This window comes from Silene latifolia, chromosome 1, assembly GCF_048544455.1.
Source record: "Silene latifolia isolate original U9 population chromosome 1, ASM4854445v1, whole genome shotgun sequence".
In the NCBI taxonomy this organism is placed as follows: domain Eukaryota; kingdom Viridiplantae; phylum Streptophyta; class Magnoliopsida; order Caryophyllales; family Caryophyllaceae; genus Silene; species Silene latifolia.
The window spans coordinates 199,390,689-199,462,777 of NC_133526.1; the positions used below are offsets into that span (position 1 = coordinate 199,390,689).

Genomic DNA, 72,089 nt, shown 5'->3' on the forward strand with positions numbered 1-72,089 from the left:
TGTATTTCGATTGTATTTAATTTTATTTTCGATTTAGCTATTTGGATGCTAAAATATAATTATATCATTTAGGCGATATATAATCATAATCATATTATATCATACATCATATGAAGTTCCTTAAATTAAATCTGCAGAGATTAAAAGAGGAAAGAGAGTAATTAAATACCAAAGGAGGAGAGAGGGGAATTAAACAATTTGTGCAGAACGTGGGGTTTGTTTTTCCTTAAATTTTTCAGCCAATAGGAAGCTTTTAAAGGCTTCAGCTTTTATAGATAGGAGATGAGGGTTGTATTCTTATTGATTAATGATCCTTATTAGGGCATCAACAATAGAGGTTTGTCAACAAAGGTTTGTGTACTTTTTAGAGGTTTGTTGACAAACCTCTCTATTGTTGGGAATTGGAGTTGAGTTTCATAGATGAGAATTGTTACAATTTTGTATACATGTTTATGTTTTTAGTTGTGAGTGATAGTGGACCCCATGTAGTATACTTTTATGAGGTTTGTCTATATTTAAGAGTTTTGTCTATTGTTGTATTGAGGTTTGTTATTGGAGAGGTTTGTGTGTTGAGTGATGTGGCATTAGACAAACCTCATTTGGGGTTTGTCTATTGCTAATGCCCTTAGAATAGCGGATGCGCTTCATGCTCCTTCAGTCTTATTTATCTATTTATTTTTTATTAAACTATCTGTCATATTATGAAAAGATAAATAAATAAATGAGACGGAAATAGTATTAATTTGTGTTAAAACTAATATGGAAAATAATAATTTTAGACTTAGTTTCGTGATTGTATGTTAACAAATACGACAATCATTACTAAAAAAATTAAAAATTAGTATATGACTGAAATTAATTTGCTTGAAACTAATGTAATAAAGTTTTAAATACGTCTAATTATTGTATTAACTAGTTTAGATCCCGCGCAATGAATGCGCGGTATTTATAGAGTTTTTACTTTTATATTACTTAATAATGCTAAATTAATACCTCACTAATTTTTCATATTTCACGTCATTATATTTTGATATGAGAAAAAAATTTGAACTGTAAAATTATTCAAGAAAACCGAGTATAATTGAAGTGCAACATAATAGTGGTATCTAATTAATTGTTCATTTTCTCGTTATTGTATATTTTTTCGAGAAAAAAAAAAATTAAAACTGAAAATTAGTCAAAGAGAATTGAGTAACATGCTGAAATGTATTTTTTTAAAACTATTTTTTACACCACAAAGCTAATGATTCCAATTTATTAATTCTCTCATTTGTTTTTGTCATGAAAGTAATCAAAACGATTTATAGTAACCAAGTGGTGTTAGTTCAGTGGTAGCCGGGTTAAACCTTGAAGCTTGCAGAAGTGCAGGAGTTGAGAGGTTCCGGGTTCGACTACCAGTTGGGGCGATGATCACTTGGCCACTGCAGCCCCCGAAGGGGGTGGCTTACATGGTCCATGTGGTGGTGCGGGAAGGCATGGACCCGGGGGGATTCAACCCCTCGTCATAAAAAAAAAAACGATTTATAGTTTTGTTTATACATAGTATGTATGAGTCAAGTCATTCTCAAATAATAGAATCAATAAAAGATTTAATAGTTTATAGCTTTATATTATTTATATTTTAATTAAAATACTATAGTTTAGTGTTTAGTGAAAACTATAAAATTTGATGAAAAAGTTAATATTTAATGAAAAAAATTATATAATGAAATACATTATAAATAAATAATAAACTATATTTATTAATTACCTTATTTAGGGAATACAATTAAATTATCAATAGTTTTCTTATTTATAAAGATGCTTTTTGGAGGGAAAAGTTTGGAGTTCACCTATTCATTTAGTAAATAGGGGATTAACATGTTTCATATGTCATAATCTAATAATTGATCCGTGCATTTTTTTGTACGAGATTAAAACTAGTTCTTTTTGTTGTTGTGGAGTGATAAATGGAATAATATCAACTTTAAAGGTAGATCTTTTTGTTGTTATGGATAGTCTTAGTGGGACTGTGTGAGAAAAATTGTGAGAGATTACAAGCTTGTGACGGTAATAAACAAGACGAACTCCTAAATTAAAAACCCAACACCACCCCCTTATGGCTTATGCTTTACGGAGTAGCCCTTATACAATTGGAAATTTCATGGTACATGGAGTAGCAACACTCGATTCTTAGTATTATACTTCTTCTGTTCCATATGATAGTTTACGTTTGCTTTATGCACGTATGCCAATACTTGTTTTATTTTGTTCATATCTTTAGTTATATATCATTAAAAATTATAAAAATTTAATTTTCACAATGCACTCGGTAAGACGATTTAAACAAGATCTCGCATGACTATCTTTTATGTTATACATTAGAAATTGTATTGAAGATTCTTCTCACTTATAAATAGTGCCCAAAAAGCAAACGTAAACAATTCAATGGAACGAAAGTAGTAACTCTTATATGAGACGGTTATTATTACTTTTTTTTTTTTTTAATATCTATATGAGAACGTCTCTACAAAAATATATCTTTAGACATATTTAATTTGCTAATGGAATTCAATCTTGATTTTCTACAAATCTCTAATATTTAAAATTGAATGGTTTAATATCTATATCTTAATATACATCTTCTACGATTCGACCATTTTAAACATAACGATCAAGATAAAACATAATAATAATAACAATAGTAAAATAAGAAATTGATTATCTGAAACTATTAGAGTTTGAAACTCAATACAAAACCACAAGAGACAAATTCTTGTGAGAGCCTTGTCTCTCAATAAATTATCGAGAGACGGTTTTTAAAAATTAACTCCGGACGAACTCATAATGATAGTACACAGTGCAACGTTTTGATGTATCATAACAATTACTAAAATCCAAGAACAAAATCTTAGGACTACCTCTCAAGATGACCCGAATGAAATCTCTAGTGATCGCGCCACAATCCGTAACACTAATCGACTTAAGTGAATCCCATGACACTTTTCCAGGAAGCCGCGAGTTAAATTGACATCCCTTAAAACTCAAAACTTGTACAACATTATTCTCAAAAATCGACATGGGTAAGGTGTAATTACCGGAAGTAGTTGTACTTAGTTCGAGATGGAGTTGTTTGACGGACTTCATTGTTGCGTAACGAAGCCAAGTATTAACTGTTGTGCTCCCATTACTGCGGTAATTCCAGAACTCAAATTTAATGGAGAATTTGTCAAGGGTTTTCGAGTTGTTGAGCATTAAAATTGTTGCTATAAAGTCTATAAACCAAGGTGATCTAGCTTGGTTTCCATTGTAATGAAAGATCAAAGACGATAGAGAAAGCCAGAGGAATCGGTATCGTTTCGAGAGCAATGTTGTGGAGGTTATGACTTGTTTTGTGGGTATGAATGATAGGATTCGAACCAGGATTTCGTCTGGTAGGCTGCTTAAACGATCTTTCACTTCCATTGAACGATTTTCGGAGAAGCGAAAAAATAGTTTTTTTTTTTAGTAATTGTTTTGGGTGTGAATATGAGGAAATTTTATATTTATAGTATACGGTAGAGTTTTATCTATACTTTAATTAGGAAAGCAAAGATTACTAGTTTTAAACCCGTGAAATTCACGGGCTGTTTTATAATCCGTGGTTAGATGATTATCTTTAAATTAATACTCCATATATTGTTAATAAACTTAAAGTCATATGAAAGTTGATATTATATAAATGTAAAAAAACATAAAATTAGAGTTGGTTATTTGTACAATTCGTATCCATATTATTTTAACTAAATGATAAATTATGAGTTTAAGACATAACTAAGATATAGACCTGTTAAATTTCGATCCGACCCGATCTCATCCATTTTTTTCCAGGGTTAAAACCCGAAAATCTCGAGTAGTAACCCGTTCGATCTGGAACTCGAAATAACCTGTTAATTTAATTGAAACCCGACACGAACACGTTGACCCGTTGACTCAAAGATAAATTAAAATATTTTTTTATCAAAATATTAATATTTATTATATAATATATTTGAAAAAATAATTTAAAAAACTAAACATTGAATTTGATTAAAATATTAATATTAAATATACTTTAGTTTTTTTTTAAAAAAAATCGATCTATAAAAGGCGTTAGATAATAATTGTTGACTCGTACTTTACCCATAATAACCCGACCTATAACCCGGGATCCGTATTTGAACCCACTGTACCCGACCTGTATGATCCTATCCGTCCAACACGTTTGGGATATATAGACAACATAAAGGATATATAACCCTACTTAAATAGTTTAAAAAAATACCGGAAAAATAATCTCAAATGAAGCCCGTCCTTATACCCTCGTATACACATTAAAAAGTCATCAGAAAATAATAATAATAATAATAATAATAATAATAATAATAATAATAATAATAATAATAATAATAATAATAATAATAATAATAATAATAATAATAATAATAATAATAATAATAATAATAATAATAATAATAATAATAATAATAATAATAATAATAATAATAATAATAATAATAATAATAATAATAATAATGCTTGTAAAATGTATTCATAAATTATAGGTTAAGGCAGCCTCAACTATGAAACTGTCCATTTTTGTTAGTAAAAAAAGCGTTCAGTTTTATTATTAAATTAATAAAAAAATATTGTCTTTTTATTTAATGAGTTAAAAGTTATAAATTAAGAGGGTCTCACACAATGAGACTGTCCATTTTTATATAAAAAAATATATTCATTTAATGCTAACAAATAAGTTGTCTTTCCACATTATAGAACCGTCTCACAGTATAAGGCCGTCTTAACTTAATAATTACTGACAACCACAATCGGTAATGAAGTATTTTTTTTACCATTACTGTAATGTAGTTTGTAGATTTAACATGGTTAAGAGTACGTTTGTTTTTGGGAAGAGTACCATCAATATAGGAATTTAAAATAGGGTTATTTCATGGGAATAATCTAACCTATAACTCATCTTCTTATATTAATCCAAACTTTAATTTAACTCAAAATAAACCATAGTATTGCCTTCTTTCGCTCATATTGCACTTTGGTCATTTTTTACCTATAATACAAGGTAACCTATCCGGTAATCCTTTTTTTTTGTTGAAATCTTCATCTTCCTTCAACCTCCTTCATCCTCCTTCAACCTCATTCCTCTTCCTTCATTAACAATCACCATTACCAACTAGGCAACCACCAGTCCACCACCGCCTCATTACCCTCAACCCATCCCAACACCTTCATCACCTTCTTCGACCATTTACACCACCATTTTAAGCCCACATATTCGCAATTCAATTTTGAAAATCGCCAATCCTGATTAATTAATAAGTCAACACAAATTCACAACCTACTAATTTTTCAAATCACGGAAAATTACAAGAAATTAACAACAATTTAAATTCGCGATTGAATTTTTAGGGTTTATGATTTAGAGGTTTTTGAATTATGGAGATTTTTGCAGCGATTGAACGATTAATTCGTCAACACTTTATAGGGTTTTTGATTTGGGGTTTTTTTTCAGCGATTGAGCGATTAATTCGTCATCAATTTCTAAGGGTTTTGATGATTTCATCAATGGAACACAACTTTCAAGTTTCAATGAATCGTGGTTTGGCATCCATGGGAATATGAGTTTCACTAGGGATCAATTTAGGTGGAGCACCATTGATCAATTATTAATTGTTGTGCTCCATTAATCAATCTACATAGTATAAAAGTTGGGTTTTTTAAAGGATTCTTATTGGTTGTTGGCTTTTTTTTTTTCTTTTTTTTTGATGTGGGGTCCCCCATGATGTCTAAATAATTAATTAAGACTCTTGCTACTACACTTCTCATCTCTTCATTATTATTCCTCTTTATATTATACTTACATTAAAAACCATACATTATACATCAAATGATTTTCGGAAAAAAAAAAAACAAAAAAACATTTGCAAAAAAAAAAAAATTGATTCAAAGAAAAATTTCAAGGATCAGATGATATATATTATCAATCCATCATTCACTTTATGTACAAATGTGAAAATCTTGAGAACATTAACAAAGTATAATCTTTGAAATACGTTGAATACAATTTAATTTGACTAATTATTGCATAAAACGGAAAAAAAATTTCTCTCTTTAGAAAATTAACAAAGCGAAAACATTTAAAGTAAATATTTTGAAAAAAAAATATTAGAGGACTTTAATTAGCGAAAACAAATTGAAACTAAGAAGTCACAAATACACTAAAATTATCATTAATCCCAGAAAATATTACAAATCGGCATCAACAACATGCATGTACTCTTACCGAATTGATGAGTCGATCAAACTGAAGAATTTAACATTATCACATCGAACACTTAATCAAATATGAAAATATTCAACTTCATATCAACAAATTTTCAGATTCACTTAATCGAATATTTTTTGGCTAAGGATTTTGATAATTATTTTGAATATATAAGATAAATTAATTGACAGGCTAAAAATTTAAATATGTGAAAGAAGGTAAAAAACAAAAAATAAAATAAAAAATAAGAGATAGCTTGAGAGTGATGGTGAGGTGAAATATAAAAGTAGCTAGGTTAATTAATTATGTTTGCAAAAATATAGTAGTACTCCGTATTTGTCTTTTTCTAAGTACTAGGAGTATATGATTTGGTTATGAACCCAATTGTATTTGCTTCTATAATACGGAGTATCATCCTACTATTTGCTTGGATCGTATATGAGCTATTTTAAGATAACTTAATACGGGGTATTTTATTTACGTTAACAAGTTGATATGTTCCCATCTACATTTATCATAAACGATGTATAGTAATTGAGCCATTTAAGGATAACTTAATACGGAGTATTTTATTTGCGTTAACAAGTTGATATGTTCTTATATATACATCTATCGTAAACGGTTGTAACATAGTTCTATCTATAGTAGCAGTTTAATGATAGTCCTAATTAAATTATTTCATATTGCCTTCGTTTCGGTCAATTTACCTTTAGTTTTAACACAAAAGCCAACGAAGATCGAAAGGGAAGGGTAGCAATAGCGTCAAATTATAAACTACTTAACTAAAATTCGTATTTATGTACTCCCTCCATTCAACAATTATCACCCCATTTCTCCATTATATGTGAGAGGTATTATATTGAAATGGGGTGATAAATGTTGAATGGAGGGAGTAGTGTTTAATAGTTAATACTATTGAAAGAGTTTTATAATTAATAATGATCGAATAATTTTAATAAACGAGATCACACTTAGGCTGATAATTAATAGTTATAAAAAATTGGACCGACTTAATAAACATATTATAATGGAATTTAAATATAAATGTCAGCCATATATGTGTAATATTGATAAATGGGTATTTTTTTCATTATATGTGAGTCTACGCCCAATTACTTTTACCACCATAGGTTCATAAAAAAGTACTCCCTCCGCCCCGGTCAATTGTTATCCTTTGGTTTTGGCACAAAGACCAAGGAAAGAGGAGGGGGCCAATCAGTAAATGACAAGTGGAACAAATTAAATGTGAATGATCAAATTACTTATTAGGTTTATTCTTAAAATAGAAAGGACAACAATTGACCGAGATACCCTAAAATGGAAAAGGACAACAAATGACCGCGACAGAGAGAGTAATGTATATCATAAATAAAATATTTAGCATAGTGAGTACACATTTTAAATTCTAAACTATTTAACTAATGTATCCAATGGTAGCGCCTGCTATTGTTACTACGACAATACGACCCGTGCATTTTTTGCACGGGTTTAAAACTAGTTATTAATCGTTGTTTAGCATCCATAATGGTGTCAAAGTGTTAGTGTTAATGGAGTGTGGAGGAGGAGTTAGTGAGGAGGAAGATTGAGTGGTGGTAAATTATTAATGGTGTTAACAGGTTAAATCACATGTTTTCTACTGTTTTTTTTTAAGTGTAACCCGCTCAATAGGTAGCTGGTTACCCGGTGCGTTGTAAGAAAAATGAGTGCATAACTTAGATTATTCTGAGTTAAAGTATAGTATGGATTAATATAGGAAGGAAGAGTATAGTTTGGATTATTCCCATAAAATAACCCTTTAAAATATACTCCCTCTTATTCACTATATTTTTCCCCTTTCCTTTTTGCATAAGAAATAAGAAAGTGATTTTGGACCACACAAAAGACACTACCACACATGTAATTTAATTTGGACCACATAAATCAACCCAAAAAAGTAAATAGGGGAAGAAAACCCGAATAATCCGAATAAGAAATAGGGAAGAAAATGGTGAATAGGAGGGAGTATTCCGTAATTTTGCTTATATAAATATATTCCGTAATTATGCTTGAAAGAATATCATATACCTATAGACCTATAGTAAATTAGTTTATAATCTATTTTTTCAATTGATTATCTGAACTTTAAATATTCGTGAATTTAGGGATTGATTGATAATCATAATTTAATTTTGGTACATTGATATGTTTTATATTGCTTCTTTAACTGATTTAAGTGATATGTACTTATGTTAAAACTTTTTTTTTTTCGTGATATGTGCAATGTTCAAATTAGTCAAAATATCTCAAAATAATTACAGAATGTCACGTAAGCATGACTGAAATAAATATTTGCATGCCATCTGGCAGTAGATCTTAGAAGATTAATATATATAATGATAATGATTGTGATTTCCGAATATACTATGTCATATTCCGTCCATTTTCATCTATTATTATTACTTTATTTCCTTGTTTACATTGCAGCACACAATTCATGGTAATATGCAAGGGAGGAAATGGTACGCAAGGGAGGATAACCAATCTTTGTACATGTTATACACAGTCATAGCCAATCAATTATCAATTATCAATCATCAATTATGTATTTAAATTACGTATTTAGAAAGGAAAGTTTTACGTAAATCAAGAAGTTGGAATTGGAATAAAAAACACAAAAGGAGGAATCTTTTTGTAAATAATGTTAATATAGAAATTAAGAAATGACGTTAAAAACATAGGATGAATAAAAACGGAATCCTTTTGTAATTTTTGTAGTTTATGCTAATATAGCAAATATCAATGTGAATCTGACGTGTTTTGTATCCTCATTTCTCAAGTGTGTTATTATTATGTCATGTCATCCTAGGTGTGTTATTATTATGCCTTATAAGCGGCCAAGTTAGAGGATTAATTTATAGATAGATAGATAGATATTACATATTTTATTCTTACAACAAGTAATATGTCAGAAGATAAATGGAGTGAGACACTGAATATGACATATACACAAAAATGTGCTGGAGAAAATTCGATTCATTGCCCGTATTCTTCAAAAGGGCGTGGAATAACTTTGACGGGGCCTTTTATACTGGTTTCGTCGGCGCCGGCGCCATATTTACCACATTATTCCTTCGTTCAAGGGGTAATTATTACGTTTTTTTTTTTTAAAATGTGACTAATTCATAAAGACTGCGTATAATTGACTAATTCAATTGATTATAATTATTGTTTAATTTGTTTAACAGAGGAGGATGAAGAATAGTTCAATTGAAGTGAAACCCTAGGTATGTAATTCGCTTGTTTATTCGTTGATATTTGTTTGAGTTTCGCTTTTCGATTTTCAATGATCGTATCTATGTTAGACTGTAAGCATGCTAGTTTTGCACCCTGTATTAGGTGGTGGTTGTATTAGAATCGGTGTGATCGTGTTACATTGTTATGTGTGTATTGGAGGAGTGAGGGTAAAGATAGCAATTAGTTGATCTCTATATTTCTGTAGTTTCGGTTTTTTATGGGTGTATTGGAGGAGTGAGGGTAAAGAAAGGCTGTAAGCCTGAAACCGGATTATTATACGAGAAGTAGAATTAGGAGCAGAAGATAAAAGGCATGATTAATCAAACATGGGTGTTGGAATTGTAGGATAATAGGCAGTAATGTTTAAACTTAAAAGTAGAGAATCCGGCATCTGTACAAGTTAAATTAATCGAACATGGGTGTTGCGCTTGTGTATGTAACCAAGTGCTGGAACTGTTATGACCCAATTTCGATATTGTATAGTGTGAATCATAGAGATTATTTAATGTGAAAGGGATATAGAACGTTTGTCATCAACACCCTTCACTTTTGCCTTACCTCCATATGAGTGTCGTGTTGAACATGTTATGTACACAAAGCTGAAGAATCTAAATAACCTGGGATACAAACTTCAATGTGTAGGATTCTGGGTGGTTTTACAATAGCGGGTTACCCCTTTGGCCCTAACTGGCTGCATTAGTATCTGGGAAGCGCTTGTGTCTGAGACTGTGAGTAGTGCTTGTGTACGCCACTTCTGTACCGAGTATGTGTAAAACAGTTGGGTTCATATTACTTTATAAGAGGATCACGGCTCACGTGTAATCAAATGGACTCATAATTCATAAATGTAGAAGTCAGACAATTTGTCGGAGACAGCAGGCCTGAAATGTTTCTATGCTTAAACATTTTGTCACACACAACAAGCCTATTATAAGCTTGAACAATGGGTCGGAGTCTTGGCCTGTCTTCTTACTACCCTTCATTTATTGGAGGGGTGAGGGTATAGAGAACAACTAGGTGGTTTATTTCTCAATTTTTGTAGTTTTGAGTTGATCAATGGCTATTTATTTGTTGCACATGTCGGCTTGGACTTCTGATCATGTTTGTGCATCTTGCATTTGCTATAACGTGGGAAAAGGGTAGGTAGAGATAGAAGGGCCTAAAGCCGGAAACTGGATTATATGAGAACTAGAATTAGGAGCAGTGGATAAAAGACATGTTCAAACAACTTCCGAGTTAAATAAGATATAATGTTCCGCAGTGTTTAAACTTGATGGTAGAGAAAACTGTTACTTTTACTAGCTAAGTTAATCAGACTTGGGTACGATTATCGCATTTGTTATGTAACCAAGTGTTGGACTTGTTATGACCAATTTCGAGATATGGGGAGTTGGCCGTTGGGGACTCGTTTGCAAAACATAAATGTGTTATTGTATATGAAACATGGGGATTATTTAAAGTGAAATGCAAAGGGGCGTAGAACATTAGATTTAAATTTTTGTCCGAAATCAGACTCTATGCTTCATATACCATATACTTTTACTTTTGTTATCAACACCATTTACTTTTGCCTTACCACGCATAAGTGTCGTAATGTCGTGTACTCGTGTTGAACATGTTATAGCCACAAAGCATTTGTGTATGTAACCAGGCCTGAAGAGTATTTCCAATATCTGTTTCACTCCCTCTTGTTCTTTAAGACTTTTTCCTCACATCATCTCCAGCCCCAACCCATCTATATCACGTGCTTGGTTAAGAATACGTGCTTGGTTACTCAATTGAAATAACTTAACTGCGTCGTCATAACTCAGATTTGTTGAATTGAGATTGAGATTTTATATTGATTATGTCGTAGGAGTAATGATTTTATAATAGTAATGATTGGGACGGAAGGAGTAGATACTAAGAGGATATAAGGGAAAGGGAAAGAAACAAATAGCAAATTACAGCGAAGAGAGAGGACATTGCTTTAATAATCCATAATTGATATTTGGTTTGGTTATGTTATCAAGCTTGTTTGATCACCATGGACAGCACGTGTATACTGACAATTCATAATTTGTCGACTTACAGTCTCCTTCTTATCCCGTTCATCGCTGACTTGAATTGCTCATGTATTTTAACTGCAGTCTCCTCCACGAACCGGAAATAAGCAACTCGCCAGCTCTTCTTTATCACTAAAGTTCCAACCACTACCCAAAATCCAGTACCAACACCCAACATTATGATTGCGTAGAACCACATATGTTCATGTTTTTCATCTTCGTCTTCATCTTCTGTAGTACTGGGAGGCACATTTGTGCATTTGTTGGGCAAGGGAGACCCACATAGGCCGGGATTGCCTGCATATATAGACGGGTCGATTAGAGTTTGAAGTTGACTACCGGTTGGAACTGGCCCGTGGAGGTTGTTATTGGACAAATTCAAGCTGACTATCCATGGTATGGCAGATAAGCTTTGTGGTATAATACTGGAGAGTTGGTTATTGGACAAGTCCAACGATTCGAGCATCATTAGGTTGCCTATTTGTGCAGGAATGCCTCCTGTAAGATGATTATTTGACAAGTTTAATCCCTCCAATGTGGATATATTGGTGAGCTCCTCGGGTATTGTGCCGACTAAATGATTGCTCGAGAGATCAATGAGGGAATGAGTTCCTCTAGTTCCAGCGACCATCTCCATTATTCCTTTGATGATTTCTGCAATTTCTACACCGGTCCGGCTGATTAACCCTCCTGCATCACTGTCAAATTGTATGGAGCCTAAACAGTGAGGAATTTGTCCTGTCAAGTGATTTTGTGCGAGCTCCAATATTCGAAGAGATCGGAATTGACACAGCTGTGAACGGATGGGTCCAGTAAAGTTATTCCCTCTCAGACTGAGGATTTTTAAAGAAGCATCCGGGAATACATCTCCAACCTGTATTTCTCCAAACAACATATTGTCGTCAAGGTCAAGAACGTTTAAGACGTTTTTACCTGTCAAAAGGGAGGAAGCATTCTCCCCTTCGAAGACTGCCCCAGATAGCTTATTTGCGGACAAAATGATCACATTAATTGTTTCTAGATGGCTCAACCAATGTGGTATTGATCCAGTTAGAGAGTTGTTGTGAAGGTCTAGCAACCACAAGTTACAGCCGTCACAGACAATATGTTGCGGCAAGGATCCTATCAGAAAGTTACCGTACGTGAGAAATTTATTGGAAAAATTAATGCAAAAAACTCAGTGAGTTATTATTAATGCAAAGAAAAAGCTGGTAATAATAGAACGAAGCTCGATATCTAACCTGTTAGTTGATTGCCAGAAACCTGTAAGGTCTGAAAGCGGCTTATGTTCCAAAGCCATCCGGGCAACTCTCCATAGATGCCAGTGTAAGAAAGATCCAACTGTTCAATCCGAGTTTGGTTCATTAACCACGGGGGAAACACCGTGTTTATTTTACAAGAATGGGCTCTAAAAACTTCAAGGGTAAAGGAAGGTGGCCGGTTAAAAGTCAGGTTGAGACTGATATGGTTGAAACTCGCATCCAGGAAAGACAATTTAGAGAGGTTACCGATGCCAGAGAGGGTACCGGTCATGGAGTTTGATGATAAATCTAGGTACTCTATCTTGGCCAAGTGTTGTACAAAATCTGGGATCAATCCACTTAACCTATTTACTGATAAATCTAAATATTCCAAAGCTAAAAGTTTCCCAAGAGATGCCGGAATTTCACCTTGAAAACCATTGTTTGAAAGATCAAGGTACTGCAAGTTTGTGAGTTTTCCCAACAAAGAGGGCAAACTACCATCTAACTTGTTATCGAGTAAATTTAAGTATTCTATATCATAAGACGGACAGGTAGAAGAATTCAGAGAAGGGTCTAAGATACCTCCTTGAACAATGGCATTGTCTGACAAATCCAAATATTTGAAGTTGCATGGATTTCCCATAATCTCCCATAGCCCTCCCTCCACAAGGCTAATGTTGTTTGAACGCATCTTAAGAACTTGAAGGTCCGTCATGTTTCTGAGCCAGAGCGGAATTGAACCATTGAAACCGTTATAGCTAAGAATAAGTCTTCGCAGGGAAACCATATGTTTGAACATGGACGGAAGAGGACCATCAAGATTGTTATAGCTAAGATCAAGGTGTTGAAGGTGTTGAAAGTATGAAGTCGAAGTATAATTCAGAAGAGCCTCGGATAAATGAGTTTTTGGTAGTTGACAAGCTGCTAGGCTAATGAGTGACAACGAAGGAAGACGTACTAGCACTTGAAAAGTGTCGTGTGCTTCAGACATGATGCAACTGCCCATGTCAAGAAATCGCAGTTTCGAAAGACCAGATGCCCATCCGAGGCTTTGAGCGTACAAACCACCAATTCCAAGACACTGAAAAGGAACATGAAGATCAAGGAACTTCAAATAGGTGAGATTACCAAGTTGAGGAGGAACAAGACCCGCAAAACCACCTCGAGATAGATCCAGATGTCTCAAGTGCCGCATGGATCCTATGAATTCTGGAATCTGACTTCCGTTGAAATCATTCCCGGCTAAACTCAAGTAACGTAGGAACTTAAGCTCGAGCAAAGCAGGGCTGAGCCCCGAAGACACCATGGAACCTTGAGAATAACATGAGTCATTATATGACAGTTTTTGCTGGAGATTTAGCTTAATGACATTGCCTGTGACATTGTCACATTTCACTCCTACCCATTGATGACAACAATCATCACCAACCCATGACGAAAGGCGATTCATAGGATCCTTGCTGAAGCTGTTTTTGATCGTTATCAGCGCTGCTCGTTCATTTTTTTTGCATTTCATCAAGAAGCCCGCAGATTTAGATGAGTAGATAATCAGCAAGAATATTAATGGCAGTAACAAGTATGATTTCATCCTCATCATGCTATTTAGTATTTATGTTGGTTTATGGTTCAAGTCATAGTATTGTACTAGTTTATATAGAAATATAGTATACAGACATACAGTATACATTGAGGTATCACTATATCAGGAGACTTATTCGACGACCTAAGTGGACTGACTATGACTTCAAGGTCTTGTGGCCTTCCAAATCCTTTTCTTACGTATAATATCAGAAATTAATGGTTATACTGTACTTGATATTTGTCGACCACCGTTGTCTTCGCTCTATTATTTAATATTAACTATATTTCATAAAGAACTAATTATCAATCATGTTCTTTAATGTAGTGGAATTGTATCTAATCAAATTTGGAAAAAAAACACTTACTATTAGTAAGAATGATAGAGATTTTCAGGGTTCGCACCAAAAAAAATTACTCCCTCTTATTCACTCATTTCCTCACTCTCTCCATTTTCATGATAGTCGGATTTTCTTCCCTATTTCGTTTTTTGGAAGATTTTGTGTGGTCCAAAATCAATTGTATGTGGGGCAGAGTGTTTTGAGTGGTCCAAAATCATTTTCTTATTTCTTGTGCAAAATGAAAGGGAAAGAAATGAGTGAATAGAAGGGAGTATTTAATATGGGCCATATACCAAGGCGTTTCACCTGTGGACCATGACTCGCTGACTAGGCAGCGAGACTCCCTTCGTAGTCGTTTAAGTGGCGACTAACAGATTAAAGGTACAAATACAACAAAGGGGAGGGGTATTTTAGGTAGTTCATAAATTATCGACGATTTGAAGTAATTTTTTGGCGATGTTTAACGAGTGGGCTGTATTTTTAACATTGGGCTGGGCCTTTCATATTAAATCCAACACTCCCAGAAGACTGCATTATAAAGCTGTAAGCAACACAATACAGTATATACACAGAGGCGATAAAACACAAAGGGAAAAAGAAAAACAAATTGACAAAAATGGGGTGGAGAAAATTCGATCCATGGCCAATATTCTTCAAGAGGGAGTGGAACCGTAACTGGCCCTTCCTTGTTGGTTTCGCCGTCACCGGCACCATCATCACCAAATTATCCCTTGGTTTAACTGGTATTTATTATTCTTTCCGTCTCCGTCATTTGTTTACCTTTTATATTCGATGTATATTTGATTATATAAATCTCGTATTAATGATTAATAATTTTAATTATTGTTTGATTTGTTTAACAGAGGAGGATGAGAAGAACTCGCCATTTGCTCAGAGGCATAAGAGGTATGGAGTATTTTATTATCCTCAAGTCAAACCCTAGATCTGTAATTTGATTGTTTATGATTGGTATTCGTTTGCGTTTCACATTTCGCATGTCGATTTTCGATGAACGTAGCTATATTATTATTCGATTTATAAATTACTTGATGCATTTGTCATTCATTTGTAAGGCTGTGCTAGTTTTGCATCTGTAGTGGGTTGTTGTTGTTGTTGCTAAGGTATTAGAATCGGTGTGATCGATTACATTGTTATGGGTGTATTGAAGGAGTGAGGGTAAAGACAGAAAGTAGTTGATTTCTCTATTTCTGTAGTTTCAGAGCTGATCAATGGCTATTTATTAGTTAGTCCATCTTGCATTTGCTGCACCGCTGAAAAAGGGTAGGTACTAGGTAGGGAATAGGGATAGAAGGGCCGAAAGCCTGAAACTGGATTATATGAGAAGTAGAATTAGGAGCAGGAGATAAAAGGCATGATCAAACGGTCACGCAATTTCCGAGTTAAATAGTAGTATAATAGGCAGTACTGTTTAAACTTAGGAAGTACAGAAACCGCTAGCCGTACAAGTTAAGTTAATCTAACTTGGGTAAGGGTGTTGCACTTGTTTATGTAAGCAAGAGCTGGAATTGTTATGACCCAATTTCAAGCCATGTGAACGTGTCCGCAAAACATAAATTTGATGTTGTATAGTATGAATCATCGAGATTATTTAAAGTTAAAAGGGATATATTGGATTTAAAATGGTCAGAAATCAGACCCTATGCTTCATATAACATAAATTTTTACTTTTGTTATCAAGACCTTTCACGTTTGCCTTACCCCATATGAGTGTCATGTTGAAGTTTGAACACGTTATGGCCACAAAACTGAGAATCAAAATAACATTGGTTACAAGGTTCAATGTGTATCATTCTGGGTGGGTTTACAGTAGCGGGTTATCCCCAACTGGCTGCATTAGTATTTGGGAAGCACTTGCGTCTGAGGCTATAATTAGCACTTGCGTAGGACACTTTGTACCGAGTATGTGTAAAACAGTTGGGTTCATATGAGTTTATAAGAGGGTCATGGACTCACTGTGAGCAAATGGACTCATAATTCGCAATTGTAGAAGTTCAGACAATTTGTCGCAGACGGCAGGCCTGAAATATTTCGATGCTTTACATTTTGTCACACACAACAAGCCTATTATAAGCTTGAAGAATGGGTCGGAGTCTTGGCCTCTCTTCTTACTTTCCTTCACTTATTGGAGGAGTGAGGGTAAAGAGAACAACTAGGTGATTTCTCTTTTTCTGTAGTTTCTTAGTTGATCAATGGCTGTTTATTTGTTGCACATGTCGGCTGGGTTTTCTGATCATGTTGGTGCATCTTGCATTTGCTGTACCACGGGAAAAGGGTAGGTAGAGATAGAAGGGCCGAATGCCTGAACTGGATTATACGAGAACTAGAATTAGGAGCAGTGGATAAAAGTCTTGCTCAAACAACTTCCGAGTTAAATAACACCCTGTTTGGGTACTTGAATAGTTGAATTGCATTCATAAATTCAGATTTCTCCCATATTCTTTGTTTGGCAATGCAAAATATTTGAATTTGAATTTTGTCCAAATCCAACCCCAAATCCCAGCACACTATATTTCAGTGGATTTGAAATGACACCCTAACCCCCCCTCATTTGCAAATCCTACTTTTATCTCTCTTCATCCCTTTTCACTATTACGCTTATTTAATCATTTTTGCATCCATGGCACGCATTGGCCTATTCTTTATCATCCAATTAATTGTGTAATTTTCTTAATGATCCCTAATTATTAATTATCTTGTTGATTAGGGATATGTAATATATTACACAAATTATACAAAAGTTGCCGTAGTTTTGTGAGTATCAGTTTTGTTATGATGAAACACAGTTGGATTTTCCCTAATACTAGATTTGTACTAAAAGACAGAAATTTGAAATTCTTGAGTTTACCAAACAATGTAATTGGATTTGAGTTTAATGATTTCAAATTACAAATTTCAAATCAAGATTTTCAAATGAAATCAAGCTTCCCAAACACTACCAAAGAGTATAATGTTCCGTAGTATTTAAACTTGATGGTAGAGAAAACAGTTACTTGTACTAGCTAAGTTAATCAGACTTGGGCACGATTATCGCATTTGTGTATGTAACCAAGTGTTGGACTTGTTATGACCCAATTTCGAGATATGGGGAGTTGGGGACTCGTCTGCAAAACATAAATTTGTTATTGTATATGAAACACAGGGATTATCCAAAGTGAAATGCAAAGGGTCCTAGAATATTAGATAAAAATTGTCAGAAATCAGTTTCTATGCTTCATATACCACACACTTTTACTTTTGTTAACATCTTCTACTTTTGCCTTACCCCATATGAGCGTCGTACTGTCGTGTACTCGTGTTGAACATGTTGTGGCCACAAAGATGAAGAATCAAAGTAACATAGGTTACAAGCTTCAATGTGAAACTTGCTGGGTAGTTTTACAATAGCGGATTACCCTAACTGGCATTACTATATGGGAAGCACTTGTGTATGACGCTTTCTAACGAATATGTGAAACAGTTGGGTTCATATTTCTTTACAATAGCGGATTACCCTAACTGACGGCACCCGGAATTATTTGATGCTCAAGCATTTTGTCACACAGAACAAGCCTATTATAAACTTGAACAATGGGTCAGAGGCTTGGCCTCTCTTTTTGTGCTCTTCACTTATTCTTTTTCATTGTTATTCTACTGTCATCAGATTTAAACATTGCTTCAATTGTTTCCTATGTTTTTCAGGCATTAGAGTTGGTGATCTCTTTGTGTTTTCTTTGGATGTACTTTCGGCTGATGAATAACAAAAGCAATGATGCTTAAATCTTTGTCTTGAGAAATGAAGACGATCGTTTGTTTTGTATTCTCTTTCTCATGTAACTTTCTGGATTCGTTAACTATGCTGCTCGTATTCTTAGAAGTACATCAGTGACAATTTAAGCATTGTGTACTGCTGTATAATTAAGTGGATTCACATTTCAATGCATTGATGGCTTCTTAATTGTGTTTTTATGGCCACCTGAGTACATCTGTGGTATATGGTTTAAGACAAATCAAAGGTAATGCCGTCATGGTGCTATCTTGATGAATTTCGGCTAGGTCTGGCAGTTTAGCCTATCTAGTCTAGTCATCTTAATGAGACTCCTTCCGTAATACAAAGTTCTTTCCATTTGGTTTTGTCCGGTTTCCAAAATGACACGTTGATCATATTCAACTGTTAAGGTCATATGTGAAGAACATTGTATTACGACCAGGCTATTTGCTTACACAAACCTTCCCATAGGCGATAGCAACCTGATTGATTGAAACTACTTGGTGGGGTGTATTTTCTACTCAGGTTTCTGGAACTTTGAATTATTGCGACTTGTGATGTGATTGTTGAGAATGACTCATATAATGTGTAGCGACACTCATTTCTGAAGGTCGCTGTTTTGAATTACTCGTATTAGTGGTGAGATTGGTGGTGGGATTAGAATAAAGTTCTTAGTGTTGTCATTTGTACCCACTTGACCAAGTATGACCTGCGTTGTCTGACCAACTAACAACCGTGGGAATTCCGAGCCCGCCATTGATGTATGCAACCTCTTTACTTTGATTCTCACATGTCTCCCTCTTTTGAGCTTTCAATTTGGAGTTTTTTTAATATTGTTTTTTTATTGTCCATGTTGTGTAATTAATTAATTAATTAAAAGTTGATTAAAACCTGTGGGCTCATGAGGGCCGGCATCGGCTTGTAATAGCTTTATATTATAATAATGTTTTTATAATCTTATCTTGAGATCAACTCATCTAAAGAATTTGTATATTAGGGTAGCTGTTACTGTTTTGAATGGTGTAGTTTTTTTGGTTGTGTATTTGTGTATTTTTAATCAGCTAGTCTTGCTTGTGACGGGTTAATCCCGTCACAAACTTGTGACCTCTCACAAAAAGAGAGAGGGGACAAGGTGTGGCACCTCCCATGTGTTTCCCACTCACCTCTTAATGGACATTTTGTGAGAGGAAACAGTATCCGTCACAAGCTTGTGACGGATATCGCCCGTCTTCAATGAGATTTTGTGATTTTTAATATCGCTTGTCAAAGCTACTTGTCTTCATGAATCATGATTGTTACTTTGTCGTCTGGGCATGAACTTTGGTATTATGAAAGAGACGGCCAAATTCATAAGGATCGTTCTTTTTGTCTCCAGATCTGCTCATTGAATTTTCTTCTCCTCCTCGGCCCTGACGACATCATTTTTCACAAATACATGTCGTTCTTTTGTCAAACAATAAGTTTCTGTTTACTTAATTTTAGTAATACTCTACCTTAGTTTGCTTAGTTTAGTTTGATTTATTACTGTTTAATTTCAACTAGTTCAAAGAATTTCAACCTAAAATATGAGACGATTTTTACCTACAAGATCTATTCAAATATTTTTGTACTTCTCATTTAATTACACCGACTTATAAGAAACATTTTAATATGTAAGATCATTCCGTTCGTTTTTTGTTTTTTTGTGTGCCGATAATGTACGTCAATTAAGCTTTTTACTTGAGATTAGTAGCATGAATGGTAGGCACAGAAATGTGCCAATTAATTTGATTCAAGTCCAAATAATTGAGAGTAATGAGCTCATAATGTAGACCAGAATTGTAGGTGTAACAACACGAAGCAATAATTCTTTTGGTTGGTTCTCTTGATTTGGTACCAGCAATATATATGTCCAAACGTTTTCTCAATGCCACATCCAATCATATGTATGCACTTCAATCATACAATCATCATACTTGATTACTATTGCAATATTTTACAACAAATTATCAAATCAACTTTACAACCTAGAGGAGTATCATTTTACATCAATAAACTTGAAAGACAATGGTTATTCAACAATGTATAAATTCTATTTTACTTTTTTTACATTATTGTCTAGAAAAGTACTCTATCTGTATTATTTTTACGTCTGTTTGTGAAAGGAGAAGATCCGAAAAGGACTAGCATTCATCATGTCTCGCGATTAAAAAAACAACAAAAAAAACAAAAAACTGCTCTTTATGAGTCAGCTGCACGTATATTCGCCATCAGTATTCATTCTAAATAGTCGATGCACAATTTTCAACTTGCCGCGAATGCTTCAATTTACCTCTTGAGTATCTGGTGAGACAGTAAATCCAACAAAAATCTCCCATACCGCTAACTTTCTCTTCACACAATGATTGCTAAACACACCATCCAACCACAAAACGCCACGTGGCAATTAATCTACTGACGTGTCCCATCCTTATAAAAGCCAACTTAAACCCGCAAACTATTTTCACCTCTTTCCCGCCTCTCTGTAATTTCTCTCTCTCTCTCTTGAAGTCTACTGGAACAGCCGGTTAAGGCGGCGGATCTTCGTAAAATTAACCGGTCATTTTAACCGGGAAATGGGTGTGCCGAACGACAAGGATGACGCCGTTTTGATTGAGAAAGGGAAAACACAAGGTGAACCTTGGGTAATTACTGTTAATTGTCCTGATAAATCTGGTCTTGGTGCTGATATTTGTCGTACTATCCTTGAATTTGGCCTCTATATTTCCAAAGGAGGTAATTCACTTTTTACTGCTGCTATTATCTTTTCACCGATTCTTGTTTAAGAAGGTTTTACCGATTAAAGTAGAGGTGAAGTTCAGACGGTCTTAAGCACGACCTATTGATTTGTTTTGTATTTTATGCATAATATTTATGTTGTTTTACGTAACTGAGATGATTGACTATAAGCTTAGTCTCCGTTCTTTTGGACTGAAACTTTATGAATTGAATGAGGTTTAGAAATGAAGAGTGGAAGTAAAATAAAATGAAATGAAGTTCGAAAGAACGAGGCCTTATAACTTCTGAATTAGTTGAAGGTAGAAATGTAGAATATTTTCGCATTTGGAGGTGTGCGTTCACCCATGGACGTTTTTAAATGATGATTCATGTCAGCCGACCTCAAATCATTTTGGGATTAAGGCTCTGATGTTGTTGTTGTTAGAAATGTAGTATATGACGTTTGCTTTGAAAGTCATATAAGCTAGGCTGTTAGAGGGGCAGCTAACACTAGGTATGATCAATGAGTAGCTTTGTAACTAATTAAAGGATTAATTTTTAAGTATTCCGACTTTTACGAGTATTAAATATATATGTGAGGTGTATTTTAATCACTCGTGAAATTCAATTCAATGGAAGGAGTACAACTTTACGAGTATTAAGTATTATGCTTTTTAAGCTAATTAGATGAATATTAAACAGTACAGCTTGCTTAATAGATTTAGGCTGGTCACTGGTGGCTTATGAAGAAAAGCTATGTATTGCTTAAGCTCGTGACATATAGTAATAGGATTAGTTGTACCTATGAAATTGATGTACTGATAGCAATAGCGAATCCTGAAAAATTTCTTTGTGGGTCCTTATTAATATTTAAAATCTATACACACATAAAAAAATTATAAATTTATTTTATTAGCCTGAAAATTAGACAAAATACGCAGAAAAAATTTTGTTTCCGGTGTCCGCGCACCTCGGAATGTTGTTAGTAGATCCGCCGCTGACTGATAGTATGGTTCCGGGTCTCGGGATCATGAGGTGAAAGAATCCTTGTTTCAAGTCAGTAATCAGTCTATTTTATTCTTAGTCAATCAGATTTTTATTTGCTTGTCGTGTAAAAGTACTGTGTCTTAGATAATTTTAATGAAAAGTCATGTAAGTCTTGTTATTATGATATGTGAATCATTTATTAGGTTTCTATTGTGTGCATTTGATCGTACGAGGTAATTGAGAAAATATCTGATGTGTACAACTGCTTGTGTCACAGATGTGTCGACTGATGGGAAATGGTGTTACATAGTCCTCTGGGTGGTTCCTCATTCCAGTACTCGCACAGTTTTATGGGTGAATCTTAAAGAAAGACTTCTTTTGTTTTGTCCGTCATGTTCATTGTCATATTACTACGCTCCACCAGCACCCCGCAAGACCTCTCCTCTCTATTTGTTGAGGTTTTGTTGCCTTGATAGACGCGGATTATTGCATGGTAATTATCAACATCACGATCATTGTTTTGTTCTATGATTGCACATGTTGTGAATAGTAATGTAGTTCTTTTCTGTTTTGTTTAGATGTTACCCAGGTATTCTCTGAGCTCGAGCTTACGATTGAGAGAGTAAAAGTGACGACAACTCCAGATGGCAGGGTCATGGATCTTTTCTTCATTACAGATAACCTGTGAGTATTTTTCCCTTTATATTTAAGATCAAATGATCTTTGATGACTCATAACTCGTCCCATGAAACATTTTATGATTTTGCCGCTGGGATTTTGGGAATTAAATGATCTTGCATTTAGCTTCCTCATATTGCTTTATTTTGTTGAGTGTAATATACGGAGTAGTATGTTTACTTGTTGACATAAAGTAAAGAAAGTAATCGATTTCCTTATAACTAACTTAAACGAATATATACTCTTCTTTTTGTGAGGGTGTACAAATCAAGGTTAATGCAAAACATTTAGATGCTAAGATTTCAGATTTCAGTATTTGACTTATTTTCCTTTCTCTTCCCTGTCTTGTGGAGACAATTAGTTTGTTCTTTTCTATCTGCTTTAGTTCAAAATTGATTTTCCTAGCACAAGATATGGATAATATATGAAACTTACTGCATGCATGGAAGAAGTAGATTACTTGCTTGTCTAGAAGGTAGGAGCCTCGTGATCGAGGTTCCTCTTTGAGGGATAGCTCTGAATAGTTTTTCCATGACATGTCAGGATTCTTCTTCACACCAAGCAAAGACAAGAAGAAACTTATGAACAACTGCGTAGTGTTTTAGGCGAATCTTGTATTAGCTGTGAACTTCAATTGGCAGATTCAAATTATGAAACTCGTCAGGGAACCTCATATATATCTCCAGCTGTCGCTGAAGAATTGTTTGCCTCTGAATACTCAAAGGATGTGTGTCATATGCAAAAGTTGAGTCCAGAGTTAACAAAACTGAAAAACGCTGTTGTCAATGTAGATAACTCTCTGAGTCCAAGTCACACCCTGCTTCAGATTCATGGCCTCGATCACAAAGGTCTTTTTTACGATATCATGAGAACCGTGAATGATCAAGATGTTAAGGTATTTACTTATATTGTTTGCTCGTGTGATTTGTGTTGATTCTTTAAGCATGTCATAGTGTATATAAGTATATTGGATTAACTTCAGTACCATGCTAGTAATTGCAAAGTCGATTCTCAGCTGAGATGTTTGAAAGTTGAAAGCGATCAAGGCTCACCTGTAGGCTGCTCCTTCCTTGTATAGTTGTCTTACTAAATATAATGCCCCCTTTGTTGAGCCTTGAAATATTTTGCGTTTTATCAATCAGTATAATGACTTATTTTGCGTTTTATCAATCAGATTTGATTTTCTAGCAGACAACATGCTATAAATGCTGCGGGATTTTTCTCATTCGAGCATTTTTGTTGACTAGAAAATTAGGATCGTTTTTATGTCACTAAGTTCCTATTACAAAAATCATTTCTAGCTACATGCATCAATTCGTCGACTTTACTAGTGATAAGCTTAGTAAGTATTTTACAGGAGCTTTGTGGCTTGTGCAAAGCCTTTTCTTGATTTCTGAGAGTGTGGAGTATTGGTAGTGGACAGTATGATCAATGATGGACCTTCTATTCAAACTCGAAATAGTTTTGCCTTTTAGATTAATGCTATCCTTCTCTCAGATTAAGATCTTTGGTCAGCCTTTGACTAACTAACAAGCTGTGTGTATTGTCTGAGCCTTAAGCTAAATCACTAACACCAGCACCAACATTAAATAGTCATTGACAATTAAGATTTTGTGTAACTGAAAAGCTGTGTGTTCTGTTTGAGCCTTAAGTTAAAACATCAGCACTACTTTAGCTAGTCATCCGACCCATGTAACCATTGTTTGTGAACCTAGTTTGGCATGTGGATCACATAATACAAGATCACATATGGTTGAGAATTTTAACATATCCCGTTGGAACCTCTCAAAATATCTCAAGAGATTCTACCACGGTGAGTCGGTGACCCGAGGTGTATTGGGCGTGAATTATAGCCTTCAAATTCCACATTTTGTGGTTTTGCTGGCGTATAGTGTAAGAATTAGTTGTTTTTGTCATTACCAACTGATACGAACCTTAGAATTACTAATTTCCTCATGGATCTCTGGTTTGACTATCTATCGATGTTTAATTCACTGTTACCCTTGTCACATGCTATGTTCAAAATGACTTCAGGTACAACTTTATTGTTTCATATTGGGTCAATTATTACCTTTACAACCAATGTCTACCGTTACAACATTTTCCAACAGTTTTTAGTAAATTATAAATATCATGTGTCCCTTTAGATGAACCATGGCAAACACACAGGTTCATGCTTCCCCTTCAGCCATGAGTATGACGTAGATATTGCACTCATTCAGTCGTCATCCATCACATGACTGTGGTGCCACTGGATTTTCAAACCAATATCATGGCCGGTTGTGTGGACACGATCGTTCCTCTGGTTCCAGCGAGTGTACAATCTAACATTTAGGCGATGTTCTTTTGGACTTAATTTTGATGAACTTTTCTGAACTGAACTTATAGGATCTGAACAGAATTCAAAGAGAGTGATTTTAAGTCCAAAAGAACAGGACCTTAGTGATTTTGTTTCTCTGTGAAAGCAAGAGCCGACATCTAAGGATGCAGTAACATACTTTTCTATGACCATTATTCACTTAATACATGAGGCAACTTTTTTTACTCTGCTAACTTCAAATTTCGAAGATACATAGTGTTCTTACTGCTGCACGAAATCATCAGTCATCCTTGTTCTTAAGTAGGCTTAAGGTGGTTGAACGCTTATCTGTTGAAGGTTGTAGGCTTGGGCTATAAACTCTACAATAGATGAAGAGAAAAGGAGAAACTAATTTTTTTCGCATCTCTATTTTATGCAATAGTCTGTATTATGCTGAACTTCGATGGGGTTTGTGCTCTTTGAGTTTAGGCTTTCTCTAACAGGAGTATAATGAAATGTGTTTACTTTCCACGCGTAGATGATGGTTTCATTTTACAAAGATTGCTGGTGTTTTCAGGTTTCTTTTAGCTAATTTGATGCTTGTAAGAGATGTGTCAAGCAATTTTATAGTTTTGTTTTCGTCCATCCAGATTTTACACGGCCGATTCTCTGTGGTTGCCAAAGGGCATCGTGACATAGACCTATTTATCCAGCAGAAGGATGGGAAAAAGATATTGGACCCTGAGAAAGAACATTTGATGTGTTCATCTCTGAAAACGGAGATGCTTCATCCATTGCGTGTGCTCATCGCAAATCGTGGACCAGATACTGAACTATTGGTGGCTAATCCAGTTGAGCTATCTGGACGAGGAAGACCTCGAGTATTCTATGATTGCACAGTTGCACTTAAACAGCTTGGCATCTGCGTTTTCTCGGTAATAATCTAGCATTATGTGATTTCAAAAAGTCTCGTGTATAACTGTTGAATTGCGGTATTTGGTTTAATGACAAAGTTATGTGATAATAATTGTATAATACTAAGCAGAAAATTATGTCAACGCAGGCTGAAATAGGGCGGTTCTCAGCATCAGACCGTGAATGGGAGGTGTACAGGTTCCTTTTGGACGAAAATTGCGAGTATCAGTTGCTGAAACCTGAAGCTAGAAATCAGATTGTGGACAGAGTAAGAAGAGTTTTGATGGGTTGGTAAACCGACTCATTTCAAGCTTCAGATACAATCTGGTATTATGGCAGCATACCAGGTTGATTCCGATGCACAGCAAATGTACTCGTAGTTGTTTCGTCAATATCTTTTTGCGTTTAGTGTAGAATCCATCTCCATCTCCATCTCCATCTCCATCTCCATCTTCAGTCACAACTAAGGTGTATAGCAATGGCGAATGTGAGTGTACTATATTCGATTCTCAATGCATTACACTTTCCCAAATGCCGAGTTTTCTTTATTGCTTGCTTCATTTCTGTGTTGTGATTAGAGCTAATTTCTAGTTTGAGAGTATTGTGGGGTAAGCACTAGTACAAACTACAAACATATTGAGCAACTCATCGATTTTCAAACCTACTTCCCTGTGCATTGTGTAACACCCCCGGTCCTACTACTTGGTAACAAGCCTTTCACTTTATTTATTAACCGGGAGAGGTGGATAGAGAGGAGTCAAATGCTCGGGTCAATCGATCCTCGTTAATTCTGAATTAATAATTTTTTTTTTTTGGCAGTGAATTCTGAATTAATTTGAAATGTTGATATGATTAAGATCATCAGGGATTGGCGTCTTGGTGCAGTTGCTTGCACGAGTTGTGTCGAATACACACCTTTGTATTAGCGGCCACACCATGGTCAGTTGCAAAGTTGTTTAGAATGATTCACACCCATCCATATTAGCGTCTACTGAATGCGGCCTATTACGAGGTCTGTTTAGATGAAATATATGCGAAGAATAATGAAGATGCATCTCTCATAACCAATCTCATTCTCCAGAACCTAACATGAAGTACTGAACGACAACGTGCCAATTTTAGACGGTCTTGTGATTACTAAACGTGCAAAATGCCCTAAGCTCGGATCTTTAGGCTTGTTATTCGACAATTCAAAATCGGAAGGACTTGTCCTAGACATCGTTAAAAATGTGAAAAACCCTGGATCTGTTCACTTCAACCAAACTCAAATTCTCAGGAACAAAGTACATTAGGATTTCAAAGAACCGAAACCATATCATCTCTGAACTTGCGAAAGAAAAATTGGCATTCTAGATTCTATTATGATACCCTCGTGAATCGTGATTGATTACGGGGATGGCTTTGTGCCTTTGTGGACAAGGGGAGCCGGAGCCATCTCACAGGGGACATGGTCCATACCATGGATCGACAATCAACGAGCAAGATGCTTCATCTGAATTCCGCCTAAAGCCAATGTAAACTTCAAGGCAAGTAAATTCCAACAAAGCACAATGACCACTGGCAAGAATCAGTAGACGACTGTCAAGCGAGGTCAAATAAACATTGCAACACTTCCCAGTTCCCACTAGAGAATTTATACTCCGAATGAGAAGATGATAGACAAATATCACTTATTATTGTACATTTAAATAATACAACGGAGTAAAAAGGAATAACTCAAACAGAATTCCGCGACTAAATAGGAAACTAAGCCACAACTCAGAAACTCTACAAATTGTGTGCCAAAAATAAAATAAAATATAAAAAACTCTACAAATCGGCATCACAAAACAAAGGCTCCGACACCTTCCCGCAAAACATCTACCAATTTAGCACTAGACTGGCAGGTTCACCAAATTCAGAAACTCCTACAGTCTACACTATAACTCTATCTGCTCTTAACTTGACAGATGATCAATACCAGTATGAAAGCAAAATACTGGTAAAGAAAGCTTGCCAACGCAATCACAAAGTACTTTCACCAGTTTTCAAGGGGCAAGAAATGTTTTTGGTGATAACTGATAACACAAAAAGCTAATAGCATCAGTGCTAGTTTTTCAAGACCAAATGATCATCACATGACAGAAAAGAGATTAAAAAAGACCTACCTCGCTCGCAATCAAGGTCTTGAAAATTCAACATAAAACCCAGAGCTTGAATAAAAGAATATGTGTACTGCCTCTCAAGTGCAACATCCGAAGGTTAAAAACCTCCATCTTGAGGGTGCCGTAATACACATCCAGATAGCCAACAGATCCCACTTTGTGAAATATATCAAACAAGGGAAGACTGGAAGTAGATAAGCATTAAGGAATCTACAGCTGAAAAGAAGATACCTGTTTTACTATCTGATAATATACCCCTAATCGCAAGATAAATCAGGTACAACACCCACACTTTCATAACCAAGATCCAAATCGAACATCACCATCTATCTTCCTTTGCCTAAGAGATGATTTAGATAGAAATTAACAAAACATTCTAAGCCATCATCAAACAACATTTGCGAGAGTAAATGATAAAGACTAGGAGCCGTTCCGGTCTTCCGGATACTATAATCTTGTTTTTTTCACTCGTCTGTTTTCATCGCTTCCTCCGTTTTAGTTGCTGCTGAGTGGTATTTTTCTAACTCGGCATCCAAGTCCTCGGCAGATATCTTTTCATCACGGCCTCTTCCCCTACCACGGCCTCTGTTAGAACCACGGCCACCACGTGGGCGCCCCATTGGGCCTCCTCTTCCTTGTCCTCTGTGAGGTTGTCAATTCATATTAGTTTAAACAGAAGAGAGAATGAATACTACAAGTGGTAAATAAAATGAAATGGAGTACACTGCTGATATTGAATTTTATCTGCAAACTAAGATATATTACCAAATTTGACTCGGTGAACTAATCATCCAATTAAGTAAAGAAACAATCCAAAAGAATTATCGAAAAAATGACATCATCATCGGTAGCTCCTAGTCCTATTATTTGATGTAATTTTCTTTTTTGGTGAAATGTAAGATATATATTTCAATCCAGCTCCACAAAATACATCAACAGTGTTAACTGTAAACAAGCTACTGTACAAAATAACACAAAGACTACTACATTTTATTACAAGCTATCAAGCCATACTCAATATTTTGCTAGAACAAAGGGCTTGCTACTTCTCTACTACCTGTTTCAGCATTAAGGAATCTACATTTAATTACAAGCTATCAATCCATACTCTATATTTTGCTAGAACAAAGGGCTTGCTACTTCTCTATCACCAGATCCCAATAATAGCACAAGAGTAGTGTCATCAACTCATTGTCACTTAATATTAATTTACGATAGCAACACTGGTTACATAACTAGCACAGTCCGAGTGAATGAGACAGCATCTTAAATGAATGATCAGACAAGTATGTTTATAGGTAGTGAATAAGCAAAAGATCTACAAGTCTAACTCGGCAAAACTTTTCTGCTATGATGGGGTAAATGTATGGCTTGATAGTTGAAACAAAACACATCTTAAATGAATGATCAGATAAGTATGTTTATAGGTAGTGAATAAAAGACAATCAACAAACAAAGTTAAGATATGAAGGGCAACACACGTACCCTCTATCAAATCCAATTGGATTTCTAGGAAAGCCATTAAATACTGGTGGAAGTACTCCAGCATTCCCAACATTGGTGCCAACAATCTCAATTTTCATAGGCTTCCCATCAAGTTCCACATTGTTATACCTCTTGACAGCAGCAAGAGCATCATTCTTCCTCGAGAAAACAATTTCAGCAGTTCCCTGGTACAAGAGCCCAATCTGAATATCAACCAGAGTGCACAGGTAGATTGAAAATTTGAATGACGGAATGAACCTACTATGATACCTTTGATCTCCCACTCCTATCGTAATGGACAGAAAAACGCTTCAGATCACCAACCTCTGAAAAAAGCTCCTGAAAATAGATAAAATTTACCCCCACAAAATATTAGATACAATTTTATCAACCTTTCTGAGATTTATGAGTTGATATGCAAATAATGAGGCATACAAACAAGTTGACATGTCTAACGACGACATCTAAATAGCTAAATCAATTTTACAAAAAACAAGTAGGTCATAAATGTGAAAATATCACTGCAGAAACCTTACAAAAAGACTCCAAATAAACCTCAACTAGAACTTTATATCCAACAATGCAAAACAACAAACTAAAATCCTGGACACATTCTCAATACGATATGCCATAAATGACTAAGCAATCACAGAAGCATGTCGCACTTAGACTAGTGCTCTCCCCACGTCTCTAGAACCAATAAACGAGACCAAAGAAAGCTGATGAAATCAAATGGTTTCCAAAGAAAACACCAAGTTACCCTTCCCAACCATCTTCCAGCAGATATCTAGCACAGAACAGGTCTGAGAAGGCAATATGTCAATAAATATCCTGCACTCTCATGACCAGTAGTCTAATAATCACCAACCCGCCGAAAATTAGGGTTATCAGCCTAACCTCACTCCCAAGCCACTTAAACTAGGTTACCAATCAGCTACAAAGCAAATCTATACATCAGAGGCCATAACTTATGATTATACAGAGGTTATAGGGCTCAAAGAAACACTTCAAAGGTCAATACTCAATACTTTTTCCGTGTACAATAATTAACTCTCTTTCCGACCCGTTCTTTTGTTTACCTTTTATATTCATTTTGAGGGGTATTTTAATCAAAGGTAAACAAATGAATGAGACGGAGAGAGTACATAGTCACTCACTACTCACTATCAAAGCTGAAATTAGGTTATCAACCAGCTCCAAAACAAACAAAATAGATAAATCAACAAACTTTAAACCAAATACAAAACCCTAAATTAGTAAAACTGTTACTAATTTACCTTAAGATCATCATTAGAGACGCCGTAATCCAAATTAGAGATATAAAGCTTAGTTCCAGTCTCAATTGAAGAAGATCCTCCACCAAAACCTCCTTGATTTCCGAACATATCATGCTGCCATAAATTCACCGGCGCCTACCAAAATTCAATCTTTCAATTACTCCGTTATAGGAAAATCAGATAACGCTACCAGTTCGTACCGAAATACGAACTATCAAAACAGAACTAAAAGAAAGAAAGAAACCTTAGGCATGGAGTAAGGTGCAGCACGATTGGCAGCGCGGTTAGTAAAACGCCTTGAAGGAGCGCCACCACCACCACCACCGCCGCCACCGCCGCGAGGTCGGGAGCCGCCGCCGCGGGAGGAGGAAGACTTGTTCTTCTTGATGAGATCGTCGAGTGACATGTCTAAGCGGCTGTCCATTGTTGTGAAGGTGAGATTTTTAGGAGAGAGAAATTGGGGAAGATGACGAAGATCTAGGGTTTTAAAATTTTGGGCTTTCAAGTAATGCGAGACGAGATGACTTCCACGAATAATAATATCGCACTTTCCCTCTTCTCCCTTCTTTGTTAACCTTTTAATTTTTTTTTTCCGTAAATATTTGTGTAAGGCGGTAATATAAATACTTTGTAGATATCATTATAAAGCGGGTTTATTTATGAATTTTTTTTTTTTCACTATTATGGATCATATTATTTCATGTATAGTTTGAAAGAATTTGAATTAGTGGCAGAAAAAAACAAAGGGATTTATAAACGATGAGAATTTATGTATACTAAACATATATACTAAAACGAGCTAATGTGGAGTATTAAGAAGTTGTCGGAGGAGCATTTGATGTTAGCGAGGCTTAATGCACAAATTACTGCGGAGTACAAGTTATCACTGATCAATGTATGAACGAATCAAGTTCATTGACGTTTATTTATTGATAGAGGCTGGTAGGTGATAATTTATGCAAGTATGTATCAAGATGTGTTGTTCATTTACTTCTAAAAAGATTTTGAAATTTTAGAGGCTTCACTCTTGAGCTTATTATACAAGACGCGGTGACATTGTAAAACTGTCTCATATAATAACTTGCCACTTACAATAATTTATTGTGTTACGTTGGATACCCAATCCAAACATAGCTACGTAGTTTGCCAATTAGGGGATGGCAAGAATGAGCAATAAATAGAAGGTCAAGATTCACCAATAAAAACTAAAGAAAATCCCTAAGAGCTTAAGTTTACATCAAGCCGATATTAGAAAGCACATAAGCGGAACAAGCGACGGCAAGGGAAGCAAAGAGGGCAGGAACAAGAACATCCAAAGGAGACTCCTTCACCATTTGTGCCGGCAAGCACACCCTCATCCCCGGCAACTCCATTGGGATCTTCACGTAGCCATCCACACCACATTTTTGCGATGAATGTAAAAATGCTAATTCCGGGACAATTGATGCAACACCTGCCACAAGGACCAACATCACGGTCCACATTCCTGTATACCTTAGCGTATGAAATTGAGATGCTAATCGATGGTAACCGGAGCTAAAGAAAGAAGACAGAGACATTGCTCACGACAACAAAATCTTGGTACAGCTAAATGATTTGGGTTAGTTAACTCGGGTTGTCGTTTTTGTGAATTTGAGAAGATTGGATTATAAGGTTGGCATGTAAATTATGTATAAATACTGTGCGTAGCTTGACCAATTAAATCAGAAATGATAATGGAGAGCCTCACCTAAGCAACCATTAGTGATAATTTGTCCTGAATAATTAATTTAGAACGTGATCTAGTAAGCCAAGATTGTTCCGAAAAGGGCAAAAAAAAAAATCAGCCAATACTCCTTTGAATGTGACTCGGAACACAAATTCTCATTTGTGACAGCAATATTCCGTCACAAGCTTGTGACCTCTCACAAGAAGCAAGTGGGAGGGAGGTTATGAGAGGTCACAAGCAATACTGTTTGTAATAAAAAAAAAAAAAAAAAAATATGAGTACAGCTTTAAAAATAATTGTCAACTGCAACTCAACAGTCTCAATAATTCATGAGAATATTTGAGTTTATCTAAACATAATAGTACTAATAATTAATAATGTGCACCAACCTGAGTTATGGAAGAGCACTACAAAGTTGAAACTGATATACTGTCGAACCTACGTGGCACAGTGATTGTGCCAGCCAGAATAAGAGAAGCTGATAGAGATGTCACAAGTTGAAATTAAAAGAAGACATAAAAGTTTGCAAATTATGTAACCACCGAGGTTTTCGGGTACGTTTGAAGATCAGGGTGTGTCGTGCCTATCTGAGTGAGTTTTGACAGGCTAGAATATTTCGACACCATTCAAGTAGATCGGAAGTCAGAAACTAAAGGGGTTATAGCAGACCCGAGGGTAAAACCTCAAAAGCCAACTCGTACCGACATGTTTGCCTAGGCAAATCGGTCACTTGTTACAATGCATACACCCAAAATAGTATATGTGTCTACTGTTGTTCTGTACAGAAGCTTATCACAGAGAACAGTTACAGCATAGAGGCATGCCAAGAGTACGACACAAATGTCATCTTTAACAAGTAATGTTCCGAAAATATCCAGTTTAGTAAGGAACATATAATTTGAAAAGCACCATGTAAAGAGACATTACTAAAGATCATCAAATGACCAAATCAACATTACAACATTTACCTAATGTCTCAAACGAATGAACGATCTAATATAGGGGGGTTGGTATTAGGATGTACATCCTTCGCCTAAGTTTTCCAACACAAAGGGGTGTCTTGAAAGACCAAACAATACAATATTGTACTGCCTTTGCGGCTCATTTGATACCAAGCAGAAAAAAGACCAAAAAACACACCAAAAAAACAACGTAGAGAGTATTACATAAAGACAGTCAAGAGTCCTGGTTACGTCTCTAAGTCTGAGAGGAAACAAGAATAACCTTCAGAAAATCCAGTAGTTTAGTCCAGTTAATCACTTGAATTACCATCATCTGCATTCTCACGTTCGCTCACAAATTTTTCTATAAGCCTCTTGCTCTCGCCATCAAGAACTGATTTCCTTGATGAATCACCGTCGGTCAGACCATCATTAAGCACAGGATCAGAATTACAGAGAACCAGGGCGACACCTGAACCAGAAACACATAGATTTAAAAGAAAAGCCTCGAGAATGAACAAGTGTAAAGATATAATGATAAAATGAACACCAAACAAAAGAGAAAGAAGCCAAAAAATCCAAGAAGGAATGCAAAAAAAGGACACTTGAATGCAATGGAGGATCCAAAAAAATTGTTGATGGGATCCTTGTAGGTATTTAAAGCATATGCACACAAAATTTACATTATTCTCGACAGTTTTAGACTTTTAGCATATGGACCAACCAGGATTAAAAAAAAAAAAAAGATGCATCCTCCCCTCGTATGCTATACTCCAGTATCCCAGTACCAAATGCTATAACATGCATCCGCCCCTCGTATGCTATATTCCGTATAATATGTACAACCCCATGCGCCGAGCATAACGTGGCATTTACCGTTTCCAACCACTCTATCCCAAACATCCAGCAAAAGTAAAATTAAGTGATCCACAAATAGGTAGTCAAGCCATGCCACAAATTAAATGAGTAGTATGGCTAGAATAAATCAAACATCCCCCAAAACATTAGGCTGTAAATCTAAGTTTATGACAAGTGCAGTTACACTGCAATTGAAGCACAGCTGCACCATCTATAGGAGCCACAAAACTAACAGATAGCATGAAAGGAACAACAGAAACACAGATAAAAGAACTTAGATGCAGAATACCTTCGGGTGTGCATCTCCTTCCGAAGTTCTGCATTCCCACATAGTTAGCTTTGACGGCGCTATTATTGTAAACCAAGAGTGTGGGGAGATTACGATCAGGGTAATTAGGAATACAATCTGTAGATATAATTTTGACAAACTTTGTTGCTGGGTATCTTCTTGCCAGCTCCTCCAGACAATTCAGGAGTAATTCACAAGCAGCAAATCTGACAAAATTTAAGTACAAATCAATGGTCCAAACTCCAAACAAAGTAGGGAGTAATAACATATGAACAGTTAGAAACTAAAATATAGAGTAATTTTGACAAACTTTGTTGCTGGGTATCTTCTTTTGACAAACTCTCATACCATTAGTCTAAAATCTAGTGCTCAAGTGTCATAAACCAATGTCGGAGAGTCATAATGATACACACCAAAAATATCATGGAGGGTAGTTTAGTAACTTAGCTCTTTGATTTCTTATTTCTCAAGTCATTAGTAGCCTATATAAGGGCATTAGTTAACTTGTAATAATCAATTAAGGAATTTTATGAATGAACTTGTGAGATTTATCTCATTTGTTATAATGGAATCTAGGTGATTAATTCACCACAATTCTATTATTGGGGTAGCCTATCGATCCTTGCGGTCAAACAACTGCATTTCTATCCTTTTTAATTTCCGTCTCAATTTAGATCGTATCATTTGGTATCAGAGCTCACTTTCTTCCCGACTTGTGGGTTTCAAAAAAAAAAAAAAAAAAAAAAAAAAAAAAAAAATCAAAACAAAACACTACTTTTCTTAGTTTCTACGAAACATTTCACTATAAGGAAACATTCGTAAGCCAACAATGGATTCAGACTCAAATTCATTCGATAAATTATGGTATTGCTTCTCAAATTCTATGTCTATGGAGCAGCTCCTGAAATTTGCATTAACAAGTAAGGTTATTTTGTCTTATGAAATTGATTACTTAAATTCATTTCATGATCGATTAATGCAAGGTCTTTGGAAAAGATCTCCTAATGGTTGTTTCTATAAGATGGATGATCGACATGAAAAGCTAGCTTATGTTATTTTGAATGAAAATTATGAGGCTGAAGTGGAAAAATCGTTGGAGAAATTCCGGAAAATGAGCAATCATACTGCCGCACAGAAGGTTTTTGATGAAATGTCGAAACCAGTTTTATGCGAAAGTCAGATTGTTTCATCTGAAGAAAACGATGCACACAACCTGTTTAATGCTAATGAAATGATTGGGTCAGACTCTGGTATTTTACAGCAAGAGGAAGTTGTGTGTGGTGCACAACTAATGTTTGACGAATTGTCCGAACCAATTTTGAGCTCAAACATTGATCAAATAGCAATAATTGGTGATGACGATAGCCTATTGAATAACATTGACGAAATCAGACCTGATGTAAATGGAGTCCCTGAGCCATATATTGGCGAGGTGCCGGATTACGTGCGAACGGCCCACACACTGTTTCATACGATGCCGGTACCAAACTTCATTTTAGAAATGGCTAAGGTAGCAAAAACTACACAGGAAGAAAATGAAGACACGGTAGGCGCTCACCAACTGTTCGCTACAATGCCTGAACCAACCGAACAAGCTAATGCGAGACAAACCAAATGTCAAGCTGAGGTGATCAACAATGAAACTGCTCCAAGTAAGGTGTTCGATGAGTTGACTCTTCCAACCTTCATCAAAGAAATGGCAGAAGTGGCCTCTTTTGTTGAAGAGAGTACTCTAGTGTCCGAGATAAAAGCAGATGCCAAAGGTTTTAAGGATAATTCTTATTTGGCTAATGATCCCTGTGTGTTTGTTTTTGATCCCGGCGTTTCGTTTTTGCACATAAATGAAATAGAGATAGGTCCTTATGCAAAGTTTTTGGGGCTGATAAGTGGATGGAAAGCACATGTGAACTACAAGGAAGTACATAGTTGGGACAAGTATCAATCATATACTCAGTTTGCATTGTTAGACCAAATAAAGAAAGTTTCTTACTTTAGAGGAGATGTTACCAAGCAGCCAACATTAAAGCTGTGTAAGTGCTCAGACATGCTTATTTAAAGTCATTCTAGTAGCTGCGTTTTTATGATGTTGGTGAATGGGAAATATGTCGGAGTACTTGAGCGTGATATTCACCCAAATACTGCTTGGATTTTTGTGTCTTTTGACCCTGGAATACTTGAAAGTTGTGTGCCAAAATTATTTATCACCACCACCCTTGAGGACAAGGGTGTTTTTAGGGGTGAGGAAGATACTAATGGGAAATGTAGTTGGAAATTGCTCAACCATCTAGGATTATGGTCTAAATACAATGCTAGTAGGACAAACATTTGCTTTGTGCTCCTTTCCTATATTTTTGATCCAGGAGGTTTTGCATTTTGTGTGGGTCAAATATCTATGATGGTGTTGGATGATTGGTTCGTGAAGCTACTGTTACTTTCTAACTCCACATATTCTAGGATCATCTTTGCTTCGATTCTGGTCCTTGAGGACAATGACGGTTACATGGGTGAGCATGCTGATGCTTATTCTTTGCTATATGACACCATCATGCATAATGTAGAAATAATCATCAACCAAGTTACAAATGTTCATGCTCACATGATCAATACTATTTTTGAAGACCTAGCTTCCAACAAACTTGAAATTACTAGCCTCCTCTTTGGACTTGCGCATTTGGGTTTTGATATGGTATGCGACAAGACTGGTTTTAGGGGTGAGGAAAGTAATAGTGAGGAACGTACTTGGAAATCGTTTACTCCTATAGTTTTATGGTCTAACTATATCCTTAGTAGGGCAAAAATGAATTCACTACTTGTGCACACTTTTGGTCATGGCGAATTTTGTCTCTTAATGCTACCAGAAGGATGTAAGGGAGTTTTGAGCAGTATCCTTAATTGTGTTGGTATTGGGTATCAACTAATAATGGTGGCACATGTCAAGCTCCTTGATCCAAATTTGGTGATAGTACAAATTCATACAATTTTTGGGGTTGTGTCATACAAGTGTGGAGGCAGTGGTATTATATTTGTAAGAGGCGATATCGAGGATGAACGCAACCAACTATGCAGTGGTTACTTAAAAGCTGAAAAAGAGAGATGGATTTCTTGCACAATAATTCTCTATACAAGGACACAGAAAATCACTTGCTTCTTGGAGTATGGTGCTACTATCAATTTTCATCTCAGGGAGTGTGATACTCTGCTAGGACTGAGCGCCACTATTACAATTGCTGAGGTAATATTTGTCTTTGACCCGGGTGGTAGCAGATGTGGGATAAAGATGACATACAAACATCAGATTTGTCAATGCAGTGGCTGTAAGCAATTGAACGACAAAAGAGTAGAAGACCACAGGATTTATGTGTTTGATCCAGGCGGACCGTTGATGAGACTTTTTATTAATGCAATGGTGACGAACTCACAACCTGGAATGTATTATGCCATGTCTTGCTTCAAGTATCGCTTATCTTTGATCCTTGTGATCCTTGAGGACAAGGATCCTTTCAAGAGGCGGGTATTGATACACACCAAAAATATCATGGAGGGTAGTTTAGTAACTTAGCTCTTTGATTTCTTATTTCTCAAGTCATTAGTAGCCTATATAAGGGCATTAGTTAACTTGTAATAATCAATTAAGGAATTTTATGAATGAACTTGTGAGATTTATCTCATTTGTTATAATGGAATCTAGGTGATTAATTCACCACAATTCTATTATTGGGGTAGCCTATCGATCCTTGCGGTCGAACAGCTGCACTTCATGTCGGAGAGTCATAACATGAAGAGTCGAGTAACAAAGCCTACATTACCCCCCTCAGTCCTCCCACTCCAAGGTCAGCACTTCATGTGCACCAAGGCAGTTCATCACCAACATAACGAAACCGATGCAAAAATCACTAAACCTCAGCCTATAGCAGCAGACATCGCTCTAAGCTAAGCATGTAAGAAAGTTAAAAAACACAGGCTTAAAACAAAGATCACAACTTTATTATAAAACGCAGATGAATAACATTATACTCAATTACTCACCCTTCTTTGTAAAGAAGACAAACAACCCAAATCTCAGGAGGAGCCTGAGAAACCTCTCGAATAAAATCCGACCCGGAAATCGACATAATTGACCCGAATTTCGCCACTTTAGCAGCTTGCTTCATCTCCTCCAACCTCTTCCTCCTACAATCACATACATAATCAAATCAACAAACTCTACACACACCAAATCCACACCAACAACTATTAACAAACTGAATTAATTTAATCCCTCCGTCTCGATCATTTGCGAGGTATCTTAATAGAGCCGTTGCCCTTACATCAAGGGAGCCGTTGGCTCCATATCATCATCAAAGGCAACAATCACATTATTTCCGTATATACAAGATACATAGCTGTAAATGATTTACCTTCCGCATTTATCTAGATCATATATTTGTATAAATAGCTAGTTCATACCCTTGTAATGATACGATCATATTCACCCCAATATAATACAGACACAATATTTCTCAATATATCTTAATCAAAGCTAAACAAATGATTTGGACGGAAGCAGTAATAAACACGAATTATTCGTAAATATAATGAACCTGTAGTCTTCGAGGAAGCGATCATCATCGAAATCATCCTCGAGATCTTCAAGTTCATCATGAGTTTTGGAATCGATCCATGATTTATCTTTAGGTAAAGAATCCTCATCATCAGCCGGAGTAAAATCGGGGGGCTTGAAAGCAGGTGGCTTCTCAGGTAAGTTACCAAGTTTGCGCTGAATGTCGTCCCACTGTGTTGAAGTTCCTTCTAAGTCCTTGTACACGAAGTGATAATCCGCCATTTTTATTCAACCAAGGTTCTAAAGTAGAAGATTGTTGGTGTTTGTTTACGAGGGAAAAAAATGGAGAGCTTACTGGAAAGAAGGGACAGATCTGGTCACGATATAGTAATACCAGAGTGTTTGGGCTAACATTTGGCCCAATTTAGATTGCTAAAGGTCGTCTACAAATTGTTGAATAGGACGGTCTTTTAGGATAAGACCAGTCCAACTAAAGAAAAGCCCAAGACAATGTAAGTTAATCAAGTAACCGATACATCTTTCTCTTCCTTCTTACCCGTTTCTCTCCTTATCTCCCAAGTTTATTTTACTTCTCTATCCCATAACTCTTTCACATAAATTGTGGGAACAATAATGTAAAATTACGATTCTATGTTGGATTTTCTTGATTTTAATTTGAAAACTCATGATTTAAGATTGAAAATTTTTGATTGACTTTCTTTTAAAATCTAAGGTAAAAGTGGACACTTTAATTTTAAAACTTGGATTATAAGTTTGAAAACATGATGGTTTAAGTTATAAACTTTGGACTTAAAACTCAAAGTTTTCAATGTAAAACCATGAGTTTAGAATTATAAACATTAATTAAAGCTTTGAAGTATTGAATTAATTTTAAAATCTGAAAATTTGAAGATCATTTCCAAACCTAGCTAGGTGGTGGTGGTTGCCATCGAGGGGTCGTTGGAAATGATTGGCAGCGATCTTCATGCTTTTGCTTCAATTGATTGATGAGAGAGAGGGGAATGAAGGAAAGTGATGGGAACGATAATTGTGACGATGGTGTAGTCACAGTAAGAGGGCGGCGGTGGTGAAGGCGGTGGTGATGAGAAAGGGATGAGAAGTTGAGAACTAGGAGGTGGTGTGATGAGAACTAGGAGAATTCAGATTTGGTGGAAGGTGAAGCTTGCATCTGTCGAAGGATAGGAGTTTTGTATTTTGGGCTAATCTCTCTATTGGGTCCGTCTTATGCTATAGGACGGTCCTATAGGAGAGTTGCTGTATTACATCGTCAACTTTTGTCCCAACATTTTTGATTGGTGCATTGTACGGACTATTTAACTTTCTAATTTAAATTATCGAATGGGCTATTTCTTGGGGTGTAATTTCCAGGAGACCCAGATTCAAGTCTCCCAAGAACAAAATCTTGTGAAACATTCTTGGTCCGAGTCCATGTCTAATAGATTTCGAGCATGTCATTCTCGGGTGACTTATCTGATATACGTGGTTTGCAGGCTATCACGTACATCCGAGTCTCGAGGGTTTACTCAGTGCGCACCGAAGATAACAGCTGCGGGTTCTCTTGTCACCAACAAAAAAAAAAAGTTAGGAATTAAGTCGGAAAAGTAGGAAGTACGAAGTCGATCATGTTTAACACAACCGAAATATCAATATGTGAACCAGTGACGTGCTTATACTTGGCTAGCCATTTTAACTAGTTGACGTCTTGATGAGATACCAATACTCCGAGTTGATGCGGGTGTGAAGGAAGGGGAGGGCGTGGGCCGGGGTTGGGCGTGGTGTGTCGAGATGGGAATGGGGCAGGTATTGTGGGGAGTGTCGGTTTGTGTTAGAGCAGATGTGGGAGATTCATGTTGCGGAGGCAGTGGCGGTTTTTGAAAGGTGTCAAAGAAGCAGGACGGAGGGGCCATGCGAAGATTATAGTCGAAAGCGATTGTCTACAAGTTGTTGAAGCGCTGCGGAAGTCCTCTACTGGCAGGAGTATTTTTGCTTTAGTTTTGGAAGACATTTTATCTTTGTGTAATTCTTTTAGTTTTATTGTTTGGTCGCATACTAGTCGTAGAAACAACGGTGTGACTCATCCTTTATCTCATCCGTTTCCTAGAATAGTTGGTAGAGTCATGTGGACAGAGGTTTTGCCTTTGATTCCGAACGATGCTGTTATGTCTGATTTGCCTTTAATGCAGTAAAGCCTTCGGGTTTTTTTCCAAAAAAAAAATACTCCCGAGTTTACTACACTACAATGTTCTTACACAAATCTACCCATCTGAGGCGAGAAATCAAAGCATATATACAGTGGTAATTGAGCTCAAACTAACAACTCAAGTAAAAACTTATGATGTATAGCAATTAGCAACTGGTTATATTCGTTTTCAAAGTAAAAAGTTGAGATGATAACTCAAAGTTATCAGAATTATAAATGTGATTGAAATTGCTCTTAATGTCCCCAAGCAATACAAAATTTCCTGATGAACGTCTCTCAACAGCGACATTATTTGAATCGGCTCAATAATTTCTCCTTGCTCATTAATCGGAACGCCCTACCATGATTGTCTAGTTCACTAGCATGACAATATGTGAAACATCATACTTGTAATAATATCTAATTTTGCATTCCAGTTACCAATATTGCAAGGAGATAACATAAAATGAGACGAGTGATCCTCAGTTAAACACATAGTAAGGTCGAGTGGCTAATATAGTACGAGTAGTATAGAATTTTTTTCCAAAATGGTGCTCAATTACAAATAAATTAACAAAACGGGTGTTGTTTTAAAGTATTTACCCAAAATGGGTCCACGTCATTACCGAAGCTAGGCTCGAATTCAAGTCGCTCTCCCGCTTAGCGACCTTACCCAAAATGTTACTTAATGTCCACCCAAACCGCAGTATGCGATTTCACCTCAAGTCGCTCAGGGAGGGGGCGATTTCACCTCAAGTCGCCATCCCCCGCAGCGACTTGGGTATTTGCCAAAAAAAAAAAAAAAAAAAAATAGTTGAAGGAATCGAACAGACACAACCTTCCAAAAAATTGACACTTACTCTATAGAACTTAACCACCTATGCAAGCAAATTGATATGTTAAATACAAGTGCTTAAACATAATAGTAGTAGTAGTAAATAATTGTTGTTCAAGTCCCAAAACTCATTTATTAAACTCTTGCGACCAGCATTAAATATTACATTTTAATGACCTTGATAAATCATTATTCTTAGCTTGGTGTTATGGTTATGGTTGTGAAAAGAGTTGATTGAACTGATTAATCACTGGTTCAACTACAACTGTTTTTTTTTTTGCATCAAGTCGCCCCGCCACGGAGCGTTTTGGCCTCGAGTCGTTCTCCCGCTGAGCGACCATAATCCCGAACCTAGTATCGCTAGAACCAAGCCTACGTGGACCCATTTTGGGTAATTAGTTTCAAAGTCACCTATTTCGTTAAATTGTTTGTCATTAAACCCCATTTTGGAAAAAAATTCAGTAGTATAAATATAAACCAAGTAGAAGTGATCATTCATCCATATCAAAACATATTTCTTAAGCATAGTTTTATTTTTTGAGAGATGGCAGATTCGACTAGGAATAGCAAATGCCTCTACTTGCTGTTTGTTATACTTGTCATACTTTCTCCTATAATCCAAGCGAAAGACGCTCAAATCTTTGTACCAAAACATGAGGTAAACAAAAACATCAATCCTGAGGTTAAGAAACCTCCCATAGCTTTAAAACCATTCCCAACGGCAGCACCAGCGTGTTTTCCACCTCCTTGTAACAAAGGTCCCCTTTGTTGTGTTTTACCAAAAATATAGGACTTGTAATATGTATTCTCCGTCTCAATCATTTGTTTACCATATTAATTCATTATGAGGATTATTATAATCAAAGGTAAACAAATAAACGGGATGGAGAAAGTACTAATAAAAAATTTCATAAAACCGTCATTATAAGTGTGTGCCGATGTAAAAACCAATTACGGAGTATCTTTCATTTACGTAATTGAAGATCTATTATGATTTGTGAATACTAAAACAGTGTTATTGTTCAACATTTCTCTTGCATTATTGTCTAACAAATTTAAATCGCCCAATAAAGTTATTACTTCCCTTTCATTTGGCATGACTTATCTAAACGAAACTAATATGACCCAAGGATCTCAGCAACAAAGCGGAAGAAGCCACAATTAGAGCAGCAAACATCGTAGGGATCAAAATATCGAGCAAAGAACGCTTCATCATGTAGGCAGGGAAGCAAAGTCGTTCTCCCGGGATGTCCAACGGTAGCCTCACGAGTCCATGGACCCCACATGACCGGGAGTAGGTTGATGAGATAGACACTGTCGACAAAAAAGCCAGTTCTGGGGAGAATGATGCCACCGCCACCACCACAACCAGTAATGTCGTCCATGTCAGAGCGTAGTAAAGCGATGGCCGATGAACTGAGAGCTGGATATAAGCTGATTTGAGAATAGAAATGAGAGACATGATAAACAGTGTATAAACCCTCAGAATTAAGACAATGATGCAGTAAGCCGTAATTAAGAATGAACTTGAGATTTTGAATGGTGAGCTGTCTTATGCACCTTGTTTTGATCTGAATATCAAGATTACTGTAATCAACAACATTATGTCAGCTCTTTGTCTACTCTGATGGGGCCAATTGCATTATGGTAATTAATTTGATTATCTAACAATTGAACTTGTTGGTTGTGCTTTACTTGCTATCTGTCTACGAGGATAGATTATTCTGCTTACTAGCAGGGGCGGAGCTATGTAGTAGTAACAAGGGGTAGTAGCTGATGGAATAACAACATATAATGCATTAAATGAGAGAGGATCCCTCCAACGACTTAACTTATTGGAGCTAAACTGAACTTAACTGAACTTAACCGATCCTCTCATCTCTGTTGTTGGTATGTTCTTGATTGGCTTTATCTTTGTCCTTTCAAGGTTTTTATGTTACTCATCATAATTTCAAGCTTGTTTCTGTATTTTTGACTATGTTTTCAGATCGATTCCACGTCGCCTGATTGGTGGGCATGGGCTTTTTTCTTTGTTGGTTTCACTGCTTCTTGATAGCAGTCCCTCTTTGGCCCCTGTTCTTTTGAAATGAAATTGTGAACTAAACTGAACTTAACTTAACTTATTATAGCTGAACTGAATTGAACTGAACTGAAATAAACTGAAATTAAGTCTAAAAGAATAGGGCCTTTGTTTTTATGTGTCTCATGTCTTCATTTGAGTGTTTGGGTGTTTGTTTTCCATAATTCATCAAGGAGAAGGTGTTTGCTTTTAGTTCCTTGGGAAAGGGCTTTTTCATGCCATATTTTGATCTTTGTCAGGAGGTTAGTGGGTTTGTTTGTGGCTTACGGTTTACGCTTATTTCTGTGATCGAGCGTTTTTCGGGTGGTTAGTTTGGATTGGTATTGGTTGCATTGGTGTGGTCGTAGTAGTTCTTCTCGTCGATTACTGTTATCGTTTTCCTGTCTCAACTATTTGACCGTCCTCTTTTCTCTTTGATTTTCTTGTTCTTAAGTTCTTGCTTCAATGAATTATCAATCGCTTCTTTTCAATCTTAGTGAATTGTTTATTTTCAATGACAATGATGTGGAGGATGAGAATTTAATTAGGTGGATCATGAGTATGGGGGAGCCATCTATATAGAGTATACAAATGATGAAAGATAGGGGTAATTCTCTTTTCAAGGAACAAAATTTTTCTCTAGCAGTCAACCTTTACAAACAAGCCCTTAATCTTTTATGTTTTCTTGGCTTTTCGACCTCTCGTGATCATCATACTACCTATTCCCTAGCTCTATCTCTGATCCTTAATCTTGCAGGTTGTGAATTGAAACTCTCAAACTATAATCAGGCCTGTTTTTACTGCAACTTTGTCTTAAAATTTGATCCCTGCAATGTTAAAGCTCTTTATCGTAGAGGCTTTGCTTATAAACAATCGAATTTCCTCAAGGAGGCTCTGAAGGACTTTGAGCATGCTCTACAATTTGATCCAAAAAATAAAGAAGCTAACCGTGAGCTTCTTGCCGTGGTTGACATATTGGTATGGAACTCTAACGGGAAACGAGTTGTTTTTCTTTTTGACCCGTTGGCCACTGCCAATAGAGGTAAGAAAACTCTTCTTAGTGTTGATGTCGTTGACAAGGGTGAAGTAGCGTCTTGTAGTAATGTACCGATGCTCGACAATGGGATTGATACTGATCGAGGAGATGAGATTAATTCTTATAGTACCATGGATTTTAATATCAATTGTGAAGCTGACCCACCTTTGGTAGTTGAAGCTAAAGGCAATACCTCCCATCCCGTTAAAGCGAAACCTTCAAATTACACTTTCTCCAATAAAAAACAAAATAGGAACGAATTACATCTTTCGTCTCACGATTATGAAAATTTGTTGCTCGGGAGGGGATCCTTGTCTTATTTGAGGGTTCGCCCCCTCATCTCTAAAAACTCTATCCAGACGGGAACTCCCCATGAACAAAATGTAAGGGAATCAGTAGTTCCTTCTTCTGTTCCTTTGTACGCGGAAGAATATGAGAATACAGATTCTACACATACAAGTACTGAGTTGGTCCATGAAGAGGTTATTCTTCAAGTGGATAAGAAGCTACGACTATCGCCTGACCTTTCTTTAGCTAGTAAAGTCTCCATGGTTCAGTTTACGTTCCAAAATAATTTAAGCAGGAGTCGTTGTCCTAAGGTGGATTACCCTTACTGCCGAAGTCGTGTGGCTCGAGCTGGTGTTAGTTTGAAGAAAAGATCTCAGGTTAGTGTCAACCATTCTGGTTTTCTTTGCAGGTACTCCAACACTGGTTGTGCGGGTAAAACGGCTAATTGAAAGGAGGCTCAGATGATTCAATTTGAAGATTATTATCATCCTCCCTTTAGGAAGTGTTGTCTTTCTGTTAATTACTCTTGTAATATTAGCTCAGTTGGTTGGATTTCAAGTAGCTATGGGGTCTCTAGTACACCCAAGATTGTATGGTAGAGGTTTGTAATCGGATACTATGTATTCTCCTTTTTTTTACCATTTCTATGAAATAGTACACGTTTTTCTAAAAAAAAGAGAGAGGAAGATTAAGTAGTTCAACGGCAAAAGGATAGGTTGTTTGAGCCCTGAAATCAGGGTACGAATCCCTCTACAATCAAATTTCTTTTTCCTTCTTTGTTGTGAATCACTAGTTTGAGGTAATTTTGAATTTTCTTTTAATAAAAATGTAATACTACGGTTTTCTATGTTTATGGGTACTTTATCGAGTGGGGCTTACTCTGTCGAGTAAGTATGTTTTTATACGAAACAGTAGTCTGCCTATTGGGTACTCGATCGAGTAAGGGACACTCGATCGAGTAAGTCACTTACTCGATCGAGTAAGTTGGTCTAACGGGTTGTTTTACCCGAGATTTGTTAATAACGCGTGATTAGTATTTAAGGGTTTCCGTCATCTTCCTAATCACTTTTACTTTTCTAAAAACCTTTCAAAGAGAGAAAAGAGTTACGTTGCTTTATTCTTCGCGTGATCATTAAATCCCAAGGGCTAAGGTTGTCGGATCGTCACGTTCTTTACGCCGTTGAGTTCGTCGTGTCGAGGGTAAGATACTTTTATAGTTTTTATAATGTTTTGTTGATTTTGGTTAAAACCCTAATTGGATAGATTGGGGGTTTTGGGAGTATTATGTTGATGAGATGGTAATTGTATGAATATGTGATTATAGGAGGAGATTTCATAGAGGAGCATTTTTTGATTAGCTGCTTGTGACGGTCTTGTGATTGCTTATTCCAGGTAGGATTTCCTATTCAGTTATTGGTTACATATGTGTTGGTTGATTGATTGATTGTTGGTGGTTGTTGATTAATAACACTTGTCTATATCATATTGGAATTGGTGATTCTGATTTTGTAGTTGGTTATGATTGTTTGTCTGTGGTTCTCGAGGTGCGTTCTCGGTTGAGTGGAGTCACTTGCGGGAGTGGCTTCACGCCCTTGATTCGCCCTTTGTGGAACCCGCCACAGAGGGGATGTGCACATTAAGGAACATGGGTTATCGCTCAGATGAGATGAGCGGGGCTTAGGTGGGAACGGTTGCGGTCCCCAGTGGCGGTGTGGAATACTTGTTGCGACGGGTATTCTGGCAGGAATACAGACTTTAGTGTGTAGTCATATGTGTGGAGTTATGTTGGAGAATTGGATGATTGCGTACTATTTCTGTGGTATAGTTTTTGTGTAATCAGTAACTGACCCCGTTTAAATATTTTGAAAACTGTGGTGATCCATTCGGAGGTGGTGAGCAGTTATTGAGCAAGTATGAGATGGACGCGCATGGGATAGCTGGGTTGAGTTGCCGCGAGATGTCTAGAAGTCTTCCGCTGTGTCTTAAACATTTATTTATTTCATTTGAGTTAACTTTTTGGAACAGTTGTATTTCAATTTGACAGTTTTGGTTTTGGACTTGTATCGTTTTAAATATATTTAATAAAGTGGCATTTGATGAGCCCAGTAAAGAAGCCTAAATTGAGCTTAATGATGTGGCCTTATTGAGCCAAATTTGTTCGTTGAAAGAAATGAAAATATCTCATAAAAGTGAATATCTCATGAAAAGTCATGTCAGAATACGAGACTCGTATATGTAAGAGTTTGATATGAGAAAAGAAAAAATTGATATACGAGCTGAAATTTTGATATTCAAACTATGACCAAAGTTCATAGTGTTTGAATATAGTAAATTATGACCTGTAGTTCATAATGTTTACAGATACTAAAATTGTGACTTGAAGTTTACAGTGTTTATAAATTCTCATATTTCATATAGTGAGTATTATTTTGAGTATCACTATTAAGAATGAACTCGGTGTTTATACATGGATATCTGCAAATTATGCGACACTTTTGAAAATTCATAATCATATCAAACCAATTCAAATCATTCCCTGGAGCGAATCAGATATCATGTTTTGAGGATGAAATTATTTTATCTTTCATACAAGTAATGTTGTCCTATAGACACATTACATAATAAATTTGATTACAAGCCATTATTTCCCAAGAATAATATGACATTGTTTCACAGATATAATAAAATTATGAAAGTATACCACCAGCAGTGGTTAAGTATGAGGATATGGATATTTTCATGAGTTATGTATAATATATTGTGAAGTAAATGGTCGAAAAATACAACTAGTTTGAAAGTTATTGAATCATCTCTAATCCTTGAAAGAAATAATTGATTCGTAAGTTAAATTGTGATCAACTTACATGTATTATCATGCTATATAGCACATTGACACGTGTGTTGTGATAAGTGTAATACTCCGTATTTATGGTCTTGGGGGTACTCTATCGAGTAGCCCTTACTCTGTCGAGTAAGGGTATGTTGCAGAATAAAATAGTTTCTGACTTGTTGGGCACTCGATCGAGTAGCTGGGGCACTCGATCGAGTAGGGGGGTACTCGATCGAGTACCTTGGGTACTCGATCGAGTGTCCGGTTTTACGGGGGAGTTTTCTCGGGTTTTGTTAATTACGCGATTAAGGTATTTAAACCAATTCGTCTTTGTTCTAAATCACTTTTTACAAAACCTAAAACCTGTTTAAGAGAGAAAGCAACTTGTCTTCTTCCTAATCGCGTTCTTGACAATTCCCGGAGTTCAGACGGTCGGTTTGCATCGTAGTTTATGTCGTTGGATTCCTTGCGTCGAGGGTAAGCTTTCAATGTAATTTATATAATGTTTTGTTAAGATTAGTGAAACCCTAATTTAGGAATTGGGGGTTTTTATGAATAGTAATTGAATAGTAGTATCTATGTGTTGTATGGTAGGAGGAGAGTTCATAGAAGAGGCGTTTTGAGACAGCTGTAGATACCGTCTGCGTGTTGTGCTTTCCAGGTAGGATTTCCTACTCAGTATTAGTCCCATAATGGGGTATTGGTGATGTGCTGTAGTTAGTTGTTTGATATGATGATTGTGATTGTGATTGTGATTGTGGTTGTGTTTGTTGATGGTTCTCGAGATGCGTTCTCGGCTGAGTGGGGTCACTTGCGGGAGTGATCTCACGCCCTAGTTTCGCCCTTCGTGGAACCCGCCACGAAAGGGGATGTGCACATTAATGGACAGGGTTATCGCTCGTACGATGAGCGGGGCTTAGGTGGGAACGGCTGCGGTCCCCCACTGGCGGGTGGTGGGTCCAGTGGATAGTCAGTGATTGAGACGGTTGGTTGGATGTGCGTGTGTGTGTGTGGCGATTCAATTTGTCTGTTTGTCTTATTGTTGTTATCTATTTTGATTGTGTGATTAGTACGACCCGGTGTTGTTTTGTAAAACTGCGGTGATCCATTCGGGGATGGTGAGCGATATTGAACAGGTATAGAGATGATAATCTTGGGATAGGCTGGGATGGCCATGACATGACGATAGAGTCTTCCGCTTTGTAGTTTAGTATTTATTTATATTTCGATTGAGAACAGGCAGTTTGGAATAATGTATTGTACTTTCAGTTTGGTTTCGAGGATTGTACTTATTCATTAAATTACTTATAATAAATGTTGTTTCTGTTTTGTCTATTTGATTATCATACCTCGGGCAACCGAGATGGTGATGTCTTCATACCTGAGTGGTCCTGGTAAGGCACTCGGAGTATGGGGTGTTACAAATGGTATCGGAGCGACGATCCCGAAACCCGTAACCAATGAACTTAATGAACATAGGGAGTCAATTAAAATGAACCCGGGGTAAAAGTTTTAGGAGCTAGTGCAAAGGCTTGGGAGACGTCCTAAAGTCGCGGGGGTCGCCCTACAACTTTGAACCGGTCACATGGGGAAAGTGTTTGTCGAGTCATCTGTATGTTTGATTTACGTGTGCAACAAAGTGATGAAGTGTGATGATTGTTTGGTGTTGAAATAGGAAGTTGAGCAAGTGAAAGGATATGATATGTTGAACATGTTAGTGAGATGATAACATGTTGAATGATTTACAATGTGGCTTTAATAGCATGATGAATTGATCTTGTTGATAGTATAATAGATGCGTAGCATATTTATTCTGATAGCATGTGATTTTATAAAGTTAGCATGTTAGTATACGACGTAATATGCGGGTAGCTCTTACGTATTGGTGGTACTTGATCGAGTGAGGCCGACTCGATCGGGTAGGTTTTTGCGATTTTGAGTCCGAATCGAGTTTTGGGGCACTCGATCGAGTAACTAGGGGTACTCGATCGAGTAGAAAATCACTCGATCGAGTAGCCTAGATACTCGATCGAGTGGGTTAGAGATCAGAAGGTCCGTTTGGTTCTTGAGTTTGGGTACTCGATCGAGTACATGGGGGCACTCGATCGAGTAGCCCGTTACTCGATCGAGTGGGTTTGGATACTCGATCGAGTAGGTTCCGGGCAGCGCGCGTTTTAGTGTTTTGAGGTTTAGTACGCGTGTTTATGTTTATCCCTTTCTTATATAGCTTCAAGATGCCGCCCAAGAGAAATGCTTTGTACGCGAGAGCTGAGGTTATGACTACGGATGACATCGTCAAGATGTTAGAGCACCGGACGCTCTTCGAGACCCCGAAGAGAGTGAATGAGGACAAGGATAAGAGTAAGGAGAAGGAGGTTGACCATGCTAAAGTCAGCCTCTATATTGCGAGGTTTAACCCAAAGGAGTACAAGGGGGTTGAGGAGCCTAACCATCTTGATAGTTGGGTGAGGGAGATGGAGAACATACTAGATTTAGTTCGCTTCTGTCCGATGAGATGAGAGTGGATCAGCCGCATTCTATCCGAGGGAGGCAAACGGCAAATGGTGGGATTCAGTGAAAGTGAGTGCCAAGGAGATATATACCAACCAGGGGTTACCCGCTATACCTTGGGAGGAGTTTCGTAGGGTCATGTGAGAAAGGAGTTCGTACTGAACATGTGAGGAGTAAGTTGAGAGAGGAGTTCGACAAGTTTAAGATGACGGCCGAGATGTCTGTGGCTGAGTACTACAGGCGGTTCAATGAGAAATCCAGATATCTTTGAGGACATGGGTTTGAGTGAGGAGAATCTGGCTTTGAGGTTTGAGAGAGGGCTAACCACGAAAATTATGGATAAGTTACCCGTGGGAATCCTTACCGATGTGAAGGAAGCATATGAGAGGGCTGGGAGAGCTGAGAGGCTAGTGGAGATGGCTCGGGAGAGGTCGGGTGGAGAGAAGATGAAGTCTCGAGAGCGAGGGTGGTGGCCAATCTAATTTCAAGAAAGGCAACCACAATCAATCTAAGGGATTTTCTTCTGGGTCCGGGTTTAGTCTTTGGAAACTTCCTTTGGGCGAGGTCGTGGGAGTGTGAGCAACACCGGGGAGTGACTGCTTTGGTTGTGGTGGCGTAGGCCACAAGAGACATGAGTGCACGAGCGCACCGGATCTTTTCGAGAGACCTCGCACAGAGCTTTGCGAGCAACGGACCCGGTGGATCATGGCCAAACCGGGAGGTCGAGCTATCGAGTGGAGGCAACCGCAACGGCGGTAATTCTTATCCGAAGACACCGATGAACAACAACAACAATCAAGGGTCGGGTGCTAAGCCGACCGCATCGCCTAATCTTGTCCGGGGAGGTGGGCGGAAGACCGATGGCAAGTTGTTCATGATGGACAAGAAGGCAAACGTGAGGAGGATGCGCACGTTATCACCGGTACATTCCTTGTTAATGGTTTTCCTACGTTTGTTTTGTTTGATTCGGGGGCTTCTCAGTCGTTTGTGTCTTCGAGTCATGTAAAACAGTTGGGTTTGAGAGTATATGAGTCTGTTAGGGAGCAAGTTTTCATACCTTCAGGTGAGTCTGTATCGTGTGGGAGGTTGTTTAGAGATGTATCTTTGATAGTTGGGCAAGTCGATTTCCCTGTAGACTTGCTAGAGTTTCCTTTTAATGGTTTTGAGATGATAGTTGGGATGGATTGGTTAGGAAAGTATAAGGCTAAGTTAGACTGTCATCAAAAGAGAGTGTCCATTAGAGGTCCTAAGGGTGTAAGTGTGTCTTATCGTGGGTTTCTAGTCAAACCCAAAGTTAAGTTGATTGCATTGTCACTTTGAAGTCGTATCCGAGGAAGGGATGTCCTCGATTTTGTGTCATGTGAGAGATGACCGGATAGAGAGCCGGCGATTGACGAGATACCAGTGGTGGGAGAGTATGCAGATGTTTTTCCAGAGGAGATTCCGGGGTTGCCACCAAGGAGGGAGATAGATTTCACCGTTGAGTTGAAGCCAGGGACGGGGCCAATCTCTAAGACTAAGGAGGAGCATGAGGAGCATCTGAGGATCGTGTTGCAGACGTTGAGAGATCATGAGTTGTATGCTAAGCTGTCCAAGTGTGAGTTCTGGTTAGAGAAAGTTGCTTTTCTGGGGCATGTAATCTCTAAAGATGGGGTAGCTGTGGATCCGGCGAAGATTGAGGCGAAGGACAAAGTGGGAAGCACCAAGAATGTTCTTGAGGTTAGGAGTTTCTTGGGTTTAGCTGGATACTACAGACGGTTCGTGAAGGATTTCTCCAAGATAGCTAGACCGATGACATCGTTGATGAGGAAAGAGAACAGGTTTCGTTGGGATGAGAGTTGTGAGACGGCGTTCCAAACATTAAAGGAGCGTTTGACCACAGCTCATGTCCTAGCATTGCCTGAAGGGAGCGAGAACTTTGAGGTTTATACAGATGCCTCGAAGAATGGGTTGGGATGTGTGTTGATGCAGAATGGTAAAGTAATTGCCTATGCTTCTAGGCAGTTGAAGCCTTATGAGGAGAACTACCCTACTCATGACCTGGAGTTGGGTGCAGTGGTGTTTGCTCTCAAGATTTGGAGGCACTACCTTTATGGAGCAATCTTTAAGGTATTTTCTGATCACAAGAGTCTCAAGTACATCTTCACGCAGAAGGAGTTGAACATGAGACAGAGGAGGTGGATGGAGCTGATTGGTGATTACGACATGGAAATCATCTACCATGAAGGAAAGGCCAATGTTGTTGCTGATGCTTTGAGTAGAAAGAGTGTACATTCCTTGTGTACGGCTCTATCTTTGATGAGGCCGAGGATGAGGTAGCGAGCTTTGGGATTCATATGATGCGAAAAGGAGATGCTATGGGTGATATGACAAAGACACATGGAGTTTTATGATGATATTCGGGATAAGCGGCTTTGGATCCTAAGATAGTGGAGTGGAGAGTCAGGGGTAGAGAAAGGGACAGTGTCCCGGTTTTCCATTCATACAGATGGTAGCTTGAGGTTTGATGGTAGGTGGTGTGTTCCTAATGACGAGGAGTTGAAAAAGACAATCATGACAGAAGCGCATTGCACACCATATTCGATTCATCCGGTGGAGACAAGCTTTACAAAGATTTGAAGAAAACGTTTTGGTGGCCTGGGATGAAGAAAGAGATAGCTGAGTTTGTGTCCCGTTGTTTGACATGCCAGAGAGTTAAAGGGGAACAGAGAAGACCACAAGGTAAGGTTCAGTCTTTGGAGGTGCCGGAGTGGAAGTGGGAATCCATTTCCATGGATTTCATTGTGGGTTTACCTAAGAGTCAACAAGGTAACAATATGATTTGGGTGATAGTGGATCGTCTGACCAAGTCAGCTCACTTTGTTCCAATGAAAGATACATGGACTAAGGCACAATTGGCTATGGCCTATCGAAAGAACGTGCTTAAGTGTTACATGGAGTCCCTAAGGACATAGTGTCCGACGAGAGATGCGAGGTTTATATCCGGGTTTTGGAAGGAGTTGCGGGAATCGTTGGGAACGACTTTGAAGATGAGTACAACATTTCATCCTGCGACGAGATGATGCGACGAGAACAATCAAGACTCTTGAGGATATGTTGCGAGCTTGTGTGATGGATTTTGGTGGTAGCTGGGAGCAGAGGTTGGACTTAATAGAGTTTTCTTACAACAACAGCTATCACACCAGTATTGGTATGGCACCGTTTGAGGCTTTGTATGGGAGGAGATGTAGGAGTCCGATCTGTTGGGACGATAGTGTTGAGGCAGTGGTTTTAGGTCCAGAGATGGTACATGAGATGGTGGAACAGATTAAGATGATCAGGGAACGGATGAGAGCAGCCCAGGATCGACAGAAGAGTTATGCAGATCTACATCGTCGGGACATAGAGTTTCAGGTTGGGGACAAGGTTCTTCTGAAAGTGTCTCCTATGCGTGGGGTTATGAGATTTGGGAAGAAAGGCAAGCTCAGCCAGAAGTTTATAGGGCCTTATGAGATCTTAGAGCGAGTTGGGGAAGTGGCTTATCGTTTGGCTTTACCGGCTGCTTTGGAGAGAGTGCATAATGTGTTTCATGTATCGCAGCTGCGGAAGTATGTGAGTGACCCGTCACATGTGTTGGAGGCAGAGAGCTTAGAGCTGGATGAGTCTTTATCATATCTTGAGGTACCTAAGCAGATCCTAGACCGAAAAGTTAGAAAGACCAGGAGTGGTGAGACAGTCTTGCTTAAGATCCTTTGGTCTAACCATGAGACTGAGGAAGCTACATGGGAGGCGGAGGATATCATGAAAGAGCGTTACCCTTTCCTTTTTGATCAGGTATGTATGGTTACGGGGACGTAACCTTGTTTCTTTTAGGGGGGTAGGAGATGATCGCGAGAGTTTTTAAGAGTTTTATACACCTTTTTATATGTTGTGTCGGTATGTTTGTCGGGATAAGTTGGGTTAGTAGCATGTTTTACGTTGTGTTTTGTTTTGACCTTCGAGTCGGGAAGCTTATGGGAGTACCTTTGTTTAGTAGTGGTTTGAACTTCGGGGACGAAGTTCCTTTTAAGGAGGGAAGACTGTAATACTCCGTATTTATGGTCTTGGGGGTACTCTATCGAGTAGCCCTTACTCTGTCGAGTAAGGGTATGTTGCGAATAAAATAGTTTCGACTGTTGGGCACTCGATCGAGTAGTTGGGGCACTCGATCGAGTAGGGGGTACTCGATCGAGTACCTTGGGTACTCGATCGAGTGTCCGGTTTACGGGGAGTTTTCTCGGGTTTTGTTAATTACGCAATTAAGGTATTTAAACCAATTCGTCTTTGTTCTAAATCACTTTTTACAAAACCTAAAACCTGTTTAAGAGAGAAAGCAACTTGTCTTCTTCCTAATCGCGTTCTTGACAATTCCCGGAGTTCAGACGGTCGGTTTGCATCGTAGTTTATGTCGTTGGATTCCTTGCGTCGAGGGTAAGCTTTCAATGTAATTTATATAATGTTTTGTTAAGATTAGTGAAACCCTAATTTAGGAATTGGGGTTTTTTATGAATAGTAATTGAATAGTAGTATCTATGTGTTGTATGGTAGGAGGAGAGTTCATAGAAGAGGCGTTTTGAGACAAACAGATACCGTCTGCGTGTTTGTGCTTTCCGGTAGGATTTCCTACTCGGTATTAGTCCCATAATGGGGTATTGGTGATGTCTTTGTAGTTAGTTGTTTGATATGATGATTGTGATTGTGATTGTGATTGTGGTTGTGTTTGTTGATGGTTCTCGAGATGCGTTCTCGGCTGAGTGGGGTCACTTGCGGGAGTGATCTCACGCCCTAGTTTCGCCCTTCGTGGAACCCGCCACGAAAGGGGATGTGCACATTAATGGACAGGGTTATCGCTCGTACGATGAGCGGGGCTTAGGTGGGAACGGCTGCGTCCCCCATCGCGGGGCGGTCCAAAGTGGACGATCGATGATTGAGACGGTTGGTTGGATGTGCGTGTGTGTGTGTGCGCGTTCAAATTGTCTGTTTGTCTTATTGTTGTTATCTATTTTGATTGTGTGATTAGTACTGACCCCGGTGTTGTTTTGTAAAACCTGCGGTGATCCATTCGGGGATGGTGAGCAGATATTGAACAGGTATAGAGATGATACTGGGATAGCTGGGATGGCCATGACATGACGATAGAGTCTTCCGCTGTAGTTTAGTATTTATTTATATTTCAGTTGAGAACAGGCAGTTTGGAATAATGTATTGTACTTTCAGTTTGGTTTCGAGGATTGTACTTATTCATTAAATTACTTATAATAAATGTTGTTTCTGTTTTGTCTATTTGATTATCATACCTCGGGCAACCGAGATGGTGATGTCTTCATACCTGAGTGGTCCTGGTAAGGCACTCGGAGTATGGGGGTGTTACAATAAGCATGTGTATGTCATCATTGAATATGTTGACGAATTATAATTGTGGGTCATATGAAAATACTCAAAGAGGAATAAATTCCCTATTGGAATATTGTTGAGTTTTGCCTATATTTATGAGACACTTATTGTGTCTTATGTCACATCATTTATTCGGTTGAATAAAGTATTGTTAACCACCATATTAACATGAGAAATATAGCAGTATAGATCATTTGTCCCACTTTTATGACTCATCTTATGTCTCAGCTCCTTAAGATCTTGACACATTACACTTGAAATAATAAAAATGGTAATATTATATCTTAAAGTGCTCATGTGTCATTAGGAGAAGTAATGGGACACAAGATGGGACATAAAATGGGACAGAGGATCTGCTCTAGAAATATAGTCAACTAAAAATGTGGCGTGTGATAAGTGAAATTATTAAACACAGCCAATTCTTATTAAAAGATTGTCGTGTATTTTTTACAAACTAAGAAATTTGACATGAAAGATTCAAGATGTGACAAATTAAAGCCATCCGGATTTTTACTATACCCGTTTTGATAAACATTGTGTTTTTGTTCAAGAAAAGTTAAGTGCTGAAATTCTCTTGTGTAGAAATTTTATTAAAGGCAGGACACTACGCTAAAATTGAGTATATATGATGTTGGAGATCTAAACACTACTCAATATTGAATAAAGAACGTATATGTCCGTGTATGGATTGACACTATATTGAGTGGCTTATAGTCACCTAATGATTTTTCTGAGTAGTTCCCCTGATTACAAATCACGTTCTGATTTTTATATGAAATCGATGATCTCCTAAATTGGGCATTTTTGATTCAGCACATGTTAAAGTCCAACTGCATTATATGTTACTCCCCGAAATATTTTGTTATTGTACAAAATGCCCATATACATTTTCATCAATGATATGAGAAATTGATGTCTAAGGTGGTTATGATCAATTTTGGACTATGAATTGGTTAAAGTTTTTACCACCTTAGGGGGAGAAATGCGAGTTAAAAGCTGGTAAAAATAAATATGATCCCTTACTGAACCAGAATTTCAGAGCATGTTATACATTAAATTCATTGAGTAGAGGTTTTTGAATTTGATATAACAAAATGTTTTACCAGAATAATACAAGTACGCATGAAGTGTAGTATAAAGAAAGTCAAGATGAATTGACGGTTCCAATGAATAAGTTTGAAATAGCAAGTTCAAGCAGTTGGTATGACATATAGTTGCTATATTTGAAGTGTCCCTGAAGTGACACGATATCTGAAAGATAATAGATGACTTAAATGAATATAATGGTACCACATACATATTCAGATCCAGATATCATTAAACAGTACTGATATCATCTGGAGATGATGAAATTATATTGATATATTTAAGGAACCGATATGCATTTGCGTCCGGATTTTAATGGACTAGAAAATGGGGATCTTATATTTAAGTCCAATTTGGTTGTCGACATATAATCAAGGATTATAAATGAGCTTATGGACTGGAATCCAATTATTGACCTGAAGTCAAATCCAAATTATGAATATTGAAAAAGAAAACTGTACAATTTGCATTTTGAGTTATCATGTGCATATAGTGAGTAAGTTCATCATTGCATCTTAGTTTTAATATATACATTATTATTGTATATTTTTTAGAATATATTATTTAGAACTTAGTTTCATATCATATGCATGCACATGTTTCATAATATTGACTGAAATGCATAAATGTTTAAAAGGAGAAATATATTTTACTCCTATGAGGATAACTCCCTGTAGGAGCCTCTTATAAATGATCATCAATTGTTAATGGATGATTAATTGAGTTATTGAAAACTCATGATATATAAACCTCTACTATACGATTAAAAGATATCGTGATTAGTTCCAAAATGGAACATCAAAACTCCTATAAAGTTTATTTGAAAAATTATTGTCTCAACTTGATGTTTGAGCATATTGGAATTTAGATTTAAATGAGCTTTTGCTAGTCATGTGAAATTAGTTTATGGTCCAGAATTACCATAACAATTAGAATAATGTAGTAAAAATCTATAGTGAAAAATGTCAATCCATACATATATGGTTTAGCAAAGAAAATCGCTCAAAGGTATTGGATGACTTATTCAATAATTATCGGATTGATTCTCCTTGAGACAAGGATAGGGAATGATGCTACACTCTTTTTCCCTTCGACTAGGTTTTTTTGTCCTAACGGGTTTTTCCTAGCAAGGTTTTTTAACGAGGTAGCGCTATAAGCGCTTTATTACGCTATAGTTTAGTCATGTCATCATGATTGATTGAGATGATAATTGTTTTAGACATATAATGTTATGTCATTTATTGAGGAGAAACTATATCACTATTATGGAGGTATTATTTGAAATAAAGATCCAAGAGTTATTATGATGAAGATCCAAGAGTTATTATGAAATGATTATATCCAAACTGTGATTTCTCAAAGAAGTACTCTTTTTCCTTAGCCATGATTTTGTCCCACCGGGTTTTCCATGGAAATGTTTTAACGAGGCAACTTTTTATGCGTATTTTGAAGATTAGTGTACTTTTTTCCTTCACTAGTATTTTTTTCCACGGAGTTTTTCTAGGAAGGTTTTTAATGAGGCATCTTTTTCAGTGATGGACTTCCAATGGGGAGTGTTATGAAATATTATAGTAATAATATTATATGGATGTCCATATCTTAGAATATTCTAGAGTATATTATCTTATGAAAACTCTACCCTCATTGTATATATATATATATATATATATATATATATATATATATATATATATATATATATATATATATATATATATATATATATATATATATATATATATATATATATATATATATATATATATATATATATATATATATACCCCTCATAATGGAATTTGGAGCAGTATCCTACACGTCCTGATCTCCTAAAAATTGAAGTATTAATTACTATCCCTCTTCAGCAAAATTAATAATTTTTTACGTAGCTATGTGTAATTCATAAGAGATTTAATTTGACTTCTATTATAGAAAAACATTTTATTCTAGGGTGTATGTGTAAATGACTATATGAGTCGTCAAACTTTCATGTTTACTATAAAGAGATGCATGTTTATCTCTTCAAAAAAAAAATCAAGGATTATATACTTCACTATGTGTAATTCATAAAAAGCTAATTTTGAGCTATTTGACTTTGAACATGCATACATTTTTATTGTGAAATATGCATGTTCCGAAATATTTCTCAGTAAGTTGAGATCGACGGGGATGGAATTTTCTTATTATTTTAAATCAAGATCTGCCAATGTCAAGACGGGATCCATAAAGTTTGATACAATTTTATAGTCATCTGTCATCTCCTGTAATGTGTAACAATATTTCTACTCCGTCTATCATGACAAATTGACAACAGCCACTACAACGCAAACACGAGTTAGTGAATCTTATGATTTGTTGTTGGATATTTAATTAACTTACAAAAATAGCTTACTAAGCTTCTTTATAAAGGACATTTTTTCCTGTAATTTAATTGTATCTACAAACGGTCATATCAAAATCTTTTTTATGTTAGCTATCTACTCGCACAACATACATGTCATATAGGAAATTATTGAGTACATTAAAGTTTAACATATTACTCCCTTGTCCTGGTTTATAACTATCATTTTTCATTTATACTACATCAGTCAATAGTTACTAAAGCTATATTAGATCACCACTCATTACGAGAATATGCCGGTTAAGTTCAAAATGATTTCAAATGAACGCTTTTTACTTTAAGGTTAGTGCAACGTAAAGCTATGCATAATTGGTAGAGAATTTAGTGTGTGTTTGGCCTAGTTTGTAAAAGTATTTTTGGACTCGAATTTTGCTTTTGGGTTGAATGAAGCTGAGCTGAACTGAATTGAGCCGAACTGAATCGAATTTTGCTGAGATAAATAAAGCTGGAATGAAAGAACAGAGCCTTACCCCTAGTCCAACCCAATGACTACATCTACAAGAAGATGAACTCATCTAAATCACCCACCATATCAATCTCGTTAAATTAGAGTCTTTCTAACCTATGCCCACTAGACATAGGATCAGAAACAAAAAAATGAAAGAAATTTATTTATTGTAAGGAAAAAGAAAAGTGATAGGATATTGCAATTTCCCACACAAATATCACTTAATTCTTTCCTTTATTGGTTTATTATCTTATGCCTAGTAGTGGACATAGGTTAGGAAAACCGTTATTATTAATAATTATTATACTCTTAATTACCGTATTTATGTGGTAAAAATCTTTGGCTTTGTCAAATGTTAACCTTACCTTTTTTTTTTTTGAAAAACCCCAAAGGGGTTATCTATTCATTATGAAAATCGGCCACAATCAAAGAAACAATGTCAAGCGAAACATCCACGCTCCAAACACGGACTCACTACCAATATCCTCTCTTGTCTAGTGCCATTCTTGGACTGCTCTGACAGTTTTGTCCTGGTCGTAGCGTAAGTGTTAAATTCTATCTTGTTAGTAGTGGGAAATATCAGGCTCAACATACACTATTCACAAGTGAGTATTCAATAGGATCTCCAACAAACTAAAAGATTAAGGATTGCTCAACTTTTTCCCGCTCGGTTGATTGACAAAAAAAAGTGAGTCCTTATTGAAAATAATCTTTTAATTGATTGACACACAATTCCGTCAAATGTTGAATAAAAATCTTTCACATACAACTGATTTACACAAAGTGGGTCCATACTAAATAAAATCTAATCAAATGCCCATTTGATAACGTAGTTGCTCATTCATGTACGCATTTTACTCTTTCACAGACTTTTTTTCATTTGTTTTACATACCTTAGAGCATCAGCAATGGACAAACAAAAAATGGGTTTGTTCTTGGCCACATCAGCGCCACCTCCCTTTTTAACAAAAATCGGTTTTTAAGAACGAGTCTCAACAGTGGCAAACGTTCTTTCTAGTTATTAAATGGTCCCATAAACTAATAAACTAATAAACTAATAAAAAAAATTAATATTATAAAAAAAAAAAAAAAAAAAAAAGCTACATGCATCCAGTGGCGGTTTTGATGGGGGTGCAGGGGATGCATCTGCACCCCCTTTGTTCAGAAATATGTAGAAGTTTGTTTTAATAAGTAACATCAAATGTTTAGTGGTTCAATGTTGGATACTTAATTTCCAATTTGATGGTCTTGAGTTCGATCCCAAATGCGGTCATTTTTTCACTTTTATCTGATTTAGTTATAAATTGTGTTTTTAATGCTTAGTTTTAGTTTTTAATTTTCAAAATTGTGTTAGTTATAAATCCGTTCTATTATTTTTTGTTAGTTTCATCAATTTTTATATAATTGCATAACTTATAAATTTAGCATTAAATTTACGGTGTTGCTCTTTCACATACGGCTTTTACTTTTTCACATACATTTTTTCATAATATTTCCAAATACTACCCTTTCCTCTCCTAAAAGACCTTGAGTTTATCGTTTCTATTCCTCCTAAAACCTAATCAATTATGGATTTTAATTCTCATATCAAACAAGTAATTACCCCAATTTATCAAAAAATTACATTAATTTACTTTATATTACACAAAATTGAATTGTGCAACTTGATTCTTTTGCGTATTCATTTATAAAATCAACTTTTCATCTTGATTGCATTGTGCGTGTAACTTGATTGCATTGCAACTTCTTTTGACAAATAATTAGTCATAGTACACAATTTTTTCATCTTGCGGTTAATTCATTGGCTAGGAAAAGATATCAATTTGATATCACAATCAAATTATCGTTCATTTAATACTTGATTGTCTTCTCTTTTTTTTTCAATTAATGAAATCTAAGTAGAAAAGTTGGGCGATGTGCGACGGGAATGGAGTGGTTGGGGAAAACAGTTGGTGTCTGGTGGGTGGGCGCCAGTCGTCGATTGGGGAAAACGACTGTGGTCGCCGGTGGATGGTTAGTGGTGGCCAGGTAGGAGAATAGAAGTGGTGGCAATGGTGGCGGTGAGGTGGTTTGATTTATTAATTACTTATGATATGGAGTATAAGAGTTGAGGGATGAGAGAAAGTTGAAAAATATATGAAAGGGGTAAAAAGGAAATTTGTGTATGTGAAAGAGTAAAATGCGTATGTGAAAGAGCAATTTTTCAATTAAATAAAATCCTCGTATTTATTTACTTACGATAAAATATTATGTACTCAACTATCTATTGCATTTAACATAAAGAAAAATATCATATTATTAGACTACTCATTATTTGGATCCAATTTTATTTTAATTTAGTGTTTTACTTTATCCTTGCGAATTTTTGTGTTTAAATTTTAGTTTCCGACTTACCGTCGCCGAAATCATTGTTAAACTTGCACCCTCCCTGTGATCAAGTCCCAGAATCGCCCCTGCATGCATCATATCTAAGTATTTTTGTTATAAAAAAATACTCAATTGTTTTTCAAAATTTGAGCTTTTTTCCAAGTAAAAATTATTTAAATTAATGAATAAAAAAGCTTCAGTAGATGAAAAAACGACTTATACTTACTCTGGTCAATTAGATAAAACATAGAGAAATATGAGTATTATTTAAAGAATACATATACACATACTCTCCACTAATTATTGGCTCCAATTAATTTGCTTCATGCTAATTGAACAATAAAATAGAATTTGCGGATTACAAATTAAAAAAATAGGTGATTTGGTTTTTGATAATAAGAGCATGGAGGGAGGGGAAGCACTCACTAAGATATAAGAGATTGAAATTGTGAAAGGATGAGGGAGATGCTTTGATGTGACATTTTGCAGAGGGAGACGGTGTTAGGGTTAAATAAGGGGATTACTATGTAATATGAGGGTTAATTGGAGGTTTTGGGCCATTGACCACAATTGGCACTTATATTTCTAATACGTTAATTAACCCATTTTTCATATTTGGACCGTATGTTTACACAAATTCTCATTTAAAGACGGGTATATCCGTTTCAAGCTTAGGACGGGTCAAATAATTAGTAAAATTGAATGTGATACAAAAATTGTAAGCATTAGGTTAAGTGATGGTGGGTTTAGCTTTTCGTTACTGGTGGTTAGTTTAGGATTTATTTTAATTTAGGCTTAGTTAATTAGGGTTTATTTTAATTTAGGCTTAGTTTAATTATTTGGGTTAGTTTATTTTCCATACACTTTTGAATTTAGTTAAGTAGCTGATTCAGTCACGTGAAATTATATCACATGAGTATAATTTGTAACATGATCTTATTATTGACATTATACATCAAATTATTGTATTATTATTCGAGAAGAATATTACGTCATCTAATATGGAATACGGATGTCTGTAAATGTATAGTCTATATAGGCTAACACATTTTAAAAATCGTACATTGTTTGGAAATTTTAAAATTTGAAGTTACCTAATATGTATCATCTGTATTACTACCTTAAATATATTTAAGTGGAATTTTACTTTTCGATACTAATGAATTTAATCATCTCATTGAATATATAACAATTATATCCGCATGCGGATTAAATCGTACAATTATACATTGTTTCGTTCAATTACATTGTCAAAACAAAAATATTATTTCAGAATATTACGTCTATTTATTGTATTAACTAACGTATATTGTACGTCATAATCTAAAATTCAACCCGTGCATTTTTTTGCACGAGATTAAAACTAATAGTGGGGTAAAGAGAAGGAATAGCTGCAAATCTTATTTATTAAACAAACAATCACAGCTGAGGTGTCGCTCTATGGTTAAAAGTACATTAATTTTTTTATTTTTCTAAGTAGGTCCCACAATGTCTCTCCACTTTCTTTCCCATTTTTTTTGTGTTTTTATATGGAGAAATTATGATACAACCATCAAGTTGACCAGTTGGATATGTGACTGATATTTAAAAGCAACATTCTAATTTTGCAGATACAATATAGAAGAATAAATAAATAAAATTAAAATTTTGGATTACATAATTATTATTGTGTAAATATATAATGATAATTACGTATAATAAAAGACGGGATCTGTTTATGCAGCCAAAAACGCAGTCTAATTTAAAGTAACACACATTTTTTCTGATTTAATTGAATTATCAGAAATGAGTAAATTAAAATAGAATATATAACTCGAATGAATTACGTTTGTCATATTAAATATTAAATCACAAAATAATATAAAAACTGTAACACCCCGGCCCAAACCGGGTCGGGAGCGGTTACTTATGATAGCTCACCAGGCTGTGTACATGGCCTACAGATCAACACGGGTCCTTTACAGCGCATTTTGTCCTCACTCATGCGCATCCCGGAAACCTTCCCAGGAGGTCACCCATCCTAAGACTACTCCTAGTCAAGCATGCTTAACTTTGGAGTTCTCGCATGGATGACCATAAAAGAAAGTGCACTTTGTTGATATGAGTATTACTTCCAATCCCTTTAAGCACTAGTCATTTAAGCCTATTACTGGACCTTTTCAATTACCGCGGGGTGTTACAAAAACTGACGAAAATAAAAATATGATATAAGCAATTCATCAAATTAGACAGCATTAATCAAATTAACGGGGATGCAGCTATATTTTGATGATATTGTTGCTCATTTACTTAAATGAAAAGTAGCTAATTGATTTAGTCAAAATTGATGAGCAACAATATGGAAAAAGCACATGAAAAATAAATAAGAAATAAGTTAAAATTGAACTAAAAAATCACAACACTTTTTAACAAATATAAAATAAGCAAACAAAATAAGACTAAAAAATTTATTTAAAGTGATAAAATGAGAATAATAACAAAAAAAACACCATACATGTGACGAGTATCATATTCTACGGTACGTAGTGATTTTTGATTGGGTGTAATTTTTCAAGATGAAGGACTGGATGTGAGAGTTAGAGAGAAGTGAAAGAGTGATGGCAAATTGGTAGGTGAGAGGCGAGAAAGAGGGTAAATGGTGGGTGAGGTTTGTTTTCAAGATTTTATATGCACATGGAGGTGTGTTAGGGTTTATTTGGGTATGGGTCGTGTAGTTTATGAGTTAATATGGAATTCGTTTTAACTCGTTGCTGAAAATAAATTTGCATGTCTTGCGTATTACTCGATTTTTTACAAGTTCTCATTTAAATCGGGTGTATCTGTTTTAAGTTTAGGACGTGTCAGGTAATATGGGTAAAATAAAAGCATAATGTACTTGGCTAAACAAGAACTTTGTTATGCTTAATTTGACCTATTTTGATGTTAAGACGGATACCTTCGTCTTAAGGGAGAATAACCTATTATTTTTTGCATGGGTTATTGATAAGTCCATTTTATGTAGACTTTTTCTCCTTATTTTAGCTCTTATATATTTAATTATTGCACTAACCTTAGTGATTTTATGAGCTAATATTGTATTCTAGTTGTCTTTGCATGGTTTGTCACATTTTGTAGGAACTTGAGCTTTTAGGAGCTTATTTCTAACAAATTTGCAAGTAACTATTGTTCCGGGTGTAATTCCAGAGCAGTTACTTGTTACCACCCGTGCTTGTAGAATGACGTCTTTGGTTGAATCCTCCTTTCGGTCTCTTGAAACAATGAACAAACTGAGGGCTCGGCTTTGGACCGAGCGAACTCACTCCGACGCTCAAGTCAGTAAACTTAGAGAGATAAGTTGTTGTTACTTGGCGAAATATATTTTGTAGAGAGATAAGGAAGATATTACCAGATGAATAGTGATTCTTAGGTTAAATTGTGGATCCCCTCCTCAATGAGAGTTGAGGAGTATTTATAGACTTTCACCTTTTGTCACGTAGTGGCCAAGTGGCCAAGTGGCTAGCAGGTGGAAAGACTGATCTACCCTCGGCCGAGGGACCCATGGCAGGCCGGCGGGCCCTGTTGACTCACCGCCGAGGGGTCTTGGATATGAGTTCGCGGACATGTGCCCCGGCTGGCTAGTTGTACCAGCCGAGACCCAAGAGCCTAACCGACGGGCTGCGTCGGTTAGGCTGTCTAAGTCGTTGACTTGCTTGTGGATATCTTTGACCTTGCTCAATATGTTGACTCGGTCAGCGGGTGCAGAATATGCCCCATCAATTTGCCCCCAGCGTAGTCTATGCCGTGGTATGGGCTCCGATGTATGTTGAGCGTATATTCTGCGCAAGTTTTGTAAAAATTTCTGCCCCGGCTTTATCTACCTCGGCTTGGTTCTGCTTAGGCCGTACCGTATCATATCCCCCCTTCACATGGATGTGTAATGGACATCAGATGTGGAAAAGAAAGTGGCGCTGGCCGAGACCGATGTTGTGAGTGCCGTGTGCTTTTGGTTGCCCCCAGCCGGTGCTGCCGAGCTTGGTTGATCATGTGGCCGGCGGAGAACAGATACTTAGGAATTTGTTGAGGAAGATGAATAGGCAAAGAGATATGAAGGGGCGTGTTGAAGACGCTTGGTCACTGTTGCGTTGATTGACGTTCAACTGTTGCAACGATTGACATTCCGTGGTTGCATGTCCAACACGTGTCTGTTCGCTGATTGGCTGACGTTTCATGGGTCAGCGTGCCCGATTGGTCCTTCTTCATGGGCTTTCCCCATAAATAGGGCGTTAGTCCCCAAATTGGCCACCAATTTCATTCTCTCTAAAATTTTCTTCTCTCTAAACTTCCAAGGGCTTCTTTCTCTTCTAATCTTCAGAGTCGTTACTTCGGCTAGTGCTTTTCTTCAAGGTAAACAAACAAATTCTTCTCAATCTCTTATTTTGTTAAGTAATTGTTGCTACCATGTCTGCTGCTGACGCCGTGCCTAGTACTTCTGCGCCGGGGGGTTCCCCGTCGCGTCTTGATGAGGAGGAGATACTAGACGCCGTCCCGATAAGGTCTGGGGGCCCTAGGTCTCCTTCTCCCGAAGTTGACCCAAAAGTTTTGGAGGATTGGGAGGATGATGACGAAGCTGATGATGACGGTGATGATGACGGTGATGATGCTGAAAGGGCTCATCCTAATGAGGGGAGGCAGTACGTCATGGATCACGGCGGCGCCTGTAAGGTCGGCTCTGACCGTGCTTGGACCCATAAGTTCGCCAGTTGTTCAGGCGAAACACTTTTCGAGGGCCATTTCTACTTCGGCAGGGGATACAAAATTGTTATCCCTGAGGCAGGGGCCGTTTGTTGCCCTCCCCCGGGTTGCATCGGCGTATACATCCGGCACCTGGAGTATGGGCTCCGGTTTCCGCTGAATGAATACGTTATGGCCATCATTAGAGCCATGAACGTCGCCGTGGCCCAACTGCACCCGTTGGCTGTTAGGACCATAGTCGGCTTTGTCTGGCTCTGTCTCTTCAAGGGGGAGGTCCCAACGGTTAATTTATTCCGTCGGCTTCACCACCTTCGGCCGTCGTTTCCTGGTCGCGTCGGATGGTACAGCGTGCAAACGGAGCCGGGTTACGTCTCCGTTGATAAGCTTTCTTCCTGCAAGGATTGGAAAGATCGGTGGGTGTACGTTGAGGTTCCGGATGACTACGCACTGCCCCGGTCCTTCCAGCACCAAGTCAATTTGCGGTGCGAGAGTAAGGCGGAGCATGATAAATGGGTCACCCGGAGTAAGCTTAAGATGGACGCCAAAGAAGGTTCCTCTTAATGCGGATGAGAAGTCATGATGAGGTCTGTTTGAGGCGGAGAAGAATGGGGTGCCGAAGAGATGGATTCCCCCGACGCAGATCATTCTTCAGGATGAGCTGCTCTGCCATGTCGGCCTCATACCGGCCCTAGCACAGTGTGAGTGGGGTCGGTGTGAGGCCCATCTCTGCTTTTATGTTTCTGTTTTTTTTTTTAACTTTGATTTATTTCTTTCACTTAACTCTTGCTTCGTTTCTTTTGCAGACCATTTTGGCCCGGACCTGTCTGAGGATATCCTCCGGAGAATGGGGCTTGACAAAGACAAGACCGTTGTTGACTTGCATCCTAAGGCTCTAGCTCGTGATCGCAGAACGTCGCCGAATGACCTCATGGATCAGCAGCTGAAGGGCTTGAATGTGGCGGCGGCCCAGGCAAAGGTTGCTGGTAACATGCCGCGCCGAACGCGGAAAACAAAGTCTTCGGTGGCGACGGCGTCGACATCGGTTCCACCTCCCATCCCTTCAGTCCAGAAAAAGACGGTGGAGGTCGTTGATATTACCGCCGAGGAGGTGGTCACCTTGGCAGTGGAAACCCCTCTCTTCCGTAAGAGGAAAGAGCCTACTGCTGCCGCTGATGCTTCTGCTGCCACTGCTGCCGGCGAAGAAACGCGACCTTCGACCAAGAAGGCCAAGCATGGTACAGATCTATCTTGTGGCTCAGACTTAGCCGGTTCATTAGGCGTTCCTGATGACAGACTCTCTGGTATGTCCATGTATGTTGACACAAATGCTTTAATTGAATTTTTTGTAGATCAACCGCCGTCGTCCACCGGGCACGCTTTTGAACGGCGTGCTGAGAAGAAAACTGCGCAGGCAAGTGGTCAAGATGCCACCGTTGTCACCTCCTTCCCGAAGCCTACCCCCCTCCGGATTAAGTCGGAGGGCCTAAGTTTGGTCAAAGTTCTTTGTCGAAGTGGTCGATATGGCCGGTGCTCTTATTGTGGAGCAAGAGAAGGCCATTGCTTGAAGCCGCCCCACGCTCGAGCGGCTCGAGCTTGAACTCGACGCTGCGAATAAGGAAGCCGAGAGGGCTAAGGCCGAGGCTCATGAGGCGTCCGTCTTTGAGAGGAAACTCATGGAGGACGCTGAACAGGCAGTCCTTGCTGAGAGAGCCAAGGCTGAGGCTGCGGCGGCTGAAGCTGCTAAGCTGTTGGAGGGGCGTGACCATCTTCAGAAAGTCGCCGACTTTAATGCTAAGCAGAGGGAAGAATGGAGGTCCAGGTTTCAGGCCCAGGGGAAGGTGGTCCGGAATAAAGATGCTATCATCGCCCAGAGGGAGGAGGACATTGAGACGCTCCAACGCGAGATTCTTCCCAACATGTGTGCCCAATATCGGGACCTGGCCGAGGAAGCCGCCAGGGAAGTGATTGGGGAGCTCTTTCCTCATGATGGCTCCTTTCCGTGGCCAAAGTTTGACGAGATGCTTGATGACAAGCTTGAAGCCAAGGAGAAGGCCGCGGAGGAGAAGGCCAAAGAGGAGGCCAGGGTGAAGAAGGAGGAAGAGGAGGCCGCGGAGAAGGCGGCCCTTGCTGAGAAGGCTAAGGCGGCCAAGGAGGAAGCTGAGAGGATGAAGGCAGCTGAGGCTGCTGAGGCTGAGGCTGCCAAGAAAGCTGAGGCTGCCAAGGCAGCTTCTGGGTCGCCCACCGAAGACGATGCTGCTAACGTTGCTGATGGCAAGCAACAACAGGCATAGGGAGACGGGCGGTCGTCACCAGGCTCACCCGGTATCTCGGATAGCTCCAGCTGTTCGGGGGCCAACTATTAAGCCTTTCCTCCCTGCCATCTTTTGGCGCTTCAACTGATATGTCTGTAACCTTTTGCTTTTCTTTTCCTTGTATTTTGTAAAACTTGGGTAGGTTGTGTTTTGGCTTATCCCTATGGGGACGGCCGTCGTCTGTACTCTCCTTGTTTGTAATCTGTTAACACTTTTAATAAGAGTTTGCTCATTTTGCCTCTGGCTTGGCCGAGGTCTCTTCTTGTCTTCGTCTGAGTTGTCTTCTTACGTTATTAATTGAGCGCTTCTTTTGTTTCTACCTCGGCCTGGCCGAGGCAGTTTAGAATGCGTATCTCAACTGTGTTTAACGTTTTTTTTTTTTTTTTTTTTTTAAACATGTTGGCATGTTGGTCGCTTCCTCTTTCACTCTCGGTCAAGCCGAGGCGTCCGATTTGCGCTTCCCAACCGCCGTTGTGAACATGTTAGCGTATCTGTAGACATATTGATCGCTTCCTCTGCCAGGCCTTCGGTTGGCCGAGGCGGCTAGAATTGCGTCTCAACTGCACTGAGTATACGTTTCTCTTAGCGTATCGGCCGCTGTGTCCCTGTCGGGGTTAACGGTGCGACAGCGTCAGATCTGTAGACATATTGATCGCTTCCTCTCGGGGCCTTCGGGTGGCCGAGGCGGCTAGATTTGCGTCTCAACTGCACTGAGTATACGTTTCTCTTAGCGTATCGGCCGCTGTGTCCCCGTCGGGGTTAACGGCGCGACATCGTTCGTATCTGTAGACATATTGATCGCTTCCTCTGCCGGGCCTTCGGGTGGCCGAGGCGGCTAGATTTGCGTCTCAACTGCACTGAGTATACGTTTCTCTTAGCGTATCGGCCGCTGTGTCCCCGTCGGGGTTAACGGCGCGACAGCGTTCGTATCTGTAGACATATTGATCGCTTCCTCTGCCGGGCCTTCGGGTGGCCGAGGCGGCTAGATTTGCGTCTCAACTGCACTGAGTATACGTTTCTCTTAGCGTATCGGCCGCTGTGTCCCCGTCGGGGTTAACGGCGCGACAACGTTCGTATCTGTAGACATATTGATCGCTTCCTCTGCCGGGCCTTTGGGTGGCCGAGGCGGCTAGATTTGCGTCTCAACTGTACTGAGTATACGTGGCGTCTATTTCTTGGGGTGACTGCCCGGTGGCAACCGTCGGCGTCTACCTCGAAACGACTATGGAGAGGACAAGCACTTTGGTGGAGAACTTGGGTGATTCTTCATTTGATATAATCATGCGTTGGGGTGCCCACAATGGGTTTGGACACCTCTGCCGCTATACAAAGTACTGCCCATGTGATGAGCCTACCAGATTGTTCGAATTTTTCCAATGCCTTCTCCAACGGCTGGTCGGTTAAGACCGTTACGGGATGTGCGCCGCTAGTAACTTATCTACCTCGGCTTTGATGGCCTCATCCTTCTCGGCTGAAGAGTTTCTCATCTTCTGCTTGACAGGGCGAGCGGTGGAGGGTACGTTCAGCTTGTGAACAATCACCTCCCGGCTCACACCTGGCATCTCGGCCGCTGAGTAGGCGAAGACATCCTTATTCTTCCTCAGCATGTCCAGGAGGTCGGCTCTGAATTGTGGTTCCAGGTTGACACCGACAGTTACGGTGCGGCCTGGGTCAATCTCCACTTCCTCGGTCTCCGCTCCTTCGACCATGCCGACGGAGGTATCCATGCGTTCACCCTCCTGTTGCAAGGATGGGCTCTTCCCCTTCTCTGATTTCTTCGCCACTTTGAAGGATTGCATGTTGCACCCTCTGGCAGATACTTGGACATTGACCACTTCGTCCTTCTCGTTCTTTGAGACGAGCTTATGCGCTTCCCCCCGGTCCGAGACATACATCAGTGTCAGGGCCCGGATGGACATTACAAATTTCGGCCTCACTCAAAGTGACCCGGCCTATGAGAACGTTGTAGGCGGACGAGCCGTCAATGACCACGAACTCGGACATAACATTCTTGGCCGCACTTCCCTCGCCGATCTCACCGGCAGCTGATTGACCCAAGGGGTACCAGGCCGCCCCTGAAAAGTCAGTACAACGGGTTGGTGCGGGGCTCAAGTCTTCAACCTTCGAGACCGAGGTTGAGAAAGCATTCTCTCGTACATAATGTTTGTGTAGGCGCCGTGTCAATCGTG

General features: G+C 37.7%; 5 protein-coding genes across 5 annotated transcripts; 1 reads left to right on the forward strand and 4 right to left on the reverse strand.

The window, feature by feature from the left end:
* Positions 1-10,590: 10,590 nt before the first annotated feature.
* LOC141617246 (receptor-like protein EIX2) lies at positions 10,591-14,527 on the reverse strand. The gene is made up of 2 exons (XM_074434434.1): positions 12,840-14,527; positions 10,591-12,720 (listed from the first exon to the last, which is right to left on the reverse strand). The coding sequence occupies exons 1-2, from the start codon at positions 14,437-14,439 to the stop codon at positions 11,621-11,623; spliced, it is 2,700 nt and encodes an 899-aa protein (XP_074290535.1). The 5' UTR covers positions 14,440-14,527; the 3' UTR covers positions 10,591-11,620.
* Positions 14,528-21,011: 6,484 nt separating this feature from the next.
* Positions 21,012-26,674, forward strand: LOC141617254 (ACT domain-containing protein ACR9-like). The gene is made up of 6 exons (XM_074434440.1): positions 21,012-21,281; positions 22,528-22,743; positions 22,829-22,934; positions 23,472-23,823; positions 25,878-26,162; positions 26,291-26,674. Exons 1-6 carry the CDS (start codon positions 21,122-21,124, stop codon positions 26,435-26,437), a joined length of 1,266 nt encoding a protein of 421 aa, XP_074290541.1. The 5' UTR covers positions 21,012-21,121; the 3' UTR covers positions 26,438-26,674.
* Positions 26,675-28,503: 1,829 nt separating this feature from the next.
* LOC141617260 (THO complex subunit 4B-like) lies at positions 28,504-31,618 on the reverse strand. The gene is made up of 5 exons (XM_074434445.1): positions 31,293-31,618; positions 31,049-31,183; positions 30,042-30,110; positions 29,772-29,956; positions 28,504-28,928 (listed from the first exon to the last, which is right to left on the reverse strand). Exons 1-5 carry the CDS (start codon positions 31,470-31,472, stop codon positions 28,751-28,753), a joined length of 747 nt encoding a protein of 248 aa, XP_074290546.1. The 5' UTR covers positions 31,473-31,618; the 3' UTR covers positions 28,504-28,750.
* Positions 31,619-32,134: 516 nt separating this feature from the next.
* LOC141617270 (uncharacterized) lies at positions 32,135-33,567 on the reverse strand. The gene has a single exon (XM_074434455.1). It carries the CDS (start codon positions 32,605-32,607, stop codon positions 32,281-32,283), a length of 327 nt encoding a protein of 108 aa, XP_074290556.1. The 5' UTR covers positions 32,608-33,567; the 3' UTR covers positions 32,135-32,280.
* An 86-nt stretch (positions 33,568-33,653) lies between these two features.
* LOC141617265 (uncharacterized) lies at positions 33,654-40,567 on the reverse strand. The gene is made up of 4 exons (XM_074434450.1): positions 39,425-40,567; positions 38,871-39,014; positions 34,845-35,050; positions 33,654-34,169 (listed from the first exon to the last, which is right to left on the reverse strand). Exons 1-4 carry the CDS (start codon positions 39,664-39,666, stop codon positions 34,009-34,011), a joined length of 753 nt encoding a protein of 250 aa, XP_074290551.1. The 5' UTR covers positions 39,667-40,567; the 3' UTR covers positions 33,654-34,008.
* Between the last annotated feature and the right edge of the window lie 31,522 nt (positions 40,568-72,089).

Coding starts and splice junctions, on each gene's coding strand:
- LOC141617270 (XM_074434455.1), bottom strand. CDS start 32,607: ATGTCTCTGTCTTCTTTCTTTAGCTCCGGTTACCATCGATTAGCATCT.
- LOC141617265 (XM_074434450.1), bottom strand. CDS start 39,666: ATGGCGGATTATCACTTCGTGTACAAGGACTTAGAAGGAACTTCAACA. Junction 39,015..39,424: donor CGCTTCCTCGAAGACTACAG/GTTCATTATATT, acceptor ATGTGATTGTAG/GAGGAAGAGGTTGGAGGAGA. Junction 35,051..38,870: donor TGTCTTCTTTACAAAGAAGG/GTGAGTAATTGA, acceptor AAATTTTGTCAG/ATTTGCTGCTTGTGAATTAC.
- LOC141617254 (XM_074434440.1), top strand. CDS start 21,122: ATGGGTGTGCCGAACGACAAGGATGACGCCGTTTTGATTGAGAAAGGG. Junction 21,282..22,527: donor CCTCTATATTTCCAAAGGAG/GTAATTCACTTT, acceptor CTTGTGTCACAG/ATGTGTCGACTGATGGGAAA. Junction 22,744..22,828: donor TAGACGCGGATTATTGCATG/GTAATTATCAAC, acceptor TGTTTTGTTTAG/ATGTTACCCAGGTATTCTCT.
- LOC141617260 (XM_074434445.1), bottom strand. CDS start 31,472: ATGGACAGCCGCTTAGACATGTCACTCGACGATCTCATCAAGAAGAAC. Junction 31,184..31,292: donor CACCTTACTCCATGCCTAAG/GTTTCTTTCTTT, acceptor GAATTTTGGTAG/GCGCCGGTGAATTTATGGCA. Junction 29,957..30,041: donor ATAGGAGTGGGAGATCAAAG/GTATCATAGTAG, acceptor CTCTTGTACCAG/GGAACTGCTGAAATTGTTTT.
- LOC141617246 (XM_074434434.1), bottom strand. CDS start 14,439: ATGATGAGGATGAAATCATACTTGTTACTGCCATTAATATTCTTGCTG. Junction 12,721..12,839: donor TTCTGGCAATCAACTAACAG/GTTAGATATCGA, acceptor ACTTTCTGATAG/GATCCTTGCCGCAACATATT.